Source organism: Equus przewalskii, chromosome 18, assembly GCF_037783145.1.
Source record: "Equus przewalskii isolate Varuska chromosome 18, EquPr2, whole genome shotgun sequence".
In the NCBI taxonomy this organism is placed as follows: domain Eukaryota; kingdom Metazoa; phylum Chordata; class Mammalia; order Perissodactyla; family Equidae; genus Equus; species Equus przewalskii.
In genome coordinates, this window is record NC_091848.1 from 49,269,231 (window position 1) to 49,341,319 (window position 72,089).

The 72,089-nt window shown below is 37.9% G+C and overlaps 1 long non-coding RNA gene across 2 annotated transcripts; it reads left to right on the plus strand.

Moving 5' to 3' along the window:
- Window positions 1-5,868: 5,868 nt before the first annotated feature.
- On the plus strand, window positions 5,869-57,356 carry LOC139077042 (uncharacterized). Of its 2 annotated transcripts, XR_011529204.1 has the most exons (4): window positions 5,883-6,057; window positions 46,021-46,626; window positions 55,910-56,626; window positions 57,160-57,356. It is a non-coding gene; the product is annotated as an uncharacterized lncRNA (long non-coding RNA). The 2 variants fall into 2 exon arrangements; XR_011529203.1 differs by lacking the exons at window positions 55,910-56,626; window positions 57,160-57,356 and having other exon boundaries at window positions 5,869-6,057; window positions 46,021-47,264.
- Window positions 57,357-72,089: the final 14,733 nt, after the last annotated feature.

Consider the following 72,089-nt stretch of genomic DNA (forward strand, 5'->3'; position numbering starts at 1 on the left):
GTAATTTCAGGTGTACATTATTATTTATCAGTTTCTGTATAGACTGCCTTCTGCTCACTACCAATAGTCTAGATTTTGTCCATCACCATACATATGTGCCCCTTTACCCCTTTTGCCCACCCCCCCCCACCGACCCTCTTCCCCTCTGGCAACCACTAATCTTCTCTCTTCATCCAGGTATTTGTTTACCTAAAAATGGTGAAGATCTCTTGCTCTGGAGGGGCTTACTGTTTAGCATATTCAGTCAGAGTTTAAATTTGATGGCTCCTACTGGATTAGAAACCACCAAAGTATATCAATTCTTGTTGGAAGAGGCATGAGATTTTTCTCCAGAATCACTAATCTCCTCTAAAGCAGGAGCACACAATGAGAAACTAGGATAAATGATGCAGAAAGTAACTGAGATAAGTTTTTGAAAGAATTGGTGAGATGTAGTTTAAACTTGAGTATCTTGGGATCCTTATTTGGAAGAAAGGAAGTGAATCCAGAAAGGGACTGATTAAGTCAGCTATAAATACTAGATCAAGGAACTGGAGAGTCCAATGAAGTCAGCGAACAGAAGTGCAGTGAGAGTTGTAGCAGAAAGAGTTAATTGTATCCCCAAGACCATTGCTTCTTTCTTCCTTTCAGAAATAGAACTTCTGAATTTTAGGCTGCACATGGATTGCTCAGCTAGAGATTACCTTTCTCCATGCTTCCTTTTAGCTAAGTTCTGTTGACTGAATGTTTATGTATGTTGAAACCTAATCCCCAGTGTGATGGTATTTGGAGGTGAAGCCTTTGGGGGGTGCTCAGATCATGAGGATGGAGCCTTCATGAATGGCAGTAGCACCCTACAGAAGAGACCCCAGAAAGTTCCCTGGTCCCTTCCACCATGTGAGAGCACAGCAAGAAAACAGCCATCTGTGAACCAGGAAGTGGGTTCTCACCAGACACCAAATCTACTGGCACTTTGATCTTGGACTTCCCAACCTCCAGAACTCTGAGGAATAAATTTCTGTTGTTTATAAGCCACTCAATCTATGGTATTTTGTGATAGATGCCCAAATGGACTAAGACACTGGGTATGGCCATGTGACTAAGCTTTAACCAATAGGATGTGGGTGTAAAGAATATGTGCAACTTTTAGGTCACGTGCTTTAATAAGAAAGCTGCTAGTCCTTCATTCTCTCTCTTCTTTCCACTTGCTGGAAGGTATATATCATAGTCGTAAACCAGCTTCAAACAAGACAGCCCACAAGATGGGGGCAGAACTACAAGGTAGAAGGAACTTAGGTCCCTTGATGACCTTGTAGAAAGAGTCATCTGCCTGGTTGGACCACTCACTTCTGAACTGTTACATGAGGAAGAGCCACTGGATGTGGGGTCTCACTGTTTCAATAGCTTATCCTGTAACTAATGTTGATGGAATAACGATGTGTGATCTGGAAGAAAAGGAGTTATAATCAGAGATTAAGATATTAGCTTTTGTGACTTCAAACATGATGTAGTTCTGGGAAACAAATGGTTCAGGATGGGATCATGAGAGTTGATTGTTGAAAGAAAGTGAAGACAAAGAAAGTAAAAGATGGAAAGAAAGTCTGACTTTAACAAATTGCATTAACAATCTATATGGTTATTGAAATCATCTGGATGAGAACAGGAATGAGGATGGCAAAAGAAAAATGATAAACCATGACAGAGTTCTCGATGGATATAGGAAAACCTTGAACTTAATAAATAATGGGCACATGGAGGGAGGAAAGGAGATTGCTACCGTCTATTGGCATAAGCCTCAAGGCTCCAGGGATATTTTTCCTGAGTGGAGGAATAACACAATAGAAGTAGTAATACAGGCTACTGGTGATTCTAGTCCAGAAGCTGTCATCAACCAACTTGGCAAATCGTTTAACATCTCTAGGTCAAAGGACTTTCACCTATAGAAAGAGAAAATTGGATTAGATTATACCTAGCTTCCTGCAGCACTAACGTTTCATGATTTTAACTTAGAATTGAATCCAAATTCCCTAATTCTAATAACAGGCCAATCTTCTACTTGCTTTAAAACCATGTCACTACACCTTTAATGGAACATAAACCCAGGGCTAGTGTCTCTTGGGGAGAGTGATGAAATGGTACATAAACAAGTCACTTCCCTGCTCTCTCCAGCAGAGATGCTCAACTTTAAATTTGTTCCCTCTGTGTCTGTGAGCTGTGGTTCACAGCTGTGTGAGCTGATTCCCAATTACCATGATTTGCGGGAAAATCTAGGCTGAGAATGAGATGAGGCCTGTGGGAGGATCGAGGCTCAGGCCGGTCAGACAGTGTCTGGGTGACCTCTTTCTGACCTGCGCTGTTTTATTACCCAGCTGCTGGTGAAGAGCTGTTGCTTACACGATAGCATTTTCCTTTCCTTCAGCTATTTGGGTGTTTCCTCTTTGATTTGTTTCCTTTTTATTCCTATAATTTTCACTCTTGAATAGATTATTTCAAATCATATGTGTATATGTTTATGTGTGCGTTACAAACACATATGTACACACACATATATAACATAGCATTACTAATTTTCCAAACTTTCAAATAGTCCAATCACAATTTGGGTAATTGAGTGTTGTGAGCAAGAGGATGTTCTAATACTCTGCTAATGAGTCCCAAGCATTTTATTTTGGCCCCTTTTTCCTTTGGCTATGATACTTTGCATCCTTCTAACCCCCAGAGGCTCTCACACTTCCCTTCTTGGGCTCGCCCCAGCTAACTTGGGTGTAGGGCTCTTGCCACACCCTCAGTCCACCATCTGTCTATTTTTCCTTCCTTTTCCAACAAGACAAACAGCAGCACAGGACAGAGGTGGAATCAATCATTAAAGACATAGATTCTATTGGACTGAGATTGTCGTTCATAACTGTGGAATAAAACGACTTCAGATCTGTTTTCTTTCCCACTTCTGACTCCTTTTTTTTTGGAGGAAGATTAGCCCTGAGCTACCTACTGCCAATCCTCCTCTTTTTGCTGAGGAAGACTGGCCCTGAGCTAACGTCCATACCCATCTTCCTCTACTTTATATGTGGGATGCCTACCACAGCATGGCTTTTGCCAAGCAGTGCCATGTCCATACCCGGGATCGGAACCTGGGAACCCCGGGTCGCGGAGAAGTGGAATGTGGGAACTTAACCGCTGCACCACCAGGCCGGGCCCTCCGCTTCTGACTCTTGATAAAGAGACCTGGTTGGGGGTTACTGTCTCTCAAGGGCCATTGCGAAAACACTGTAGCTAGATTCCCCTCACACCAAAGACCTTTCCTGTTTTCTCATTGGCTCCCACAGCCACACAAACATCTACGAGGTGAACTTCAATTTCAAAAAATAGGTTAATTGGGAAAGAGATGTTGATGAGTGGTTGTTTACTTGTTCTGTAGCTAGTGCCATCTTCCTTGTTTCAAGTGTTGATTTTCTATTAAAGAGAGAGGTGTTAGCTGGGAAACTAATGCTAATAGAGCTTAACGTTCGCTACCCACTAGACTAGGCCAAGTCTGTCATTGCTGGTTTTTCTTACCGTCTGTACACATTATTATAGCACTTATCACAGTGGTAAATTAATCATTATGTTTATTAAAAGTGAGACCTGCTAGCTTACAAGCTCCATCAGTGCTGAGAACATATTTGTATTTTTCAACACTCTGCTATGACTTGCAGTTGCTACATACTCAAAAATTTGAGTGGATAAAGGTAAATAGCATTATATTGAGTAATATTTTTCAGAGTCTTTTTTTAAGTGTTCATGCCTCTAAGGCATATAGTTTCTGGAAAGTCCTGCATAACTATTAAGCCCTGAAAATATCAATAGTCAATTTTGTTTATTACATAAGTTTTGAACAAGAATCACAGTTTACTCCTTATCCTGACTGATTGTTACAGCACTCTTAAGTGCACTGGTAATTTTCAAAGTAGTACGAAAAAACCTGAAACACACAAGACACACATTCAAAATGTAATAGCCTCCTTTTTTTTCTTTTTTAAACTCAGCGGGCGCTCCAGGGTCATCTCTGTTAACATCAATTATCTCTACACTCTAAATGTGTGTAAGTGCAGTTAGAAAATTTATGGTTAACATCTCGCCATGTCAACCAGACTTTACTATAAGATGTAATATTAAAGTGTCACTGAGCATAATCAGTCATATATCTCTCACATGTCCCACTCTGTATCAGCAATCACTAAATGTTTATTGCTACTTTCCCCCTCTGAATTACTGTATTGATAGCAGTTCAGCTGTGCTAAATGAACGAGTGTGATTGAATCAGGATTCATTTTAAGCTCTGTCATATTTTTATTTTTTTCTAAACTATGGCATAAAAGCCAATGTTTCTTATTATTACATATGCTTATCTTCACTGAAATCTCTCATGTAGATATGAAATTTCTGTGTGTTGCAAATCAAATCAGGATGAAGGACTCCATGAATTTCATAGGAACTTCCTACTAAGTATTCAAACCATAAATGGACGTTTGAATAAATAGTGTGCCCAAGCCAAACATAGCTATCCCAAAAGAATAGATCTCCAGAAGAAAGCTGATGACTATTTTGGCATGATTATTTCTGTTATAACATTGTTTTCATTCCTAGACTCATACTTCAATGTAATATAATTGCTCTAGATTAAAATGTTTATAATTGTAGGCTTGCTTGCTTGCTTGCACTTCTGGCAAATTGTAGAAAGCATGAGTCTGTAAATGTAGATACCTCATTTCAACAAATTCACATTTTTATTTATTTGACCATTAATACTTAGGATTTATTTTACCTGGAAAGTTATTTAAAACTAAATTTTTATTGACATTATTATATTTATTCCTGATATCTACACAGACCTAAGTCTCTTGGATTTTCCTCCTCCACTCCCATTCTATTATCTCGTCACTCTTGTGTTGAAGAACTGTCAAGGGCTGCTTCTTCTAGAAAGTCTAAACCTCTACCTCTCTCACTACCTTCCATTATGTGGCTCCATCCGTAGCCATGTCCAGCCTACTTCAGCCTCTCCATACCACATAACTTCTGTTTTGGTAACTGTTAGTCATTTTTCTAATCCCACATAAATGTTTGCTTATCCTTGTCTTTTGCACTCAACATACGATCCAGCTCTCAATAGCTCTGTTTATTATTCATCCTTCAAGTTAAATTCTCAACTTATGAAAGAGATCCTCTGTCTGCCCTTCCAGATCCACTTCCACCCTGACTTCTGTCCAGAGGGCTGGTGGACTAAATTAACAGGCTCCCTTGACCTCTAGCTGTCAGTTAAGTTTGGCCAAAGTGGAGGCCTGGCAGAAATGGGAAGGCAAGAGCAAAGACAGTGAGGTTGTGGTATTTATTCCACCGATTTCTTCCCATAAGGTAATCTTGATCTGGCTGCATTCTTCAATCAAAGCCAGCTCTCTCTGCAGGACTCGCTTCTTTCAGGTTCCAGGAAGTACTCCGTCCTTTAGCCCCTTAGGATGGTAATGACCTGGTTGTTATTAGCCTCATAGTAATGTGCTGTTCTCTGTGGCTTCCACATACCCTGAATGCATCTTTGTAAATGATCCCTTTATTAAACCTTCCTAAAATGATCTATTTCTTGCTAGGATCTCAATTGATACAGATCTCATCCAAGAAGCCTTAGACAATAACTCCCATTCACTTGCAGGTGATGGCATATATCTTTATCACACTGGTGGCTTTAAAATATGTCCAAAGATTCTTTGACACTCCTCTCTTCAAAAAATGAAGCCTAATTCCCTTCTCCTTTGGCTGTAGAAGGTGGCAGAAGTGTTGTCATGTGACTTCCCTTATTAGGACACAAAAGACATTGTGACTTCCTCTTGTTCTCTCTTAGATCACTCACTTTAAGAAAGCCAGTTGCCAGCTGACACTCAAGCAACCCTAGGTAGTGGCCCATATGACAAGGACCTGAGATCTCCTGCCAATAGCCATGTGAGTGAGTGAAGCGGCTCTTCCAGCCACAGACAAGCCTTCAGAAGACTGCAGCTGTGGTCGACATCTTGGCTCAACCTCATGAGAGACCTTATGCCCAACTACCCAGCTAAGCATCTCTTAAATTCCTGATCCATAGAAACTGTGAGATGATAAATAATTGCTCTTTTAAGCTGCTAAGTTTTGGGAGATAATTTGTTCTATAGCAATAGATGATTAATACTGATAGATGACTAATATAGCAAGACACACCCAGACACATATTTTAAAGAGTTTTATGCCACAGAGGTGTAATGCCAATTCAAAACTGAATCACCCCAGAACTCTTTGTCTTCAATTATCTCATTTTTTGCCCCTAGTGACTAATCTTTGGATCTTCCCAACAACCATGCCTCTGAACTCTTCCATAATTTGGTTTTGGTGTAACTTAGTGGATTTCCTGCCCACGACACCAACTGTGCCCCACAGTTTTGCCTCTTGGACCATGAACTAAACCTAAGCCTCACTCACTGCTTCTCCAGTCCTGACCAGGGAAGATTTCTACCACGAATCCTGTGTCACATAGGAATAACACTTTCACCTTATTCTCTTCATTTCCCTGTGATATTTACATTATTACGTTATTTAAGACTTAAAGCCATGGTATATGCTTTGTCTTCTTCAACTGTATTGCAAAAGGAGGAACCATAACCTCATTCTTCTATATTCTATATTCTATATTCTATTCCTTTCAATTCTGTCAAATATATAGTAGAAAATAAATGTCCATAAACATGTATACCTTATGTCATTTATGTTGAATAAATGTTCTTTTTTTTCCTTACTTCATTCTTTCTTTTGCTGCTACCACTACCCCACCACCCAAAAATCCACATATCTCACTTGAGTTAGAAGATTTTAATTTTTTCCCGGGCTCCTCTGTCATGCTCTTTTACAAATTATTATATATTCTGTGTAGATGTTAAGCCTTTGGTTTTTGTTTTTTTGCTTGTTTGTTTTAGTGTGTAGCAATTTGCCAGTCAAATGTATCACCATCATCCGTAACTCCTAAAGTAATTATATAGAAAATATTGCCGCTGTTTGCTAGATTCAACTTGGACATAAATGAAGATGACTCTATCCTGCTGTTCCTGGGTTGGCTCTTGGATAAATAGAAACATATGTGGCTTGTCCAAAGTAAATGGATGACTTACTCTCCTAGATAACTTGATTTGGCAAAAAGAAAACTAGGTTTCCTGGCTCTTTTTCCTTTTGTCCAATAAAAACAAGCCTTTGAGACAGCTTCCCTCTCATTGACACTCCATTAACTGCCAATATTGCTGGAGCTACACAGTTATAAATATGTAAAGTGTAATATATGCAGGACTATTTTGCATAGTGTGCCCATGTCCCTGGCTGCCTGCTTTTTTTGTTCAAGTCAAACATGTTTTGATGTGCTTATTTTGTTGTTTTTGTTTGAATTCTGTGATACTGAATGATTAAAAACAGTTTATAGAAGTCATCAGATATCCAAATGTTGCTGAAATGCATGCAAAATCTAACCTTCTGTGTTTGGATATAAATAGAGATGCTAAAATGGCAGTAACACAGAAATTTTTGTTTAGTGAAATTGTTCACATACAGTATTTAAATCATACCTAAATCATATAGATAATGTGCATATGAACTCAAGAAGGCTAGAGTATCCATGGTTGAGTTAAATAATGCCAGAGTAGGATGGAAATTCAGAGAGATTTTGGTTCAACTCTTTCACTTCATTTATGACGTTAAAGCCAAGGTATTTATTCATGGCCACACAACCAACTTAACGATGAACTATGCAGAGCCAAATTCCTAGTGAGTCTTGGTTTGATGTTCTTTTCCTATACAAAAATGAGAAGAAGTGGGAGTTGTGTCATCTAGGAGAAGACAGAATGGCCTTCATCCAGGAGTGCCTTATTCTCCATTTTCTAGGATGAGATGCTCTGCCGACACAGGTCAGCCTTCCTCTTTCTATGCCCAGAGATAAATAAGTCCTTAGAGGCAGAATCTCACTAAACCAAAGATATCTAACACTGAGCTAGTCACAAGAATGATAACTTATCATTTACATTGAGAAAGAGAAAACTCTCTAGACCATAAGATTCAGGCCCGCATTATCATCACGGCTAAGCTACACATCACTTTATTCATTAGCCATGAGGTATTATTACAGATATGAAGAATTTATTCTTATGTAATCACAGAGTTTCCCTCTAGGCTCGGAAGATAAAAACTCGAAAGCCTGCGGGGACTGGCAGTTAAGTTGGTGAAACAGCTGGGTGTAATACGACAGGGAATAGTAAAGATTCTGGTAAAATAGAATCTAAATATCCTGTTTAAAGGGAGCAGCTGCTATTCGGCTCTCAGCAGTAGCCACCATCTAGAAATTTAAACCTAATCTCATAAAAACGTGCTATTTTTGGAGGGGAAGCAACATCGATTAAAAACTACTTTCCCAACTTTTATATATCCACAACTATTTATGAACATTTATTTTAATTACACAAGAAAAAGTGTTTTGGTCTGAATTTGGCCTCTGGGTCCTCATTTACAACCTTCCCCATACAGACTCACATAGAAAGTCAACCATAGCCAGATGTTTGCTCACCTCTAATGCAGTCAGAACAAGGGGAGTCATGATTATTTAACGTCCCCTGGCTAATATAGTCCCATGTAGAGTTTCCATTAGGGATAATATTACCAACGAGGAACAGAAACACACTAAATTCACTCTCTCCGTTCCTTGCATCTATGTCCAAACCAAGGATGGCCTTGTCATTGTCCCAGAGATACTCCTGCTCCAAAAGATGAGAATCCTTTCCGCTCGTATTGTGTATATGGCTACATCCAATCTTATCTCAGCAAATCTCCATTTTTTCTGCACCTCCAGGATGACTAACCCTCTTTTGATTGAAAAGAATAAGAATCTCTTCTATAGATTTTTTTTTTTAAGATTTTATTTTTTTCCTTTTTCTCCCCAAGGCCCCCCGGTACATAGCTGTATATTTTCAGTTGTGGGTCCGTCCAATTGTGGCATGTGGGACGCCGCCCCAGCATGGCTCGACGATCGGTGCCATGTCCGCACCCAGGACTCGAACGATCGGTGCCATGTCTGCGCCCAGGACTCGAACCGACGAAACCCTGGGCTGCCTTCAGCAGAGCGCATGAACTCAACCACTCGGCCACGGGGCCAGCTCCTCTTCTATAGATATTTTAATACATTCTTTCTTTTTAATGTGAGTTTTGTTGGCCTGGGAACAGTCCTGTTTCTTTCAGGTGAATTTGGGTTTGCCTGTCCAGATCTTTCCTGTGTTAGTCTTATATTTAACTTTGAGTGTGTAATGTTATCTTCCTCATGTCCAAGTTCTTGGGGGACCACCTCAAGGTGGCCTTTAATTCTGACTATATTAAGATTGGCTAATGGCATAGTGTTCTGAAGGTCATGGAGTGACACATATGTCTAAATGCTTAAAAAATTAATAGGTTAAAAATTAATTTCTGTCTAAAATATCAAACCAGTTGCTGAACCAGGTGCAGTATGCTGTGTCCTCCTTTTTGGGTCCTGATGCATGCTAGAAATCTGCTATCATTTGCACAGAAGTAGTTGAGAAGATCTTGCATTGTCCTTAACAATCAGGGTACACTGAAACTTATCAGACACCAAAAATACTGCCTCACTTCTTCCTCATTTTTGACACACAACAAGTACATATGACAGAGGGAACAAAGCACTGGATTTTCACAAAGAACAAATCATGTTCCCCATGGGATCTCGAGCTGATAGGGTTGTGAGTGTGGCCCTTCTTTTGACCAGCTCCTGAGGGGCAGTGGCAATGCTATGTCAACATTCTCCTTCCTTAGCACCCCTAGGTAACCAGGGAGCTGGTCGTAGAGGCCACTTTCAAAATAGCAGCTCCAAGTTTTACATCAGTGTCTGCAGAGAAGAAGAGAGTAGGATAGGCAGGTGGTACCTTACTTGCTATTTAATAAAGCTCTGAAAATCTTTTGCACACAATCAGCTTGTATCAGCTGTGATCACTCTTTTCCATTACTTAAGAACTATAGTCTTCATCGTCTTATACTTAACCTTGTACACCATACTTAGAAGCAGTATAATATGCTGGTAAAGAGTATGGATTCCAAAATAAGACTGACCTCATAGCTTGCTCTGCCACCTAAAAGGCTTGTGCCTCAATTTCCTCATTTGTCAAATAGGGATTAACATAGGACTTATCATAGACTTTTTGTAACTATTAAATAAGGTAACGCCTGATTCTTAGGATAGTGCCTGGAATATGATAAGCATCATACACATTTTATTTAACTATTGTTTATCATCACCTGCATTACCATCTCTGTGGCTGCGCTTTCATGTTTTTTTCCTAATGATTCTGTCCCATTGTCTTCATAATCTCATATATGTTTGCCAAGAAGATTTTCCAATTTCTGGTTTGGAAAATATGTTCATCATAATTAAAGAGAACATCCTTCTGAAATAGTACTACTATTCAATTTCCCTAAACTTCAATGCCAGTTGCAGAGTCCCTAGCAGGAAACACTCCTTGATGTCTCCCAGTCCCTAGCACTTTGCTCCTCTTTTGTGTCTTGGCCCATAAAGAGCTAATTTCTTTAGACACTTCAGCTCAAAATCAAATCTCAAGTGTAAAACAACAAGTATGTTTTTTAAAAAGTCACAAAAGGATACTCAGCAAGCTGATCGAAGTTCCTTTGCTTCTAGATCATGCACTCTTTCCAGATTAATGAGGCTTTTTAAATTCCACTGTCATTTTCATTTTGGCTCTTCTCAGGATAACTAGGCTTCTGGTCATTAAAAATAATTTTTAGGAAAACAGTATTGTAGCAGAGATCATTGCTACTTTAATATAATAAGCTAGTCTATCCAGTAAGTCAGATGGCATTCATTACTTTTCACATGTTGCTTTCGTTATTCAGAATATTGAAGGAAGATATAAACTTGTTAAAGAGGTAACATTTTCAGCTATCCATTGCTGTGTAATAAACCACCTCAAAATTTAGTGGTTTGTAATAACAGCCATATTAGTATCTCTCATGTTTCTCGAGGATGACCAGAATCAGCTGGATGGTTCTTCTGTTCCTTAGGATATTGGCTAAGACTGCAGTTGTCTAGGGTCTCAGTTATACTGGAACATCCCAGATGGTTCCCTCTCTGGCTGGCAGTTGGTGCTGGCTGTTCTCTGGGAGCTTATCTCGGGCTGTAGATCACAGTACCTCAGGTCTCATGCTGCTTACAGCTTGACAGTTGGGTTTCAAAAAGGAACATCACAAAAGTAAGTATTCTGAGATGAAAGGAATGGAAGCTGTTAGTCCTTTTGAGGCCTGGATTCAGAAGTTCCAGAACATTCTATTCGTCAAAACAGTCATAGAAGCAGCTCAGATTCAAAGAGAGGGGATATAACTCTCTCTTCCTGTGGGAGCGGCTTGCCATGCAGGGAGGGGAGGAGTTGCAGGGGCCATCTTTGGAGACTGGCTACTATGACAACCAAAACCCCCTCTTCCCCTCAGATTTCCTCTGTTGATGGGCAAGAAATGAAATAAGAATTAAGAGAGTAGTTCAAAAGACAAAATAAGTTATGAATAATATACTTAAATTGTATTAAAACAGAGTAGATCTTGGAATCAGAACATTAGGTTCTAATCCAGGCTCTATAATTTATAAGCTAATATGACCCAGAACAACTCCCCTAAACTGAATATCTCAGATTATTCTCTCGCAAAGTCAGACTGAGGAAAAACTAGCAAAAAACTGACCCTGAGAAGGAAAGTAAAATAACTGGTAAATGGCCAACATGTAACTTTCAAAGGGAAAATCATTCATCAGACTTAGGAAGACAAACTCAGTGTCTCAATATAGTTCCTGGATACTGTCAGCCTCTTCTGATAGTTGTCATAACCACAAAACAGAAAAGCCACATGGTTAGGTCAGTTCCCATGTAAGGCCAAAGATAAAAGGCAAAAGTCACCCAGATGGACTGAGGATCTGGGATGAAGGCATGGGTCAGACAACAGGCAGAGTGAAAGAGGTTAGCATAGTTCTTCTGGTCTCTCTGTTTCCTTATCCAGGTTTTCTGAATTAAGAAGCAATTCTAATTAGAATTTTTCAACCCTAGTTCTACACCCAAACTGCCTATGGAACTTAAAAAAACATAAGTCCACACTGTGCATGCTATTCCTCCTATCTGGGAGATCTTTTTCTTCTGGTTAATTCCAATTCATCCTTTGAGTCTCAGCTCAGAAGTCACCTCATCTAAAAGCGCTTCCCAGAGACCCTCTCAACCCATGTTAGATTCTGTATTCCTCCTTTGTGTTTCCACAGATGATCACTTTTTAATATGTCCTCTTTTCTTGTTTCTCTCTTTCATACTGTGAAGCTGATGAATTCCTAAGGCATACCACAGTGCCACCATCTTCCACTACCAAGATAGGTGACAGACAGACAGACTGACTGATAGACAGATAAATAGACAATGGATGGAAAGAAGGAAGGAAGGAAGAAAAGAAGGCAGAAGGAAGGAAGATCACATGCCCAATTTCTTTCTAATGTTTCCAAAACACACATGCACACACACACCCTGGCCCCCTACCAAAAGAGTTTAAATCAGTGGATAAATATTTTTATAGATTCTAATCCTGAAGTAGAGTCAGGGTTGATAAGTATTGCTTTATGCTTGAAAAGCAAAAAAGTCAGCTTGTACTGGCACAAAAATCCTATATTGATCCAAATGTTGGCCAATGAAATCCAAAGTAGGAAGACTACGTGTTTCTCCCAGTCTAGATATAGAACCAAGGGAAATAACTCAAATTTTTTGAGCATTTATTGTGTGTCAAGCACTGTTCCAAATGTCCTAAATATATTAGATTTTCACTGTAACAACAACAACCCTATCTTACTATCTCCATTTTTACTGACAAGGAAATTGAGGAACAGTACAGAGAGAGTAAGTAACTCTGGTCAGGTAGTAGATAGAACCTGTCACACCAAAAAGTCCATAGCAACGTAGGACCTGTGCCCCCACAGCTTTCTCTGTATACTGCTCAGCACAAGACTATGCACAGATTGATGATCAATGAATATTCATCAGCAGCAGCACAAGGCTTAGCTCGTCTCCTTCTGTAGTCAGAAAACATATTAGTGTGTGTTAATGATTAAGCCACAAAATCCCTTAAGGCAACAGATGGATACTCAATTACAGTGTTACCACTGGGGTTGGGAAGATGGCAGGAGATGGAACATGATATAATACAGCAGACAAAGTCGAGATTGAGTTGAGTAAAATGTTTTCTAGGCAATAGGTGAGACACTTTCAAGGAGCATCCATGTGGGTGTTCTTTCCTTCCCACCAAAATCTAGCGGCAGTGTTGACTTCATGGAGTACAACTTGTCGAGTTGCATGGGGCCCATGTTTAGAAGGGTCCTCTTGGTTTAATGCTCTGCAGTCACTATCCTGACAGTTTTAATAATTTTTGAACAAAGATCCACCCATTTTCATTTTACACTTAGCTCCACAAATTATGTAGCTGGTCCTGTCCAGGAGGTTCTGTAAAGCCTCTCACTACACAGCAATAGGTAAAGGAGACATTTTGTGATAGGTGGATACAGCCAACATGTTTGCAGAAATGGAGGAAGTTGCTTAAATATATGTAATAACAAATGAAAAGAGAATTGCGAGACTCATAGAAATACAGACAGGGTCTTAGAAATCCTTGTAATCAGTATGTCAGTCTTAAATCAAGGGAGCGGTAAGGCTGACATGAAGCAGATTAGATAGGGAAGTATTGGCCCAGCATGAGAATACAGAAGTGGATCAATGAACAACAGTGAAAAAGGAGAGTGAGAAAACAGACGTGGATGAAAATTACAAGGGCAATATCCTTTTCAGGAGTGGCAGAGTGTGTTTTTCACAACCTCTGGAAAAATAAATCAGTAATAAATAATAAATATTCATCTGGATATCATTTTTAACAGTGTTTATGCTTAAGGGAACTGCTTAGTAATCTGAATGTAATTAATTTTATGATGTGAGTTCAGTCATTCACAATTAATCATTTCTGATGTCTTTGTAAACTAGTGAGTTAGAAGAACCTCTTCCAGAATTGTTAATCACGGGAAAGTAACTGGATTTTTTGCTGACATTCTTATTGCTCAAGGTGGACAGATTAGTCAAGAACCTAAAATTGAAGACTTTTTCCTATTTAAGTAAGCTAGCTGTTTAGGACATTCACTGGGAAGAAATAGGTGCTCATAATAATGTCTAATATTTGAATACTTTATGTGCATTACCAGTTTAATCCCTTTCAGAACTCTTGATAGGGAAACTGAGGTACTGATGGGTTAAGTTGTATCCTCAAGATCATACAGTTAAGCCATATTCTAGTCAAGTAGCAAACAGATGGACACGATAAAGAAAATATAATTTATACTATCAGAGAGATATACATCCAGAATTACATCCTGAGTATGAGCCAGGGCAGCGCTCTGACACGCTGCTTTGTGCTGCATCACTTCTTCCACAGGGGATGTGCCTTACCATTAGAACTCGCTGGCCTGGTCCTCCCAAACACCTGCGAACTAGTCCATTTGTTTAAAAGATGATCCTTCCCCCACTGACTTGGGATATTCATACACCAAAAAAAAATATGAAATTCAAACCTTACCTCACAGCATGGGCAAAAATTAACTCAAAATGGTCATGACCTAAATGGAAAATCTAAACCTATAACATTTCTAGGAAAAAACATGGTAGTGACCTTGGGTTAAACAAAGATTTCTTAAATGAGACACAAATAGCACAAACTCTAAAAAAAATGATAAATTGGATTTTATCAAGATTAAAATATTTTACCCTTCAAAAGACACTGATAAAAAAAATATGAAAAGACAACCCATAAACTAGGAGAAAATATAACAGGTATCTTATAAAGGGCTTGTATCAAGACTATATAAAGAACTCTTAAACTCAATAATAAGATAAATCAATCAAAAATAATGGGCAAAATATTTCAATAGACACTTCACTAAAGAAAATATTTAGAGGGCTAGTAAGCACATGACAGATGCTCAACGTTATTAGTAACTGGAAGATGAAAATTAAAACTTAAAGGAAATACCACCAGACCCTCATGAAACGGTTACATTAAAAGACTAAGGAATAGCAAGTTTTGGTGAGGATGTGGAGGAGCTGGAACTCTCATATGCTGGGAAAGCAAAATAGACGTTGCTTTTAGCCATTTTGGAAAACAGTTTGGCAGGGCTTTTTCGTTACATTAACTATACACTTATTATATGACCCAGCAAATCCACTTTTAGAAATTTACCCAAGAGAAATGAAAACATACGTCCACACAGACTACTTCATAGTAGTTTTACTCACAATTGCCCAAAACTGGAAAGAACTCAAACGTCCATCAACTTGAGAATGGATGAGTAAGCTGTGGTGTAGCCATACAAAGGAATACCACTCAGCAATAAAAACAAACTGCTGATACATAGCCAGCCCCGGTAGTCTAGTGGTTAACATTCAGTCCTATCACAGCTGTTCCTTTCTCCCTCAGGGAATCACACCACCTGCCTGTTGGTTGTCATACTGTGGTGGCTGCATGTTGCTGTGATGCTGAAAGCTATGCCCCTAGTATTTCAAATACCAGCAGGGACCCACCGTGGACAGGTTTCAGCAGAGCTTCCTGACTAAGACAGACTAGGAAGAAGGACCTGGCCACCCACTTCTGAAAAAATTGGCCATGAAAACCCTGTGAATAGCAGTGGAGCATTCTCTGATATGGCACCAGAAGATGAGAGGATGGCGCGAGAAGATCCAGCAGCGTTCTGCTCTGCTGTCCACAGGGTCTCCAGGAGTCGGAATCAACTGAACGGCACGAACAACAAACTGATTTATACAACGTCATAGGTGAATTTCAAAAGCAGTATGCTCATGAAAGAAGCCAGACACAAAAGACTTCGTACTCTATAGTCCCATTCATATGAAATTTTTAAAAAGGCAGACTATAGATATAGAAAGCAGATGAGTGATGGCCAGAGGTTGAAGGAGAAGATTGATTGAAAAGTGTCATGAAGAAACTCTTTGGGACAATGGAAATATTCTATATAATGATTATGGAGGCTACACAACTGTATGCATTTGTTAAAAGTCATTGAATTGCACATTTAAATGAATTTTAATTTATGCAAATTACACCTCAATAAAGCTGACCCCCCAAAACGTCTCTAGTCAATCATAATGCAGCAAATACGTTGAACAACTACATCGTATACAGTTGTGAACCTAAGATTATTTTTGTATCTTCTTCATTCATCTGTAAATTTTGCCAGGGTAATTGCTTGCCCATTTATTGTTTCCAGTACCATTCTATAATCACTTAAATTACATAACAAGGTGTTTTTTTGGGTTTTTTTGCTGAGGAAGATTTGCCCTGAGCTAACATCCATGCCAATCTTTCTCTATTTTTTAGTATGTGGGCTACCAACACAGCATGGCCACTAACAGGTCCACATCCGGAAACTGAACCCGGGTCGCTGAAATGGAACATGCTGAACTTAACCACTAGGCCACCAGGGCTGGCCCCATGACAAGTATTTTTGATAAAGCACATTCACTTTGAAACATATGATTTCACTGAATCACAGATAGATTCCATAGAGGTGAAATATTTTGCACTGCCAGCATTTAATCAGCTTATGGGTGGGAGGTGAACTTGATTTCCATGTATAAGATGTTGAAGCCATTTCTTCCCTTCAGGACACACGCAACTGTGGCAATTGTTTATCCAAGTGGCTGGCCAAACAGCACTTTACTCCTCCCAGATAAATTTAGCAAAGTCTAAATGCTTAAAGTTCATCTTGATTCATTATCTGGTGCTTGTGAATAAAAAATTGCCTGCTAAATTTCTTTCATCCAAAAGCTCACACTGCAGATGCGAGGAAGTCTGAAAGCCCAGATGCTTGTTTCCTGCTTCTTCTAACTCATCCATGTGCAGATTTACGCAAATGCTGACAGGACCACCACAATATCTTAAAAACTGACTTTTAAAGAATTGATTGAATCCTAAATCTAAATAAAAGCCTTTTTTCATTCCCTTTCCCAAATGTCTTTTTAAAGTCATGTGGATAAAAGAGAACATGTTTCCAAGTTCAGCAGAGAAACTAATAAAAGTAAGAAAATAATAAGAATTGTGTAGTGCCTTCTGCTTAAAAATGCCTTTTTTACGCATTATCTCAGAACAAATCAAACTGCCACAGAGTCGGCCATGGTTTAAGGTGAACTCCTCAGAAATATCTTTTCCTTTGAATATGGAACATCTCTAGGGGCTTTCCTCACACCTGAGCAGCCCTGAGACCGCTCAGTACAATACACACCTCACCGCACAGATGGCATGTGTCATTCACTTAAAACCCTCGTGCATCACTTCCACACATGGAGTGCAAAAAGAAGGACCAGGCCTCTCACGTTGTTAGCAAGAACACACTTAAAAGGGGCTTTTTAAAAATCAGTTAAACGCATGTCATTTCCTAATACAACCAAGTTCCCACTGTTTCAGAACAGCTAATATCTCAAAGTGAAACATTTTTGGCACAGCCACATCTAGAGTCCACTTTCAGTCTCCACTCCCTGGATTTCCTCCAGGAGGAAGGTTGATTTGCCTGACTGAAATGGATGAGCTGCCACTGGGCACAGAGACACGTGCTTGAGGAAAGTCAGCTCTAGGATGAATGGCGAAGTCGGAAAAGTTGCCATTGGGGGTGAATAAAAGGAGATATTGGGGTGCACGACAAGAACTTGGAAATACGGAGAGTTTCAAACAATGAATAGCAATTAACATTTTCATGATGTAGCAATAAAGCCAAAGATTATCTGTTATGTGATGAAGAGTTTAAACACATGTACAACTCTAATCAGGTTAGTCTATTTATTTTATCCTTTTTTCCTCCTTCTTTAAAAAAAAAAGAATTTAAGGTAGCATACAGAAATATACACAATATAATAACAACAAGAGACAAGAAATAAATGTTGATACTTCTAGGTGTTAGAATGGAGAATTGAGCACACAAATCTACTTTTGTTTTCTGCACAAACCCCACTAAAATGATAGAATAGAGACTTTAAGGCATAAGAACGAAGATGGAAGAGCAGGAGGCAACAGGAGCAAAGTTTTGTAAGCGATGGGCTATTGGTAATGACATAAACTATGTGAGAAACGGAGTCCTAAAGCAGTAGGGAGAACACCATAAATAAATCTTATTTATTCAACAAAATCCTCAGAAGCCTCAGGAATTTACAGTACTAGTTCACTTTAGAAATGATGATAAAGAGAGGATGCTAAAATAAAGAGGAATTCTTGGAGCAGTAGTTCTTCAGATCGTCTCTCCTACTCCAGCAAAAGACTGAAGTTTGATTTATTGGAGAAGTTAAGAGGAAGAGCCTCTGGATTTGGGGGGTACCAGAAACATTGAGGGTAGAAATAAGATAGCAAACACAGAGAGATTAAGTACTAAATGCTTACTAGATTCTTAGACTCTAGTCTACTTTCCCTATGCAGATCTCAGAACACCAGCAATTGCTAGACCATCCACCTCCTTTAAAGAGGAGGTTTGAAGAGTTTTCTTTGGAGAATCTGACTAGTTAAATAGAAAGACCTGGAAGATACTAACATCAGAGGTTCACCCAAAAAAGTTCCACCCATATCACCCTACAGTAAAACTCGTGGTACAACAGCCTTAACTTCACCATCAGACCTTTTAAATGGTTTTTGGGGCCCCTACTCTTAAATGGGAGCAACAAAGTCTGAGTAAAGCCTTTAAAGCAGAAGATAACAACGTGGGGGAAACCAGGACTAAACAAAGAGAAGAAAACATAAAAATCATCCACGCAGTCAAAGAGAAAAAATAATCTACTGTATCCATAAAGACAGAAACAGGGGCTGGCCTGGTGGTGTGGTGGTTAAGTTCGCACGTTCTGCTCTGGCAGCCCGGGGTTCGCTGGCTCAGATCCCCAGTGCAAACCTACTCACTGCTTGTCAAGCCATGCTGAGGTGGTGTCCCACATATAAAGCAAGGAAGATGGGCATGGATGTTAGCTAGGGGCCAATCTTCCTCAGCAAAAAGAGGAGGATTGGTGGCAGATGTTAGCTCAGGGTTAATCTTCCTCAAAAAAATAAAAGACAGGGACAGTGCTGTTAGGAGCTTTCTAAAAACAAAAAAAAATCCTCAAAACAAACAAAAAAGAGTTCTTTGAAATTAAATGTATGTTTACAGAAGTGAAAAACTCAGCAGAAGTGTTGAAAGACAAAATTGAGTAGATCTCTCAGAAATAAGAGCAAAGAGATTGAGAGAAGAAAAATTAGAAAAAATGATTATAATGACTTATTCAGGAGGTATAATATCTGAAAATAGAAATTGAAAAAAAGAAAAACGTAGAAAATGAAGAGATAAAATCATTAAGAGATTTTTCAAGAAAATGTCCCAGATTTAAAGGATATGCTTTTTCAGATTGAAAAAATAACTCAGAACAATGGATAAAAATATACTACACTAAGGTATCTGATCATAAAATGTCAGGGCCCTGGTGACAAAGGGAACAGTAAAAAACAGGTCACACTCAAAAAATATCACCATACTTCAAGAGTCACAATTGGAACCTTAAAGATATATAGCAATAACTTTAAAATACTGGAGGAAAGAGGTGTGTATTCAACCAGACTCAAAATTAAGTGGGAACTTAAAGACCATTTTGAATATGCAGAATTTTTGAAGTTTCTCCCCCTTTCTCAGGAACCTACAGGAGGATGAGCTTCACTAAAGTAAAAGTGTAAGCCGTGAAAGAGGAAGGTAAACTCAGGGAAAATGCATATTCACTTGAGGCAAAACGAATTCCCAGGTGATGGTGAAAAAACTTTCTATAATAACAGCTGTGCCCTCAGCAAAGGAAAACAACCCAGATTGGGGTAGGGTAGAACGTTCTTCAGGAAGAGATTTCTTCAGGAAAATGAAACTGATAGAACATGTGATGTATTTTAACATCTTGAGAGGACGTTTAGACAATCATGACCGTCAGGGAAAACATAATGTTGTGCAAGGACAGTAAAATTATCAAGACTCACTATATGGCTCCCTGTCAGTGGTGTTTACCTCTATCAAGGGGTGAGGGCTGGGAAGTGGCACTTGTCCAGCAGGCAGTGGGCGTGGTGAAAGAGAGCTTACTGCAAATTCTGTAGTTGGAAGTCCACAGATCTTGCTTGAAATTGGCAAACCGAGAAGTGTCGATAAAGCAGGTTATTCAGAGGCGTAGAAATATATCCCAAAATAATCTGCCAAAAGTGAGAGTAAGGGAAAGTAGACCGATGGTTTTCATAACAAATCTTGTAGGAACTATTTGCCTTTTTAAGTGTATGTATAACTTTGGTAAAAATTGTAACTAAAAAATCAAAGCAATATAGCAAGTAGTTACTTGTAGAGATTACGAATGTATAGCAATAGAACATATAAGAGCACCAACTTCCTAATATGATGTATTAGTAGCATAAGATGAATTTTTCAATGACATCATACATGGAATTAGTAAGTGCATATCTCAAAAAATGTAGATAGACGTGGAGATGACATTGTCAAGTCTCCAGCAGCCTAAGACCTAAAGTGAACGCCACTGCACTCCACTGCTTTGACACGCCAATGTGGAAACTGATGAGAGGTAGCTTTTTCCAAAATACTTGTATTTACTATAGAATTATACAAGACAATAAAAAAAAGATTCAATTTAAAATTACCCAATCAATCTAAACTAAACTTTCCTGTTCATATACTCACCCCACCCACACATATTTCTTGGAGTAGGGAAATAAGAATACACACGTGGTGATCTGCAATGGTCCATTATTTGACATGTGGGGAAAAATGACTTTACTTTTCCAAGGGGTTGCTAGGCCCTGACTGTGGATTGGATCCAGTACAAGCATTCTCCAAAAAGCGTTCCATAGCCTCTGCACATAGACTCAACCCTCAAGCATCGGGCGAGTGGAGGGACAGCATATACACCTGCCACGAAAGCAACTGGTGACATTGAGCTATGTAAGCTCAGGGTGCTTATACTTAGTGAGCTTTCGTACACTGGTCTTAGATATTATTACTCCATATTTTATGTCTGCTACCCCTGACTAATCTGTCTGTAGGTTTCCTTGGGTATAAATTAAGAGACTCTGTTATCTCAATCTTGATAAGATGTGGCATCCCTTACTGAATGTTGCCAGATCAATGGGTTGAGAATGATATGATGCTGTGGCAAGAACTGGATTTAGAGGCATAATTAATACTGACACTCACTAGATGTTCTCTGGAAAACTCTGTTGATTATGTAGATACTGATGGCAAAGAGGCATACTAATAATTTGAACTAAACCTCTTCTTAAAATGTGAGTCAAATAAATCAGTATTTCTAAATTCATAAACAACATAATATATTACTTTAAATAGTTATAAATAAACAAATAAATCCCATGTAAGTTTGAGAAGAGAATGTTTGGAAAAAGAAAGGAAGCCAGAGAAAAGGCCAGGGACACCAAAGTGCAATCCATCAGATCCTTCAAGGACACTTGATGGTTCTCCTCAAGGAGACATTATGGCATGCTGAGAATCATGACCTTATGTGACACTTCTACAACACATACAACAGTGAGTTTCACTGAGTTGTTTGATATAGTCTGATGGCAAATACCAAAGGACAGGTCAGTAAAAGTAATATCATGAAAAGCCAAAACAATCAAGTTCATATTTACAGTTCCCTGATGGTTTGTCATAAGAGGAAGAGTGTGTGGAGAAAAATGCTTAGGACTAAAATTCAAAAAATTCATATTCTCATCCCAAGTCGCCCACTTATAAGGTATATGTGACTGAGCAATTTGGTCATCATAAAATTCTATGATTTAGTTATTTTACTGTGAATTATCTTAATGAGATAACTCTTTATATCCAGCAGAAATAAGTCCCATGAGTAGGATAATGAGGGAGGATAATGGTGGCTGAAATGAGGCAATCAAAGGGGGACTTGAGCTTCATGACAACATTGGTATATTAGTTTAATTAGGCTGCCATAACAAAATACCATACACTTGGGGCCTTAAACAATAGAAATTAATCTTCTCACAGTTCTGGAGGCTGGAAGTCCAAGATCAAGGTGCCAATAGGGTTGGTTTCCTTTGAGGGTTCTCTCCTTGGCTTGCAGATGGCCACCTCTTACTGCCTCTTCACATGGTTGTCCCCTTGTGTTTCTTTTTGTGTGTCCAAACTTCCTCTTATAAAGGCACCAGTCAAATGGCATCAGGACCCACCCTAATGGCCTCATTTTAACAGAACCACCTCTTTAGAGGACCTGTCTCCATATAGTCGCATTTTGAGGTACTGGGGGTTAGAACTTCAACATAAGAATTCGGTGGGGATGGAATTCAGTCCATAAAAGTTGGGAAGAAGACAAACCAGGGGATGAGGGAAAGGAAATAGATGAGAGCTGAGAAGACGCTGAAGCCAGGCTGGACGTCCTTCCCAACCCAGCCTTCAGTTGGCTTCATTCTTTCTCTCCTCTCAACTGTCTTCCTCCAGGCGCAGAGAGAGCCTGAGAGTGAAAGAAACATCTCTGTCCTTATCCTCCAACTGTGAGAGCGTGGGGATGCTGAAGTAAGGAGGGGACAATGAGAAGAGAATATGAGCCAGCTGTATTATTCTAACTCTCCAGAATTCAGGAATTGAGAGGGAAATTCACAATGGGGCACAAAACCTAGCCCTTTACCTCTTGACCTTTCGGCCCTTCTGTAGGCTACATCACGGAGAAGTTCTCCCTCTCTTGCTTTTTATTCCTCACAGCCCCATGAGCGAGCTATGGGGATCCTCTAGCGCTGTTTGTGAAGGGAAGTAAGTTGCACATAGAGATGGAATTTATATAATGCTGAGCACATCCACAAGTTCGTAGATATACTGCACCTCACTACCCTCTTTCCTATTAGTTTATCCCATAGGACAAATGTCATCCCTCAATTTTTAGCATAAACTATTCAGAAATTATATGGCTTTGGATTCCAGTCTTGTCAAAGAGTTGAAAAATGTGCTACTATTGATGGCAATAAAGGCATTAGTTAAACATTACAGTAAAAAATATGTAGCCCACGCTTTGACACCTGTGCAGTTATAGCATTTGCAGAATTTCAGGATAGCAAGATATTTCCCTTGGAAAAGTTTGCCACTTCTGCTGTCCAATGATATTCATATCAGGTAAAACAGAATGGTTGTAACACCTCAAAATTACCAACAATCGTTTTTTTCTAGCGAAAATTTATGGGAGCATAGTTTTCTAATTACGGCAATTTGCCGCTAAGATTTAAAATGAGTTCAAGTATAAAATACATAAAATTGAAGAGAAATATATCTCTGGCACAAGCAAATGTTAGGGTCGGTTTTTCAAAGTGAATGTTAATCTGCGCAGCATAATTAGAGGTGGGCATCATAGATGATCCATTCAGTTGAATTGTTGGTCTAGCAATTAATATTTTTGTGCCAAATTCGCTTACTACTAAAGTGTTTATATTTAGTTTTTGAGAGTGCTAGATCTACTCTGTCTCAGTTTTACACAATTTGTGTCTGACCCCAGAGAGTTTCTTGTGGACAGGTATTTATACAATGATTTGCGGCTGCCACAGGCTGAACACTCTGGGTCCAGCAGCCGCTGCATTTCACCACCACTTTACAAGGTTGTTTTTGCACCTCAGAAAATATCCAGTGGAAATTCACTATGAATTTTCTAACCTGTGGCCAAACGCAAGTGACTGAATTCAGCCAACAAATGTTTCCTGATTCTCATTCTCTCTTATAATTTTTATTCCCATTGCCGTGATTCCAATTTGGGTATTCATTAACCCATTCCTGAATTATTTCAATATCTTCTTCACACATTTCCTTAGTTGAAAGTCTACTCAATCCCTCTACTAATTTGTCTTGCATCCAACTGCATATGAATCCTGCTGGAGCACCACCGTCACTGTACTACCTCTCACCTACTATTTTCTCTTCTCAAAAACATCCAAAATCAATTTCAAAATAGAACACAGATGCTGTACCCTGTATTGAAGGCTTCTGTTATGGACTGCATGTTTATGGTCCTCCCCAAATTCAAATGTTGAAACCTTAGTCCCCAGTGTAATAGTACTTGAAGATGGAGTCTAGGAGAGGTAATTAGGTCATGAGGGTGGAGCTCTTAAAATGAGATTATTGCCTTTATAAGAAAAGACACACACAAAATAACTTGCTTCTCTTTCTTTCCTCTGCTATATGAGGATACAATGAGAAGACAGCTGTCTGCAAGCCAGGAAGCAAGCTCTTGCCAGATACCAGATGTGCCAGCATGTTATAGGACTTCCCAGTCTCCAAAACTATGAGAAACACACGTTTGTTGTTTAAACCACCCAGTCTAGGGTATTTTGTTACAGCAGCCTGAGCAGACTAAGACATCCTCCAAAAACTTCATCGCCTTCCAACCCGTTTCAGTTGCCCAACCCAAACCCTAATTTCAGAGTTACCTCTACATTGGCACCTGTAGATATGGTATATTTAATCCATGTCTTTCCTCATTTTCCTACCAACCTAGAAAATTCTCTTATTGATATTACCTCTCCTATGCTTTTTGACTTTATGTCCCATTTTCTAATAAAGTCTTTAGTAATCATTCCAGGCTACAGTGATCTTATCAAGTGATCTCTGGTTTCTTACGGCCTTCATTCTCTATATTAAACACAGCACTTAAATAAATGTAGAATTGTGTTGTATTATATGTAAATGCATCTTTCTAACAAAACTATATGTGCTGCAAAGGAAGAACTATGCTTTATTCCTCATTTTATTTCTCCTACGTGCTTGACATGTTACTGGGCACATGGTAGAGATACAGATATAGATATACAGATAAAAAGGAGATATGTACTTATTTAATTCAATTTATTACATTAATTAATTATCTATTCAGGAGATAGGTACTTATTTAATTCAATTTATTACATTAATTAATTATCTATTCACTATATTATTAATCAATAAGGTTTACTCATGAGTATGATTATTCATTAGTTCCGTGATCTTGGGTGAGTTGCCTAACCTCTCTGTGATTGTTTCCTCATCTGTAAAATGGAGATGATAATAGTACCTTCATTACTGGTTGGTTCATTGTGAGCAATAAATAAATAAAAGCACTAAGAACAATACCTAGGGCATAGAAAGCTTTCAGAGTTTTATCACCGCAACTATCATCATCAGCTTTATCTTCTTCATCATCTCACTAGATAGATAAGTCTATTTATGTACTAATCAGTCATTCAATGTCAGTTAACAAACCTTTGTGTTCCTGTATAGCCCACTTAGCTTATTTCCAGTGCAATCGTCTCCAAACATTGCTTCAGAGCCCCTCCATGGCTTTCACAGAGGAAATTGGGTGCCAAGAAGGCCCAGCCCCAAGCCACCTCGACCCTAAATCATCCAGAGCAGCAAACCTTTCATCTAGATTACAAATGAACAAGAGCTTAGTAGGTCTGGAAATCAGTGTTCTAAAGCATAAATTCCACCACGAAAGTTATTGCTCTCATAAGCTCTGTTGCTCCCAAGCTTATAGTCATTCTGTTGTCCCCTCTTTTATAAATGGTGCTCCCCAAACCTCAATGCATGGGCTTAAACAGAATTACGTACTACAGCTTTACTCCCCAAAAAAGTCCCATTGCTTTTTTGTGCCATATCTCCTTATTGCAGCCTTCATAGTCTGCTCTACAATAACAGTACAACTAGTACACTGGAGGAGTACTAAAGATAATCACTGGAAAGAAGGATTAAGTCATTTTGCAGCCAATTATTGAATAAATATTTATTGAGTGCTCCCCATATGCCAGGTATTGTTTTCAATACCAGTTTGATTCACAAATAACAGAAAAGATAATATCCCAGCATTGTTTCTCTTCCTCTTTTATCCCATGTGTTCTTTGAACAAATATGGAAGACTCTCTCTTTAATAGTATTTGGGAATTAAGCATAAAGTAAATATTTTGACATAGAAAAACTACAAAGTGATATTTCAATATGTATCGTTATATACTATCAGTGTGTGCTGTTGGTTTACCTATCACCACCTCTAGCTCTTGCATCTGCAGGTCAAGTCGCCTGCTTTGTTTTTCTATCATAGACAAAAGCACAGAAAAGCCTATTTTAAATATATATGCAAGTGCAACAGAAAATATGCATTTCAGACTGCACATTCCTTTCATCCTGAATCTGGGCATCTACCAGCTCTGTGCACAAATAAAAAAAATGACTAAGAAATAAATAAAATAGGTATTTTTCCATATAAGATGTAAGGCTCTATTAATGATATAAATATAGCTTTAATTTCCCCATTGTCTCATTTTTTGAAGAGTCTCCTTTTTTTTTAATTGAGGTATAAATGACATACAACATTATATTAGTTTCAGGTGTACAACATAATTCACTATTTGTGCATATTGCAAAATGATTACCACAATAAGTCTAGTTAACATCCATCACCACACATAGTTACAGAACATTTGTCTTGTGATGAGAACTTTTAAGAGTTACTCTTTTAGAAACTTTCAATAAGCAATACAGTATTATTAACTATAACCACCATGCTGTGCATTATGTCCCTGTGACTGACTGACTTCATAACTGGAAATTTGTACCTTTTGACTCCCTTCACCCGCCCCCACCTCTGGCAACCACCAATCTGTTCCCTGTATCTATGAGCTTGGTTTTTGTTTTTAGGTTCAACATATAAGTGAGATCACACGGTATTTGTCTTTTCTCTGTCTAATTTATTTCACTTAGCATAACACTCTCAAGGTCCATCCATGTTGTCGAAATGTCAAGATTTCATTCCTTTTTTATGGCTGAATAATATTCCATTGTATATACATAGACCACATTTTCTTTATCCATTCCTCCATCAGTGGACACTAAAGTTGTTTCCGTATCTTGGATATTCTGAATAATGCTGCAACGAACATGGGGTGCATACATCTTTTTGAGTTAGTGTTTTGGTTTTCTTTGGATGCATACTCAGAAGTGAAATTGCCAGATCTTACGGTAGTTCTATTTTTAACTTTTTGAGGAAACTCCATACTGTTTTCCATAATGGTAGCACCAATTTACATTCCCACCAACAGTGCACAAGGGTATCTGAAGGGTCTCCTCTCTGTAATAAATCACATCATAAATGTTCTGGAGACATTTAATTAATTCCTTACTTTAAGACAATAAGTCTGATGCTAAAACTATCCAGGAATGCAGTTCTCTCTTCTTTTAATTAAACTTTCCACCATTTTTAGCTCATACCTATTTGAATAATGACCAAAAATACACCATTTTGATTTATATGGATCTAGGAACAAAAATAAAGATGGCTTTTTCGTCATCTTAAATAATAATAAGATTTTATAAGCAATTAACCAATAGCCTTCTATCTTTGAATGAGGCATCAACATGAAATCACCTTCCTTACTATTGAAACAAGAAATTATTCTCACTACAACAGTGAAATTTTCAGTGAAGCCTCACTGATGACATTACCCTCAGATTATTTCAGGTTTTGTGATTCTGCTCTGTACTCTTCCATCTGCGTGCCTTATTGGAGTTTGTGATTTCAGAGCACTAAATGACATAGCTGGGGATATAACAGGCAGTAACCTAGTAACCATTATCTCATGTTATCCAAATAGCAACGTTGGTTTTCTTTTTTTTTCAGTCTGCCTCGTCGGTTTTTCCTTGGCTCTGTTTCCCAGGAACTGAGAGCAAGAGATAAGGCAAATGCAAAAAAAGAATTAGAAAGAGGTTCTTAGGAGAGAGCATCAGTAGATAATGTTAATGAAGACCTAGGTGAGACTGTTAGTGTTTGGTTGTTTTATAGTAAATAGTCATGAGCTACCATTGTTTTCTAAGGAGCCAAGTTTACAGGCAAAAGAAACAGTTTTATTTTAAACTCCAGCACCCAGGTTAGTAATTGGCTAGATGACAGTACTAGAAGCTGGGGGACCTAAATTATAAAGAGGGCTCTTCAGTGGAAGTTCCCCCTTTAGTATTAAAGCTGTGTCATCACCTGGTTTCTATAACACTGCATATCCCGATTCATTGTCTTCAGCTCAAGCTCTTTATCTTCATCACTTCTGCTATTTTCCTTCCTTCTCCCAACACCTGACTTTTTGTGCCTCAAAACTCAGTTCAAAGACTTTGAGGTATTTTGGACCCATCCCCTTTTAGCCCCATAGAATCAAGCTTCAAGTCCTTTCAATTTAAAACTGTTCCTTTCTTTCCATTCCCATTAATACTACCCTTGTCCGTAAGCTAATGACATCCTACTTCTATACTGGCAGTTGTTTCCAAAGTCAAATGAAGAACCACATACCAAGCACACACCACAGTAATGACGCATAGTAGATGCTCAATAAATGTAGTTTCTTTCATTTCTCACCCAAAACTGATTTTCTCGATTTCAACCTGCTCTCAGTAACACATCGCATACATTTAACATATTTTCTGCATACATCGCTCTCTACTTTCAAACTTGCAATCTGCCCTCCATCTACCTCTCCCGATTTGTAATACATTAAACATCTAAAGGAACACTACACTTAATCCTATCAGATGTACTTAGTATTCCCCAAGTGGCCATTCACTTTTCTAACTCTATCTCCTTGCTCACTTCATTCCCTTTTCCTGCCGTCCACTGATATGTCTAGCTCTTCCTTTAAAGTGTACCCAACCTCCCAACTACTTCAATCTTTGCTGAATTATTTTGGCATTTACAGATACTCACAATCATTAGGATCTGAAAGGCTGTTTGAAATCCTATCTTTTTGTAGGGCCAAACTGACTTCTACAAGAGGCCATGGACACCATCTGTTGTTGGCATGCTTTTCCTCTAGCCAATAGCATGGTTCATATCAATGATATTCGCTACTTCGAAAGTTTGTAAATGGAGGTGCTCCTGTACCATGAGCTTCACTCAACATACTTAGCATATATCTTTCATTATTATTTATCTTTTAGTGAGTGAGTCTTCTCTACTCTGTCTAGCATATAAGTGGTTTTGAGGCTTATACAACCTTAAACATCTTTGCTTCCTTCTTCCCTAGTGCAATAACATTTCAACATTTATTGATGATAATAAAAAGAACACTAAAATATTTCTCCACTTACATCACAGAAATATTATTGTGAAAATACAATATCTTTAAAGCACCGTGAGTTCCTCTGAGATGCAATTTATACTGGACAAAAAGAAATGTTTCTTTTTTTTAACTTTTTTTTTGTAGTATTAGATTCTGAGGAGAAAGGATAATAACTCAAACCTGCCATGTCTCAAAGGCAAATTTTTGTGTATTTACAATCTATTAAATCTGTACAATTTGTACAATTATTTGGTAAAGACAAAATCATATTCATTTGCTGAGAAAAAAGAGAGATACCATGACCAGGTCAGTTTTACAAATGGAGTTTGAAATATATACAGAGACCCTGCACAGAACATAAAGGACAATAACTGCTTCTGGCTCAAAGCAAAGAGTAAATTGTCAGTTAAGCTGGCATGGGACACTCTCTAGGAGCAAGATGAAAGGAGAGAGTTATAACATTCTTACAGAAATGCCGAAAATGAGATACTCTTAGAATGTAAGATAGAACTGTTACACTAAATTCCATACTGGATGAATCCGTGTTCTTGTAAACCTCCAAATGCCTTCGTGCTGAACAAAATACTAAAGTCAAGATCCATATGAATAATAAATTTAGATAACAAAAAGCAGTTTTCAAAGGACTTATCATGGGAAATCACAATGCAAAGTGCATGTTTAAGGTGTCATCAAAATATTAACATATAATGGATAGGAATATATATAACCAGAGGTCTATATTTTGAATATCAATATCATATAGACTGTAGGAAGAGTTTTAGGCCAGAGACTTATGGTCTAGAAGTAGTTTCGTCACCTTTTACTCTGTCACCCTCTCTCAGCAACTCAATCTCCTCTTCTATAAAATGGTGGCACAAATCTTTCTTTCCCATAATGGGTTTTTGTGAAGAAAAATTAAAGATTGTTTTTAAATGTAATTTCATCTCTGGAAGAATCTGCACTTATAAAGACAAGGCGTTCGACTATGATGGCTGTGAATTTGTGACTCTATTTTCCCCCAAGCTGCTAATTGCTCAAAAACAGCTAAGCAAAGCAGCTCATTTAGGAAATGGCAGACTTTTCTGCTTTATTGATCTGTTTCTGATCTGAACTGAGCCAGGCTGGTACATTCCTCTTGTTAATGGCACATTTTAACAGATTTTATTTAACTAACTAAATCAAGAGCTCATTACTTCTCAATTTGGATTTCAAAATACGTGCTGGAACAGACGTCTTGGGGAGTTTGGACACCTGAGCTTCCTCATTAGCTGGAGTAAAAGACAAGGAGGTAATTTTATGAAGCAAACACACCCAATTTGTACAGCTAATCATGACAAAGTCCATTTGCTATTATTTAGCAGGGTGGGAGTATCAGCCAGTCTTAGCCGAATCTAAACTGGGTTCCTCTTTGTGCCATGTCACTTGCAGATGTGTATTTGCGTCAAGGGATGCAAGTGAGGGTTTTAATTTTTTGACTGACGGAGTAAGGGGGAGTTTTGTCATTGTTTATTTTGATGGTACTATAAAGAGTCATGGAGAAAGAGTATTGATAAACACTGTGAAAGCAAGAGACTGTGTTTTTCCCTTACTCGAACTGACTAACCAGCTTTAAACCTCTGTAAAAGAAGGGTTAAGGGTAGAAACTTACAGTTCCGTTCATAAAAGGTGTTATGAGACTCTGAGCTCCTTCAGTGCTGCTTTGAGGTCCAATTGAGAATTAACAGAGGGAAACAGAAGAAAGTACTTGTACCTAGAAGACTCTGATCTCAGAGGCAGTGGTGGGATAACCAGACACGTCAGGAATTGGCACGAGGACCTGAGAAGTCTTGTTCTAGAGCACGTGTGATGCCACCATGCTGGAGACGTCGGACCTTACTGAGGGGGACTTCATATTTGGGAGTAGACTGAGGCCCCACAAAATGGTCTGGAGAAACTGAGATTTAGATATTAATATTAATGGTGTTATGTATGTTCTCACAGGGTAGTGAAACCGATTGTGTATACCCAACCTGTTTACATATACAAACTGCATCTATTCCAATGTATCCTCTCATATTTATCCAGCAACAACCCAGTAATCCATTTCAAGGGTAAAATAGATCTATCCATTGTGTTTTGTTTGTTTGTTTTCTAAAACGGCCCTGAGCTAACATCTGTTGTCAATCTTATTTTGTGTGTTCTTCTCCCTAAAGCCCCCCAGTACATAGTTGTCTATCCTAGTTGTAGATCCTTCTAGTTCTACTACGTGGGACGCCGCCTCAGCACGGCTTGATGAACGGTGCTAGGTCCGCGTCCAGGATCCAAACTGGTGAAATCCTGGGCTGCTGAACAGGAGCATGTGAACTTAACCACTTGGCCATGGGGCCGACCTCTACATATCCATTTTTATATACAATCTAAATCCTTTTAGTGGAAGTGAAATTCTGTTTCTGTCTGATTAAAACTTCACTGAGTTCATCTAAGTATTGAACTTGATGCAAACATAGCGGCCACTGTGGATATTTAATATATTAAGTAAGTAGGTCATTTTATAAATACCAAAGTGGTACTAACCATTTTGAGGCTAGGGACTATACAAGAAAAGGCAATTACTGTTAAAGAATGTTTGAGTGATAGGAGACCCTTGAGGTAGTAAAATCTATAATTCCTTATGACCACCCAGCAGATAAAACCTGTCTTGTGTTTGTGGAGTCCCCAACCATAAAAGCTGAAAATGCCAACCATTCACCAGCCTGGGTTCTTTGCAATGAGGGCCAGAGCATGTGACCTAGGCTCTGCTAATCAGACTTGGTGGTACTGGATTCCCACTAGCAAAAAGAATTATACAAGGGCCCACCCAGTGGTGTAGTGATTAAGTTTGTCCCTCTGCTTTGGTGGCCCAGGGTTTGCAGGTTTGGATCCGGGACGCAGACCTAGCACTGCTCATCAAGCTATGCTGTGGCGGCACCCCATATACAAAATAGAGGAATATGGGCACAGATGTTAGCTCAGGGCTAATCCTCCTCACAAAAAACAAAAAGATACAAAGAAGTGGAGAGCAGACAATGTTCTCTGGTGGCTAAAACAGTTGCTTGCAAAGCTCTAGTCCCCTGCTCAGCACCAATAGGGATCCAGTTGCTGGGCTTCCGGTTCTTGGTATTAGTGGCTGTGTGTTTTTCATCTGAGCACTGTCTCCTAGCTGAATAAGTCTACACTGAGTTTCCCAATCCTCATTGAGCATCCAAAATGCTGTTACTAAATTCCTTTTCTGTCACTTGCAACAGAGAACTCTGATTAACAAACTTGGGAGTTAGAAAGGTTCTTAATAGTTTAAAAAATGTTAAATATTATTTATTATCTGTTAAGCTGTACATGCTCTTCTACCAGACAGCAACATCGCTCTCTTGGTCCCTTTATTAACATCTTTGCCGAATGTCACCTTATTAGACAGTCCTTTTCTAACCAATCTATCCAAAAAGCACCCCCTATCAATTCCACCCCTTCAAGCCCTCCTGGATTTTTCTTGATCTCATTTGTCTGTGACCTCATATGACTTTGGTCATTGTCATATTCCTCCATTGGTACTTAAGACCCAAGAGAGCATGGACTTGCCGTGGGATACAGTTTGCCGTCAGTTCCTTCTCTGCAGCCTTTTCTTTTTTCATACTTTATAATTAGGGCTTGTAGGAAAAGCAATTACATTCTAATATAGTGTGTGGCCATCTACTTGTATCAGCTACTCAAGTAGCTGTTGCAACCCTGTAATTTCTTTAAAAACCAACATCAGATGCAATATGGGGAATTAAGCATTATGGAAGCAATTTGACATAATCATAAAATCAAAGAAGTTAATGATGGTACACTCCTGGAATATTGAATGTTTGTATATGAACTTAATACACATTTTTTAAAAAAAGAACAATATAAATGCTCGCCTTTCCCCTCCATTATTCTGCTGTCATTTTTCATATATGTACATAACTCAAAATACTATTAAGCTGAATTACTAAAGCAAAAACACCACTGTTGCTATGTTGTGTTAAAGTTTTTAGATTATTTTACATATTGAAGGATATTGGTAGTGGCCCAATTGTTTTAATGAGGAGACGTTTCTGTCCAATGTAACCTCCGAAGTAAGGACACTGTGTGGTGATTCCACACGCTGATGATTAGATCTGCTTCTTGTGGAACTGTACCACCTCCCATATTTTTCTGAAGAGCTCAGATATTTTACAGAGAATTTTTGAATTGCAAAATTTTAAAGTAAACAAGGGAGGGATCGCCTGGTGGCTGAGCAGCTAAAGTTCTGTGCTGTTAGCTTTGGCAGCCCAGGTTTGCGGGTTTGGATCCCAGGTGCAGACCTCCTCCACTCATCAGCCATGCTGTGGTGGCATCCCACATAGGAAAAAATAAAGGAAGATTGGCATAGATGTTAGCTCAGGGCGAATCTTCTTCAGCCAAAAAATAAGTAAATAAAATAAACAAGGGAAACACCAAAAGCACAAGAAGGGTGACATGGCCTCATCTCAAACCCTGAGCAAGGCTCCCCATAGGTGGTAGTCACTAAGCCTGTTGTCACTATCATGTAAGTGCTTTGAGACAGTTTAGGCAGCACAAGGTGTAGTGGTCCTGAGAGGGGCATCGGCCGCTGTGGGAAGAGCACTGGGTGTGGTTGGAGATCTCCGTTTGAATGCTGGCTCTTCCACTAACTAGTGGTGGGATTTGGGGCTTCAGTTTTCCCAGCCAAAAAACAGGGATGTCAAATTTCTTCTTATTCTGAAATTCTATGTGTTTTTCGGAGTTGAGAGTGATGATGAGATGTCTGCTTTAAGAATAATAATGCCAAAACTGATTTCTGGCGAGTGAATTAAAGCTAATTGTACAGAATTGCCTTCTCTAGGTTTGCCAATTCAGTGGCCCTTGAACTTGAGTGCCCGGGTACAATCACGGTGATCAACCACAGAGCCCTCCCAGGAGGCGGGAGATAGAGCATGCCATCATGTTGGGCTAATCCTTGCCAGGGGCCTGTCTGACTGTCTCCTGAATAAAAGTTGGCAACATTGCGGACACAATGGAGAGAGAAGACATGGCTGACCTGGCAAAGGTTTCTGGGAACTCTAGAGCACTGAGACGCTAAGTCTTCCCATGGTTTATCAGCTTCCTTTCCAGGCTCACTCATGTCTCTGACTGCTTGTAGCTTCAATTTCTTGTCACTCTCCAATCAGAGAGAGGTGGGATGGGGGAGCTATTATACCCCGTGCTCATTAACCTTATTTGAAGACGGCAGGTGAAAAATCAAGCATTTGTATTTCTCATATAAAGTTAGTAAGTGCAAAAGTCTTCCTATCTGCAGGCAAAGCTCTAAATTGTGCATCAACAGGGTGATAAATAGCTATGAGTATAGAAATCTCAGAAACTTTTTATAGGCCTCAAATGTCCATGTCTGCAGGCAGGTTATAGTGTCAAATATCCAAGTGGTGGCTGGCGTTGGGATTACAAATCATTTTTTAAAGTAACATAATAGTCCTCAGAGCTCTCAACCAGGTATCCAAATAAACTGAAGCCTATTTTTAATCTCCAGGTCTTACCTTACATGGGCATCATTGAAAGAAACACTTCTGCCATAGTGTTTTGCAAAGGTTGTAGTCCATTGCAAAGCTATGGTGAAGAAACGTGTTAAGGCAGGAAAAAGCCGCGTTTGGCTTTTCCTTTCTATGGAGCAGTGATATGCAAATATGACTGCATGTTGGAATCACTCAGATAGTTATTTAAAGAAAAAAAAAAAGCCTGGTGCCTGAGTTCTACTCGTAGGTACCCAGATTTAATTGGTCTGGGTGCTGTCCGGGCATCTGCATTTCCAGAACTCTTCCAGAGAGGCTAAAGCATAGCCAGGACTGAGAAGCTCTGCTGATCGAGGCTGCCAGCGAAGGACCCAGTGAGTCCTTTTTGTGATTGTTAGCTTAGATGTGGGACACCTGTTTACTAAGAAATTGGGCTGAAGCAGCCATTCATTCTGTTCAGAGCACAAAATCACATTCAGCTGTTAATGGCTTTTTCGCAGCCCTGACCTACGCTGGATTCAAACCAGCAGTGACCTTCATTTTCCATCGCTTGTAATTAAGGATGTCTGCCACCACCATAATCCAGTTTGGGGCTTGATTAATTCTCATAATTACCAAACACATTTTTGCAGCCGTAGAAAAAGAAGGTCTAGGCCACAGAAATGAGATAGAACCATGATGGCCAAAAATAAGTAATCATAATGTTTTGCATTTATTTCATGTGTAATCATTATTTTTTATGCTCTTGACATTCTCGAACTAGTTATTCCATATGATGTCCTGGGGAAGTAATGCAGAATTATTATTTGCTTTTTACGTCAGTCAGTGGGGCAGAAAAGTATTTTGCCAGGTCCCAGGAGTTGTAATTTTAAATCCTTTGGCGCATGATTAAGCTTGTGGCTTGCCTTTAAAGAAGAGAGCAATATCAGGGCTGTGGTGACTCAGAGAGAGTGCAATTTGCACTGATTTCAATAAATAAACTCTATCAAAGTGGACAAATTAATGATGCATGTTATCACCAGCTCATCATTATGGCTCCCTTCCTTTGCAGGGTCCGCTAATAATCTCTATGGGATTTTAAAAGTCTCTACGTCCAGGGTAAAAAGCAAGAATCTTTTCACCTAAACAATAACTCAAATGTTGTACTCAAAATGAAGATAGTATTATTTTTAAATTTCAGACCTTATAGAAGAAGAGAGGAAATTTCCTGACTTTTCCCACTTCCAACTCCCAATTTCAGCATCCCCAGTACTCACATCCAACTGCAAGGGACTCAACATGTAATATTTTTATCAGGTCCCGTTTATTGGGTGCTTACCATGCCTAACACTGTGGCACATTCCTTCACATACTGTAACATGTGTGCTCAAAAATGGCCTCCTCGGTAGTGGTTATCATCCCCTTCCCACTTTATGGAGAAAAATCCTGAATCTCAGAGAAAGGTAGAAACCAGCACAAAATCTAAGAGAGCGGAACGGGATTAAAGTCCAGGTCTGCCTGACTCCAGATGCCTAAAAACAAAACGCAACCAAAAACCCCTGTAGAAATGTTAAAGTTTATCATTGAGATTCCTTATCTCTCTTTCTAAATATTCCCTCAGCCAGTTCCCTCCACTGCAGGGACCCACTCTGCCTGAAATTTAGCCTCGTCTCCTCCCAAGGAAGTTCACTTGGCATGCTCTTCTGTCAGACCCAACAAACTGGCTAAATCCAGCCTGTCACAGCCTAGGAAGGAACCATCTTGTGGTCCCTCCTTCATCTCTGGATCCTAATTGATGACAATGTCAGTTTATCACTTTCTTTTAATGTTTGTTCTATTTCTGCCATTGCTACTTTTAGTCCAGGCTGTAAAACAGCAGTCTCCCCTCACTCTCAGCATCTCCTGCCCAGCCGATATTGCTGCTGGACCAATAATCCCAACGCTGCCTTCGTGGTGCAATTTTCTGCCTCAAAAACCTTCCATGGATCCTCACTTCCTATCATAGCAACTCTAAACCATTGTATCTGACTTTCAGTGCATCTCAAATTATTTTTCCACATTATCAACTTGGTTTCCATCTCCTATGCAATTTAATTTCAGCTTTATTAAGATTTCATAAGTTGTCATTAGATTTATTAGTCACTGTTAGACCTGATAATTAATGAATTACTAATTAGTTACAAATTTTAGACCTCATAATTGACCAATTGTGGGCGGCACACAGGATCGTCCAGTGAACGATCATGGACGATTTTCTCTGAGTTGCCTGGCAATGAGCAAGAAGGGACTGATGGCTCCTACTCCCAGTGAAAAAAGCTGCTCCTGATCTCTACTTCCCCAAGGTTTCCAGGTGTTGGGCAGCAGGATCCCCAGGATCTCTCTAATCAATCTTACTCAGGTTCAAGTGATTTGGCACCTGCACTCAGACCGTTCCCCTCACAGGGCTCCTCTCAGAGTTGCCCTATATCAGGAGAGCAACGTGAGGTGCAGTTGCTCTCCTAGATAGCAGACTCGGTACATACAGCTGTCCCTGACTCAAACTTGCCTCTGAGCAGGATGCTGTGTGAATGGAGAGTGTTGCCATCAGGAGATGTTTTAATGGAGAAATGAGCATGGTCTCTCTCAACAATTCAAAACGTCAGATGATTGGTCGTCGAAGACCTCAGGAACTTTATATGATCCAAGAAATATCCAAAATAACTTTAAATTTAGAAGAGAAGGGTGAACTCTGTTGCTTTATAAGCTTGTGTAGTTTCTGTAGCTACTCCTGGAGCTTCACACAGATGGGAGCTTCTGACTTATAGCAGGTTTACTTTCCATCAAGTCCATGTGTACACTTTCCAATTCAGGAAGTCGAAAAGAAAGGACACTATGAGTAGTAAACAAAAAGAAAGGTAAAGCACTAAAAACATGGACTTCCTGATTACCTTACACCTAAAACTCATGGCATCCACAAGAGCCAGAGTAACAAGAAAGGAGAGACAGAGAGACATCAAGAAAGAGGAAGAGAAGGAGATTCATTTCAGATCATATTGTGAATGAGGCAGAAAAGTTGCTAGTGAGGCGTAAAATGGTCTAAATACTGATGAGATATAAAGATCCATACAGTAGATTATAACACAAAGGTGATAGAGAAAGAATAGAAACTACAGCAATAGTAGGAAACATTTATTGAGGGCAAACAGTGCATCAGACAGGGTGTAAATTCTTTCTATGGATTATTTCATTTAATCTTTAAAACAAATCTATATGATAGACGCTGCTTCTTAAATTTGTTGTTGATAAGGAAACCGAGGTTCAAAGAGCTTAAGTATTTTGCTAAGTTTTTTAATCAAGAAAAAATACGAAAGGGAAGAAGGGCAGATAAGGAATTTACCCACATCACACAAACAGCAAACCACAGAGGCAGGATTCGAATCCAGCTCTTTGACTCCGGGTCACATGCTTCTAGCCAATATACAAACACACGCTGATTTACTGGACCTACACTGCAACTACTACCTGCTGGATATTTCTTTTCCCTTGTACTACAGACACCCACTGGGAGTTGTCCCCGATCCTCTAGTTTGCAAGTTATGTGAGAAAGAATAGATAAATGGATTTGACACAAGAGGCAGCATTGCCACAGTCCTTCACCTTTGGTTAATTAGGAGCAAGCATGCAGGACAGAGAGAAGGTTAGGATATTGGAAAGAAATCAGATGCAACTGTTCGGAGTTACAGAACCCCCCTGCTGTGCAGATGGGCTGTGACACGGGCGACACGGAGAGGACAGAGCTCAATACTCTGGTACTTTCACTGATGTAGCATCCCAAGAAGCTTCTAAATCAAGTTGCTTTCTTCCTAAACCATGAATAAAGGGAAACTAGAAAATACAAAATAAAAGCCATACGATGTCTGAAAATGAGGTTTTATTTAATGTCTGCAGTCAGACAGGCAGAGTGTTGGTTAGCAAATATTTATGGAGAGCTTGCTCTCAATGAGGATCCCTGAAAGCTAGAGAGAGTACAAAAATACATAAAATACAGTCTGTCCTCAAGGCGCTTCTACCTAGGGAGACATTCTGTGGCACAATGCACCGAACTGTGCCCAGCGTGAAGACGTAACAGCCCAACAAGCTTCAGGAAGCCATTTGACCGCCCGAGGCCTAATGGCACACTTCGTGCACACACCCGCCTAGCTTCACGTAGTAATCTTTGTTCAACACTCTCAGCTGTGTAGGCATCTTTGCTTCCCAGGAATAACCAACTGTAATATCATAAACTAGGTTATAATTATCCTTCCTTTCATTGTTTTCTCTAAAGTGCAATAGATAAAGAAATATCCTTTGAAGCAAAGCTTAAATCAATCTAGCATTAGTTTAAAATCATTCAGGCCACTGATGTACCCTCTCAATTCATCTTTGTCAACTCTATACCTCACAATTTCTCCAATCGACTCACTTCCTTTTTCTACTCCTTCAATCATAAATGCAATGTTTGATAAGAAAAAGGATATTCATATATTCTTGCATTGTAAGGAAATACTCTTATAGCATCTCTCACAAATAAAAAAAAAACTGAGATATCAAAATTTTAAAAGTCCAGAAGGGCAGGGGCTGGTTTTGGCTGTTGGTTTCATTGGAGTCACTGGGATTTCTTTTAGGTTATGGGCATTTGAATGAGGACATAATTTCATGATTCTGGAAGAGAGTAGACGTAGCCAAGAATTGAAACTCCATGCAAAGTTGCAAAGTGATCAAACCTCCAAAGAAACAAGGTTACTATGCCGATTTCAACTAGTAAGGTGACTTCATCACAGGACCAGTGCACTGCTGAAAACAGACACACAAACCAAAAGCCATAAAACATGTAATCATAAGGCATACATTTATTAAATTATTACTAAAGGTTCCCATTCACTGTGTGCCTGCTCTATGCTGGATACGGTGTTAATCACTTTGTTGAGCACATTACAGGCTTTTAATAACTATTAGTTGATTTAACATCTTATTTTTAACCTTCACAAAAAAACTGCAAGCAGTTTTTATTAGTTCCATTTTCTGTCTGAGAAAATCAGGTCAAACAGCTAATAAATGATGTCTAAGCACTTTGCTCCATACTGAGCTTCTTCTCACTAGGCAAAAAAATCTGATGATTCTGCATTGAATATAATTTACAAAAAACTGACTTTGTTTTCTGTAATTTGAATGTCCTTAAACTGGGCATTTGAAAGACTCTTCTAAATTGCAAGCATATAGAAAACACGAATACATCATTCTGCCTGCATAACTGAGTGGTTAAAAACGCAATTACCTGACCTTCCATTGTTGTGGATTTGCATACACGCAATTTTGAAGTCCTTTGAATGAGACAGAGTAAGATATCAAAAATATTACCTAACTTGATAATTACTACCATAGCAAACACAATAGTAAAAAATGTATAGTTGCATTTCCATTTGAATTAATTTTAAATTATGAAAGCTAGAGAGAGAGAGAGAGCAAGTGAGAGAGAAGGAACAGTTGATAAAAGGAAACTACATTAAGAGAAGGAGAAAAGGTGGATTTGAACACAATTGATATTTGGCCTCTATAGTCTTTTCTACTTCTAGCATTTTAGAATATAAATTGCCAATAATGAACAATTATACCCACTTTTCTTTCTTTTCTCTTATTGGAAACAAACTTAACATAGTTTCTTCTTTTTGCTGCTATTGTTATGCCTACAGTACCCTATAATTCCCCAAAATTATACCGCCATCAATCCTAAGGATCAGTTTAATTGGTGGCAAATCATTGTTGGTATTTTCATATTGGACATAGAGAAATTACAATAGGGAAAATTTGTGATTGACCAAGATCCTGAATCCAAAGAGGAAAACGTAAACACAAGAAGACAGAAACCTCTTGCTTCAACATCCAGGGTGTGTATCCTAAAAATTAAAAAAAATGTATTATTTATTACTCTTATTTTTAACACACCGTCATAACTGAGAACTGACAATCACATATTATGACACATAAGAGTAGATATTTCCAATATAAAACAAATTATATGTGCATTCTATTCTACAGCAGTTTGATTTTAAAATATTTATATTAAATCTAAACAGAGACAAATAAAATATTGAGCATAATATACTATTAGATTATCTGTATTTGAATTTTATTTACCAGTAATTGAGGTAGAAAGAATATGCATCAATGAAATCTATTTATATTCCCTCTACATTATTTGCGGTTTGGACTGACCTTAATAAATTAAATATTATGAATACATTAGCCCTTAGAAACAAGAATGAAGAGGATGCAGACGCTCTTTTGGAAATCTATGACCTTGCTTGCTTGAAAGATGCAGTAACTGTCACGGCCATGCCAGTCTGAATGATGGATATTCTAAAATGTTCCAGGGAGCACACAGCAGAGTCCTTCGTTGAAGGCAACAACGGCTTTACATAAAATCTGCCCCCTGCAGAGTTCCTGAGCTTTAGCAGACAGCCGGGTACACAGAGGGAAAGACAGGGCATTCGGAGCAATCAGCCGTGGGTTTGAAGTTCACTCTACACCTTAGTGAACATGGGGCCCCGGACAGGTTATTTCATTGCTCTGAGCCTCAGTTTCCTCACTGGCAAAAATGAGGTTAATAACACCAAATTTGAAGAGTTATGTTGGGAAAAAAGTACCTCAACAGGTGTACTGATTTCATTCTTGCACAACTAAGCCTTCAGGATGGGAATCTGTCTGCTGTAGCTTAAATTTTCACATGACACAAGCTTAACGTGTGTCCTTTGTCAAGTTATTGCTCAGTTTCTCCATCTGACGCGTCACCTCCCTCATAAGTATAAGGAGAGAACTTCTTGGAATAATAAGTCCTAAGAGAAGATCTATATTGCATGTCACAATATTTACTTTTATTACTGTTTATAGTTTTAAAAGAAAATTACAGTTTTTCTTATAGGAGTTTAGTTAAGTGAAATAGAGTTCCATGAGATTTGCAGTTTTTAAGTGGACCTGGGGGGCAGAAAGGAGTCATCTGTCCAAATCACACTGAGACCTTTAGTAGATACCCAGAACTATGCAATTACTGCTTTCAGTGACAGCTGTCTGCTAATATACCCAACACTTTTAAGCAGCCCCTTGAAAGTTTCTACAATAAATAAAACGACTTTTATCTCAAAATCTGAGAAACGTAATGCACATCTAATTCTGATCCACGAACAAGTTGATCTACTAGCATCTCCAATCTACTTGTTGAGCGCTAGACTTTTTCACTTGTAGTAACTTATTATCTCTTTGTTTACATATTTATTGCATGTTTTCCTTCCTACCAAAGACTGGAAACTGGCAGCTCATTAAAACCGGGAAGGCAGAGCCTCTAAATGCAACAAGAACAAGAAAGAAACAATTACCCACAGTAAACAAAAGAAAGTTTTCTCTGAGAGCTACATTAAGCAGCATACTTTGGATAGCTTTCATGCTCTGTCAACTTCCAGGCAGGCCATTAGAGGAAGAGAGAGAAGAAAGAAGGCAAAAAGACCTCAGAGCACTTGGCCGGGTTTCCGTAATGAGCTTCCTGTCTAACTTTCCAATAAAGGCCAGCTCCAGTAATGGGCCCCTGGCGCATTTGAGATTCCTAAGCCACATGTGTTGCTCCACACAGCTGCGGGAGGAAGAGACAACCAAAAGGCTTCCCTGCCTTTTATACAGCTCCTTAAAGGCGAGGTCCAAGACCTCATTCATCTCTCTAGCCCCAGCTCCCAGCCAGGATTAGGTGTTTGTAGAATCAATTTGAATATGATTATGTGTTTTTGAGGGTATTCGGTTAAAAAGATCCTTTAAATGACTTATCTGTGAAGCATATTTTTTCCCTGACCAAACTGTATTGGTTTCAGCGACTGTGTTAATGCACGTTGATCCCTGAATCTCCTCCTCCAGATACGCATGCACATGCTATGATCTGTTCTTGTTTCTCAGCCACTTATCCCCATATTTAACTCATCAATCATCCACTCTCAGGCTTCCTTGCCAGGCCAGATGCTTTGACTAGTTTTAACCTTGACTAGGACATTCCAGTGGCCAGTCTCTAAGATTATCCTTGATCCTCTGTTGTTAAAACGATGCAGGAAAATGAACCTAAGAACATTCTCCCCGTAAGGTGGAGGCTGGGTCTACCCCCTCTAGCCAGCCCCTGCTACCTCCAGCTGGCTTTTTTGAGGACTTCAACATCAGCGGGAACTCTACCATTCTCACCAGCAGCCTTCATTTCAGAGTCACCTGCCCCACTTCCACCCACCCACTGCCAAAGCTCTGGGAGAACTTACATCCTGGGAACTTACATCTCTGGGAATCCACTGGGGGTTGAGTTTCTTCATTTGTAGCGGTTTGGCTTCTGAGCAGTGGCCGCAGTTGATAATGGAGGTGATAACGTCCCAGGTGGGTGAGGTCTGAGCAGCAGCACCGCAGGCCCAGCTATTGAAGACTTAGTGGCATGTTCTTTGTTAAAAGTGCTGAAGGTGGTCACAAGCAGTTCCCATGAGCTCCGCCATCACTCTGCCCTGAGACAGGAGGTGTTTCAGAAGGCTGAGGTCTCAAACCTCATGCTAAGAGGATCCGAGTCAGTGACTACTGACTGCATTGTGTATGTCAACAAATTCTCTACAAGGCTTCCCCAGGCTAGCAGCCAGAGAAGCAACTGTTACCATCATAAACGCCACTGTAATGAAGCAATTCTGTTCAATGATATCATGGCCAAGACCCAGATGAAGCTCCCCTGCAAAAGTGACTTTTTTTAAGACTTTATTTTTTCAGAGCAGTTTTAGGTTCACAGCAAAATCGAGAGGAAGGTACAGAGATTTCCCATATCCCCTCTGCCCCTACATACACATAGCCTCCCCCATTACCAGTATCCCCCACCAGAGTGGTACCTTTGTTGTAACTGATGCACCTACATTGACATGTCATAATCACACAAAGTCTGTAGTTGCCCTTAGGGTTCACTCGTGGCGCTGTGCATTCTATAGGTTTGGACAAATGTATAATGACATATCCATTATTAGACTATCGTACAGAGTATTTTTACTGCCCTAAAGAATCCTCTGTCCTCTGCCTATTCATCCCTCTTCCCAAAACCTGAACCCCTGGCAACCACTAATCTTTTTATTGTCTCCAAAGTTTTTGCCTTTTCCAGAATGTCATATAGTTGGAATCATACAGTATGTAACCTTTACAGATTGGCTCTTTTTCACTTAGCAATATGCATTTAAGTTTCTTCCACGATTTTTACGGCTTAATAGCTCTTTTCATTTTAGTACTGAATAATATTCCACTGTATGGATGTACCACAGTTTATTTATTCATTCACTTACTGAAGACATCTTGGTTGCTTGCAAGTTTTGCCAATTATGAATAAAGCTGCTATTAACATTCGTGTGCAGGTTTTTGTGTGGATGTAAGTTTTTAACTCCTTTGGCTAATTATCAAAAAGCATGATTGCTGGATCTTATGGTAGTAACATGTTTAGTTTTGTAAGACACCACCAAACTCTCTTCCAAAGGGGTTGTACCATTCTGCATTACCATCAGCAATGAATGAGCATTCCTGTTGCTCTATATGCTCACCAGCATTTGGTGTTGTCAGTGTTCTGGATTTTGGCCATTCTGATTGGTGCATAGTGGTATATCATTGTTGTTTTAATTCACATTTCCCTGATGACACATGATGTAGAGCATCTTTTATTATGCTTATTTGGTACCCGAATATCTTCTTTGGTAAGATGTCTGTTATAAAAGTGACATTTTAATTAAACAGAATAATTCTCCTTAATAACAATGCAGTAAGCTACATTCTTCCCTTGCCACCTATCCTTAAAGTCATCGTTATAATAAGCCATCAAGACTTATTATAAAACTACAGTAATCAAGACAATGTGGTATTGGCATAAAAATAGACACAAGGACAAAGGCAACTTAGTAAAGAAAACGAGTCTATTCAAACAGTAGTGGTGGAATAATTAATATCCATAGGAAAAAAACCTGAACTTTGGTCTATATATTGTATCATATACGGGCAAAAGATATACTATATGATTCCATTTATATAAGTCTAGGAAATTCAAACTAAACTATAATGACCAAGAGCAGATCAGTCATGGCCTGGGTAATGGAGAAGATTACCGAGGGTCATGAGGAAACTTGGGAGTGAAGACAATATATTCACTCTCTTGATTGTGGTGGTGGTTTCACAAGCATATACGTATATCAAAACTCATCAAGTTATGGGGCTGGCCCCGTGGCCGAGTGGTTAAGTCTGTGCTCTCCGCTGCAGGCGGCCCAGTGTTTCGTTGGTTCGAATCCTGGGCACGGACATGGCACTGCTCATCAAACCACACTGAGGCAGCGTCCCACATGCCACAACTAGAAGGACCCACAACGAAGAATACACAACTATGTACCGGGGGGCTTTGGGGGGAAAAAGGAAAAAATAAAACCTTTAAAAAAAAAAAACTTGTTTAAAAAAAAAAAACTCATCAAGTTATATACTTTAAGAAACTGTAGTTTATTATATGTCAATTATAGCTCAATAAAGTTGTTTTTTAAAAAGCCGACCAAAAAAATCATTACTCTATTTAAGAAAACCACCTGCTTCCTTACAAAAGAAAGAAGCAGATGGGGAAGATGGGAAGATGTCCACAGTATATTGCGAAGTGTGAAAACCAAGGTTCAGAGCCATGCTACTACTAATAATAGCAAACTTACAGAATACTTATTTGTGGCAGATATTCTTCTACATGCTCTATGCATAATAATTCATTTATTCTTGCTAATATTCATATGAGGTGACACTATTACTGTTTTTTTCCTGAAGAAGATTCACCATGAGTTAACATCTGTGCCAGTCTTCCTCTGTTTTGTATGTGGGTCACTGCCACAAACATGGCTACTGACGAGTCATGTAGGTCCATGTCTGGGAACTGAACCCATGCTGCTGAAGTGGAGTGCAATGAACTTAACTGCTAGGCCAGAGGGCCAGCCCCTACTTTACACTTTTGTAAATGAGAGACCTGAGGCTTGTCCCAATCACACAGCTAATACCTCGGGAATGAGGGCTGCTAATCCAGCAGTGAGATCCTGGTCTGTGCTCTCAACCTCTACATTGGACAGCAAGATTCTACTTGTGTAAAATAACTGTGCCTGTGAGGGCAGATGTATTCAGATTAGGGAAGGAGAGTGAAATAGGGAAAAAGCACTGTTGAAAGGGAATTTTGCTCTTTAACGTGAATTCTATTGTTCTGTTTGAATTTTTACAGCAATCGGTCCTGTGTCAGTTGGTCTTTCTGGAAGCAGATGCTGAGAAGTTAGAAGTGCAAGTGGTTTATTGGGAAGTAACACCTGTGAAGAAAGATAAAGAGGAAGCAAGATTCCGCGGGGAGAGCCTCAGACGATCCAACGGACTGGCCCGAGTCTAGCCAACCCAGTGGAGAGCTCCGAAGCAAAGCTGCCCTTTAGAGGAGGCTCATCTCATGTTGAGTAGGATTGGCCAGACCCTGGTAGTCCTGCCGTGCTCAGAGTTGGCTGTGGACTGCTCAGGAAAGCGGACCCTCGGCTTGAGCGAAAGCTCAGGAGGATTCTGAAGGCATTGCAGAGGAAGGCTGCCAACCACCGACACTGTGTAGCAGGACAAGTTCCCTCTTAAAGGGAGATCCGAACAGCTCTCCTCCTTAGCTGCCACACTACAAAATAGGGAGAATACATCCTCTTACAAAGCTCTTAAGCGTACGGTAAAGCTTCCAGAACTGGTTCCCAGAACTGGTTCTGAGACAGAAGATCTGCAATCATTATAAAGCATTGCAAATTTCAGTGAAATAGAAATGAGAAGAGATATTTATCCAACTACCCCAACTGTTGATCAGAAGGTTTGAGAAATGTCTATTTGTTTAGTATGTTATTCCTCCCAGTGGAGAAGGGAAAAAAATGCCCAAGTTGTATACTGAGGCTTCTCCAAGAGAAATTGCCTCTTTATATCTGTCCAGTGTGGAGGGCAATTCAACCACCCCTTCTAAAGAAATTCTTTTCCAGAAGGTTTGGCACTTGGTTTGATAACACTATGTCAAGTATCACCCCTGCACTAGTATTTCTTTCTTTGTTATTATATTATTATTATATCCTTGTAACAGTTTCCATGCAAGGCAAAATAAGTCAAGGTGGAATCTGAAGTCATCAAGGCAAAAGACTCCACTTTTATTTTCAAATTCAATAGAATCAGATATGCAAGTAAACATGCTCAAAAAAGAAATAAGTTTGCTATTCCCAGTACTCTCCCAATCAAGGGAAAGGAAATAAATCTCTAGGTTATTGAGTGAAAGTGACATGGTGGACTGTCCTGGCAGGTCTCTCCTGTTTGAAAAGTGGTTGCACTGCTGAGCCATATGAATAATTAAGCAAGCACTCGCCACCTGCAGGAAACAGAAAATGAAGGATAAGTACTATAAAAAAAGAAAATCATTTTCACTGGAAATCAATAGTTCCAACTTGATAAACTGGCACAAAATTATTAATTCTCTATGTTTTACAGATTGAGACATAGAACTTTTTAAGCTTTACCTGCTCATCTTTAACGATTATAAATTCTTCTCTGTGTTCTCTCTTTTCTTTTTCAATCAATGCCCTCACCTCAACACACACACATACACGTGTTCACATATACACACTAGATTTTAAACATGTAACGTGACTACAGAAATAGATTGTGAATCAGGAGAAAAAAAATTGATACTCGTTATCTGCTACTGAATATTCTGCCTTAGGTTAGTCAGTTAATTTTTCATCTAAATTAATTTTTAATTCAATTTTTGCAAATGTCCAAGTAATGATTGAGTAAAAGGTAAATATGCAAGCAGAGACACTTTCTGCAAAATGGAAATGTATTCCTAGTCCAAAGTCCCAGACAGAGTATCTCCCCCCTCATGTAGTGTTTCATCCCCAGCCTGTGTAAATACAACGGCAATAGCCAGAGAGCAGTTTGAAATGCCTGCTTAAGATGAATTTGATTGTGCATCCATCAGAAAACAGCAGAAATTCAAGACTGTGAATCAGGTGACATTTAAAACTAACTACCCTTCATTGAGCTTTTGCTGTGTTTCAGACTCTTTGCAAAGCACTTTACTGACATTATTCTATTTAAATATTAAACAACAATGTTAGTAGGTAGATATTAAAATCCCGATTTTAGAGATAAAAAAAATCAAACCTTAAAGGATTAAAAACCTCACACAATGAAAGACCCAGAATTCAAAAGCAGCTTTGCTTTACTCCTAAATCCACACGATAGTGACTCCATATAAAACAAAGGAACAGTGATGTTGGCTCTCAAACATCAGTGTCCATCAGAGTCACCTAACAGACTTGTTAAACCAGGTTGCTGAGCCCCGCCCACAAAGTCTCTGATTCAGTAGGTGGGGATAGGGTATTTGCATTTCTATCCAGTTCCCAAGTGATGCTCATGCTCCATTTTGAGATGCATCATTCAAAACCAATGGCTCCCAGACCTTTAGATTCCAGACAGCAAAACATTTTCTTAAAAATGTAGTTTTACAGAAGGTGACCAGATTTTATTGTACTAGGTTGCTTCATAAATATGCACACTTACATACACACAAAATCAACCCTATATTCTAGTGTCTCTATAATTTCTTTTTGTTTTCATTTTTTTTAATTAAGGCATAATTTATATATCAGAAAACTGACCCTGCAAGTTTTGACAAACATATATAGTCATGTAACCAGCACTATAATCAAGGAATAGAACAGCGTCATCATTCCAAAAAATACCCCCAGGCTTCATTGTAATACGCCCCTCCCCCACCCCCAGCCCATGGCAATCCCTGACATATTTTCTGTTTCTACAGTTTTACTTTTTCTAGAATGTCATATAAGTGCAATCATACAGTATGTAACCATTTTGATTCTAGCTTCTTTCTCTTAGTATAATGAATTTGAGATTCATCTATTTTGTTTTGTGTAGTTTGTTCCTTTTCATTCCTGAAAGACATTCCATTGTATGGATATACCACCGTTTGTTTAACTAATCCCCAGTTGAAGAGCATTTGAGTTGTTTCCAGTTTGGAGCAATTATGAAAAAAGCTTTCTAAACATTCGCATGCATGTTTTTGTGTATGCACCCAGGAATGAGATTGCTGAATGGTATGGTAAGGGTATGTTGAACTATATAAGAAACTCCCAAACAGTGTTCCCAAATGACTGTATCATTTTACATTCCCACCTACAAAGTTTGAGAGTTGTTCCACATCCTCACTAAGACTTAATATTGTCAGCTGTTTTATTTGTTTGCTTTTAATCTTAGCAATTCTCATAAAAATTTAGTGAGATTTCATTGTAGTTATAATTTGTTTCCCTAATGACTAATGATGGTGAGCATCTTTTTTTTTGTCCTCAAACTTTCTTCTTATTTTTCAAAATTGTCTATTCTAGTTCCTTTGTCCATGTAAATTCTAGAATCAGCTTGTTAATTTCTATAAAAAGTACTGCTGGGTTTTTGAATGTCGTTGCCTTGACTCTACAGACCAATTTAGGAAGAATTAAGGTTTGAACAAAATTGGGTCTTCCAGTCCATGAGTATATGGCATCTCTCCTTTTATTTAAGTCTTCTTTGATTTCTTTCATCAACATTTTCTTGTTCTCAGAATACAGATCTTTAACATATTTTGTAAGATTTATACCTAAGTATTGCATTTTTTTGGTGCTATTGTAATGATGCTTTTTCAATTTCAATTTCCAGTTCTTCACTGCTAGTATATCAACAATTTAATTTACAAAGATGCTTTAGTGCTGAAAGTGAAAAGAATGCACAGTAAGGTGTCAATAAATATCTTTGGTTTAGTGAATGAATTAATGAATAAGTCAAATGACAGGAAAACAGAGTGAGAAAGCAGCTTCAGGCTGTATGGAAGGAATGAAGCTAAGGAAGTAGTGGGTCGAGATGTCTAAATTCCATCCTGATATTGTTCAACTCTCCTCTAGAGCTTATCTTGCATTCTTAGACCTTCAGACCCATGCCTCCTTCTTGACATTCTGATCTCAACTTATATGTAACTGACTCAGCCCCACCTCAGCCCCGCCCTGTTTTAGTTTTTTTCATAAAACTTTTTATTGTTCAACCTTTCCTTTTTATTGGCTTATTTGATTATTTTTGGTCTTCTCTCACTAGTTTTGTTTACTGCTATACCAAATTACTTAGAACAATGTATGACTCATAGATGGTATCTATATGTGTTTGTTGCATGAAAGAAGGAAAGGATACATAGATACAGGGATGAGTTGCAAAAATAACCATTTTTAAATAATACAAAAGTAAAACCTACTTAAAAGAGCAAAAAATATCATAACGTACTAGAAATATTTTTTTTAAAGTGTGCAAGATCTTCCTGAAAAAGATGTATAATATTTACTGCTGGACAGAAAAGAATGCCTGAATAAAGAAGATATTTATGATTGAGAAACTTAAAATAACAAAAGACATTAATTTTGCCTAAATAAAATTATGAATGTATAATAGCTAGCACTAGTGTGAGGGGAGTGAGACAAGTGAGGACCTTGACCAGGGTGCAAAAATTTAAAAGGGTACCAAGAAACTCTGTAATCAAGATAAATAACATTTTAATGCAATATGTTCTAAAACTCAAAATTGATGCAAAAGTCAGTGATTAACAAAGTATAAAAAATTTCCATAAGGAATTAAAGACAGGATCAATCCTGATTTTCCGTCTTACCTCTGCCTTCAATATGATTGGGTATGACAGTGTTATTGATCCAGTCTTTATTGAAAATTCTGATATTTTGTTATTCAGGTACTTTTGGCATTAATTTTTGTGTTCTAAAACATTATTTATCTTTATTATTGAGTTTTTTGGCAACCTCTTATATTTTGCACTTGAGGTAAATACCTCACTCACATCACTTGACTCACCCTAGTTTAGGCCCAGAAAATTTCTATGAAAATTACATAGGATTTTTATTTAATTTATCAAATTGGTTCTAAAGTCCATGTATAAGAATACAGGTCTGAGGATAGCCAAAAGGAATTGAAATCTAAAAGCCAGTCAATACTTGGCTAACATACTTAGTTAACATCACAGGTCAGGGTATACACCCACTGCCAACTCAGGAAGGACAGAAATGAGTTACAGTAGCTGGAGAGTGTAACCAAGGGAACTGGTCAGGAGCAGCCAGATTGAGAGAATGAATCTGAAAGAGCTTCAGCTAAAAGAAGCCTCCAAGTATCCATACAGATTACAGCTGTAACCCAGAAAAGCACACAAGGGACCTGAGCCCCCAGGATCAGAGTGGATGGAGGACTTGGCGGGTGGGCCTGGAGTCCTAGTTATCTCACTAGGTGATGTCAAGAAGACATGGGATATCTTTAAGGCCCTCCAGGTACAAAACACATCTGTTCATGGAGTGGTTTGGAAGAACTATCAACCAGATTTACAGTAGATGTCCCTCGCAAATCTTCTTGCCGTATGACGGCTTTGGATGGTCACTTGGATTTGACTTACCCTGATTTCTTGACTCCTACTCTGGATTCACCCCTGTTCCCATGATGGCCTGAAACATGGGTTCATCCCTTTTGATTTTCAGATTCCCCCTGCCTCCCTGCCACCTTACCTGGGCAATGAACTCTACCCACACCCTTAACCTCCCACCACCACCTCCCAGTCAGTTTCTCTCTCCTAGTTACAATCTTCATCGGCTCCGACTTCTAGCTCCTCATGAGGAGTCATACTGTTCACTCGTGACTAGCAGGACTGTATGACCTAGAGAGGAAGAAATACGTGTATTTTTCTATCCAGAAAGTGAAATATAAAAATCAAGTAACAGAAAAATAGAGATTCTTACCTTTTTTTATATATATATTGTGGGACGAGCTATAACTAAAAAAAATGAATAAAGGTGAACTAAAAATTTTAAGAAAAAGGCAGACCAATTTTATCTGCTATTAAGATGAATATGAATTTTAAAAGGGATGCTAGGAAACAGAATTTCTCCTGATTACTTTATCAGCAACTAATGCTAATACATTTCTGAGAAGCGATCATGTGCAGCAAGTACATCATTCACCACAAAATTGAACAAAGAAACGGTGTCTGCAGTCAAAGGAGGATTTTTTTTCCCTCTCATTTGGCCCTGCCAAACCCTTTTCTAAAGCCTCTTGTAAACATGAGAAAGACAGGCAGACTATGCCTTTCTTGCTGTCAGATGAAACCCCTGTTTTCCAAAGTGTAGCAGCATCTCTATCTTAACAAGACAAAGCTCTTACATCGTACAATTTAAGCCAGGTCAGTGAAAACTGACATGGTTAGCATGCTCATTACTACCCATATCTGGGATCAACACAGTGAAAAAGAACATTCTTTGAGGCCCACTAACCTCAACAGTAATTTTATCCATTTCCTATCTTCTCCAAAACATTAATCTCACTTCTCGGTTATTATACATTTATTTCTGGTGAATTCCTCTCTGATTAAATTAACTTTATCAAACCAGTAGTAGTTTAAGAAATGCAAGTTACACAATGAACGCAGTTACAAAGACTGTGTCCAGAGAAATTTATTTTCCAGTGTTAATTTTTTGCTTGACATAAATTGCTACCACAAGCCCTATAATAGTGCCAGACCTGAGCATGCTGGATGCTTTACGATGCCTTATTCATGTTATCCTGAATACATTCTAGAGCTTATTATATTTTTCCCTATTTCTGACTTCAGAAAGATGAATTTTTTTATATTTTCCACTTTGCGCTGTTTCATTTGCTTGATTTATCAACAGGAAAATGGTAATGCATTCTATAGGTCATTGTCTCCTTTGTTTCTAATAATCCATTCAAGACAGATAGCCAACACATTTTCAATTAAATAATTCCAGAATCACAAGACAAGAGGTAACACCGTTTATGTAGCGATTGGGCTGGGAATACTAACAAGCTTGGCACATCAATTCAGGGTAACATCCTGTAATTCCAAAGTTCACCTTGAAGTTTGCATTGCATTTTCTCATTCTGTTTAAATATGTGTCTTTGTCAAAAGAGAGCAATGCAACTTTTTACTTCATTCTATTAGTAATTCTTAAAGACCAAAAATTAAAGGCAATGCCAAATCACAGCTTTGTCAATGTGCTACACGTCCTGGTGACATATACATTTTTGGCCCCAAACATTTTTCTTTCTTAATTTAGTTTCTTTACTAATGCGTTCTAAAATTGTGTACAGGTATACTTTCTTAAGAATGTGCGAAAACTAGTTTCCCAGAAAGCATTTCAATTTGGATACATTTTTGCTTTTTCATTGAAACAGTTTTAACGGATTCACATTGACTAAATAAGCACAGTAGCTCTAAATTGTGAGGGATGGTGGATATAGCAATCTTTCATAGAAGTTTTAACTATTATTCAAATTTGGCAATATAATACAGATTTACTATCACACATATATAATTTTCAGTTCAATTTAACCCCCATCTTGTAAATTCCATGACTTACCACAATAAATTAGCAACTCATTCTTTTTCAGAATTTAAAGTTACAAATCCCTTTTCTTTCTTTTTTTTTTCAAATTTTTATTTTTTCGGATGTACATCATATTTCAAATTTTGTATACATTACATCATGTTCACCACCCGAACACTAATTATAGTGCATCCCCTCACACCATTTATTGAAGAGACTCTCCTTTCTCCATCGTATGCTCTTGGCTCCCTTGTCGAATATTAGCTGTCCATAAACGTGTGGGTTTACTTCTGGGCTCTCAATTTTGTTCCATTGATCTGTGTGTCTGTTTTTGTGCCAGTACCATGCTGTTTTGGTTACTTTGGCTTTGTAGTATAATTTGAAATCGGGGAGTGTGATACCTCCAGCTTTGTTCTTTTTTCTCAGGAATCCTTTGGCTATTCGGGGTCTTTTGTTGTTCCATATAAATCTTAGAATTCTTTGTTCTATTTCTGTAAAAAATGTTGTTGGAACTTTGATAGGGATTGTGTTGAATCTACAGATTGCTTTAGGAAGTATGGACATTTTAACAATGTTAATTTTTCCAATCCAAGAGCACGGAATATCTTTCCATTTCTTTGTGTCTTCGATTTCTTTCAACAATGTCTTATAGTTTTCAGTGTACAGGTCTTTCACCTCTTTTGTTAAGTATATTCCTAGGTATTTTATTCTTTTTGTTGCAATTGTAAATGGGATTATATTCTTAATTTCTCTTTCTGCTACTTCGTTGTTAGTGTATAGAAACGCAACCGATTTTTGTACATTGATTTTGTATCCCGCAACTTGACTATAATCCTTTATTATTTCTAAAAGTTTTTTAGTGGACTCTTTAGGGTTTTCTAGATATAAAATCATGTCGTCTGCAAAGAGTGACAGTTTCACTTCTTCTTTTCCAATGTGGATCCCTTTTATTTCTTTTTCTTGCCTGATTGCTCTGGCTAGGACTTCCAACACTATGTTAAATAAGAGTGGTGACAGTGGGCATCCTTGTCTGGTTCCTGTTCTTAGAGGGATATCTTTCAGTTTTTCTCCACTGAGAATGATATTTGCTGTGGGTTTGTCATATATGTTTATTATGTTGAGGTATTTTCCTTCTATACCCATTTTATTTAGAGTTTTTATCATAAATGGATGCTGTATCTTGTCAAATGCTTTCTCTGCATCTATTGAGATGATCATGTGATTTTTATTCTTTATTTTGTTAATGTGGTGTATCACGTTGATAGATTTGCGGATGTTGAACCATCCCTGCATCCCCGGAATGAAACCCACTTGATCATGATGTATGATCTTTTTAATGTATTGTTGTATTCGATTTGCTAGTATTTTGTTGAGGATTTTTGCATCGATGTTCATCAGTGATATTGGCCTGTAATTTTCTTTTTTTGTGTTGTCCTTGTCTGGTTTTGGTATCAGGATAATGTTTGCTATGTGTATTGCAAAAAATAAGATAGTTACTGACAGTAAAGCAAACTAGAAAACACAAGTAATTATCCGAATAGTTCAAAAATGAAAATGTTTTAAGATAAAGTTAAAGATAATTATGTCTGTTTTAAAGTTATTGTCTCTCACGTTCAAATCCAACTTCTATACTCTGCTTTCTCCTTCTAGAGTCAGAAGTCTGTAAATCACACTTCTGGAAAGTTCTGCAAAGAGAAGGTATTAGAGGAAAACCTCACAAATGGAGGAGAAAGAAGGGGCTGCCTCTCCTATTTGCTTATTTTGGGCTTCCTGTATGCATCTTATTTCTGTAGCATCACCCCAGCCTTGCTTCTCCAGTCAAGCAATGGTGATTTGTTCTTGTAGCCTCAGTTAAATCTATTTTGTAGTGTTTCCAACACTTGCAGAATCTGCCTTATTATGTACCCTCAGAGACCCCAGGAAAAGTTCACCATCACTTCCCTCCTCAGTAGGCTGAGCCCCAGACTCGCAGATCCCTCCTCTGAGCTTAGGAACATCAGCACCATCAGACAAGCTCTTTCAGCTCTAAGGCCAGGATTTCAGCTGTGTGGAGTCCCTTCTGTAATCGTCCAAGTTTTAATCATTGTATATTATTTTCTTTGTTTTCCCAACTCTAGGAATGGTAGCTGCTTCTTGCAATTGCTCTTTCCATAATACCATCATGTTCTCTTTTTGTCTTTCTTCAGTTTTAAATATCTAGTCAACAATTCTTTATATTGAATTCCCTCTATTAAAGTAAATTCTATCTCCTAATTATCCCTGACTGATGTAATGTCACGAGGCCATTAGCATGGAGAAAGTAGATATAAAATATTTGAAATAAAACCCTCACACAAAGGAAATACTTTTGAAGAATTACACCTTAAAATAGATTCTTAAAATAAGATGCATATCCTTCACAAAAGACTAATTAAATTATTTTTAGAAATAAATCCATAAGGACAAAAGTAATCAGGAGAAGAGATGCTAAACAAAAAATTTTGAAAAATTGGAAAGCAGATAGAAAAGTGGCAACTGACCTAGAAAACCTGAGAATGCTAAAACCTAAGCCCTAGGGAATAAAAAGCATAGAAGCAAGCCAATTTGCACATTAGAATAAAAGAAATATTTCAGCAACTGGCAGCATGGGTGCTTCTGAGCAACGTGTTCCCTGAGTTTTCTTTTTGCCTCTTATCCCAGGTTGGGTGCTGAAGCGGCAGGAAACCTGGAAACACCAACAAACACAGACAAAAAATGTCCCCCCAAAAAGCCTTCCCCATCCAGGCAAAGATCCAGAAAAGGGGTAACTTATCAAGATATTAAAAAAAAAATTAGGCAATAACCACTCTACTCCAGCAAACACTACAGAAAAACTGGGATCCCACCTACACTTCTGCCATCAAGTATCATCAAAGCCCATTGAGGAAACCAGAATTATACTCTCACCAAGCTGTAATAAGTCACTGGAACTCCTCTGCCAGGGACACATCCATGACAGCTAAGAAAGGCGATGGGACTTTCATTCCTACTGAAAGGTAACAAAGCATTCATCTCTGTGGGATCAGTGGAGGCCACATGGGAAAACTAGTTTCCCATCCACACCCGAAGATATTGAGGTGCCCCTCTCCTTCTCTGCTGAGTTGATATTAGAGGGGTCTAGTGGAGAGTCAAGTCGTTTGCCAACATCCAGTAGTAACAAGGCACCACCTTCTGACAGTGTCAAGCAGGCCATGTGGGAAGCAGTAATGAACCGCCTCTCCCACTCCCAGCCAGAGTGGTATTAGTGGATGCATAATAGAGAGCCTGATCCCCCACCCTCACCCAGCAGTAACAAAGAGCACCTCCCCCACACCAGTATCAATGGAAGCCAAGTGAGGAACCTGGACTTTTACCCCCCCCCCACCTGACACTAATGAGGTAAGACTTCTCTTTCCCCATTAGAGTAGTGTCAAAGGATGCCTGCTATACTGCAAATTTAAATAAGGTCCAAAGTTTCACAACATAATAACTAACATGTCCAGGATTCAATTTAAAAATCACTCATTATACAAAAACTAGGAAATTCTCAACTATAATGAGAAAAAACAATCAATAGATGCCAAAATTGGAGCCAGATGTTGGAATTATCTGACAAGAATTTTAAAGGAGCCATAATAAAACTGCATTGACAATTACGAACATGCTTGAAACAAATGAAAAAATGTGAAGTCTCTGTCAAGAAATAAAGAAAGTCCGAATGCATTTTTAGAACTAAAAAGTAAAATAACTAAAATTTTAAAACTCAATGAATGGGCTCAACAGCAGAATAGAGAGGACAGAGGAAAGAATCAGTGAACTAGAAGACAGAACAACAGAAATTAACCAATACAAACAACAGAAAGAAAATAGACCAGAAAAAATTAACAAGGACTTGGGGACTTTAACAAAAAAATGTAACATTCTTTTCATAGGAATCCTGGAAGGAGAGGAGAAAGATGGTGTGGCTGAAAAAGTATTCAAAGAAGTAATGGCTAAATTTTTCAAATTTGTCAAGAAAATGTAAGCTTACCAACTCAAGAAGTCAAGCAGACTCCAAATAAAATAAGCCCAAAGAAACTACACCTAAGCACATCATAGTCAAACGCTGAAAACTAAAGAAAAGAAGAAATCTTGGAAGCAAGGAAGAGAAATTACACCTTTCCTAGTGGGAGAAATAATTCGTGTAAGACCAGATTTCTCATCAGAAACCACAGAGGCCAGAAGGAAGTAGTACAACATTTTTCAAGTGTTGAAATAAAAAGACTTCAAATCCAGAGTTCTTTATCCAGCAAAAGTATTTTTCAGGAATGAAGGGGAAAAACACTCTTAGATGAAGGAAAACTAAGAGAATTTGTCACCAATGGAGCTACCCTAAAAGACAGGCTAAATTAACTTCTCTAAATAGAAAAGAATTGATAAAACCAGTAATCTTGGGACATCAGAAAGAAAGAAAGAACAATATAAAAAGAAAACATATGGGTAAATATGGTAGACTTTCCTCATCCTCTGAATTTTCTAAATTATGTTTGCTAGTTGAAGCAAAAATGATACCACTCTCTGATGTATTATAAGCCTGTCTAAGTATACAGAAATATGTAAGGCAATTATGCCATACATGGTAAGAGTAAAGGGATATATAGAGAGGAAATACTTCCGTAGTTCACCTGAACACCAGTAGACTCTAGTAGAGTGTGTTATGTATATATAATGTAATATCTTGAGCAACCGCTAAAAGACCTATACAAAGAGACACACTAAGAAAAAAAACACCAACAGATAAATCAAATGGATTTCTAAAGTATGTCCAAGTAATCCACATGAAGGGAGGAAAAAGAAAATGGAGAAATGAGAAACAGAGAGAACAAATAGAAAACAAAAACAAAATGGCATACATAAGCCTTAACATATCAATAATTACATTAAATGTAAGTGCTCTAATTATAGAAATCAAAAGACAGAGCGTAGCATATCCAACTACAGTCATGCACTGCATAACAACATTTCAGTCAATGACAGACTGTACATACAGTGTCAATCCGATAAGATTAGTACCATAGAGCCTAGGTGTTAAGTAGGCTATACCATGTTGGTTTATGTAAGAATAGTCTATGATATTTGCACAACAATGAAATTATCTAACAACACATTTCCCAGAATATATCGGTGTCATTAAGCCATGCATGACTGTATATGCTGTCCACAAGAAATTTCAAACATAACAATATAAGTAGGTAGGAATTAAAAATATAGAAAGATATACCATGCCAACATTAATCAAAAGAAAGAAGAAATAGCTATACAAATATAAGATAACCCCGACTTCAGAGCAAAGAAAGTTACAAAGGATAGAGAAAGATATTACATAGTGATAAAAGGGTTGATCCTAATTGTGTATCACCAGATCTTCAAAATACATGAAGTAAAACTGATAGAACTGAAAGGAGAAATAGACAAATCCACAATTATAATTAGGGATGTGAATACCTCCCCCCCACCAGCAAATGATTGGCAAGGATATAGAAGAACTCAACAACACCACCAGCCAACAGCATCCCATCAACATGCATAGAACAATCCACCCAACAATAGCAGAATAAACATTCTTTTCAAGCGTCCACAGAAACACATACCAAGATAAACCACATGCTGAGTCGTAAAGCAAACCTCTACCAGTTTTTAAAGAATTAACATTGCACAGAATGTGTTCACTGACAAAAATGGAATCAAACCAGAAATCAATAACTGAAAGATAATAGGAAAATCACAAAACACTTGAAAACTAAACAGCATGCTTCTTTTTTTTCTGTTTTTTTAAATGCATTTTATTGCAGAAACGTTGGATTACAACATTATATAGCTTTCAGATGTACATCGTAATATATTTCGAATTCTTTGTAGACTAATTATAGTCTATCACCTCACATGTGAGCCTAATCACCCCTTTTTCCCTTCCCCCTCCCTCCTTCCCCTATGGTAACCACCAATCCAATCTCCGTTGCTATGTGTTTGTCTTTATTTTTATCTTCTACTTATGAGTGAGATCTTGACTTTCTCCCTCTGACTTATTTCACTCAGCGTAATACCCTCCAGGTCCATCCATGTTGTCACAAATGGCTGGATTTCATCCTTTCTGAAGGCTGAGTAGTAGTCCATTGTGTGTAAATAACACATCTTCTTTATCCATTCATCCCTTGATGGGCACCCAGGTTGCTTCCAAGTCTTGGCTATTGTGAATAATGCTGCAGTGAACATAGGGGTGCATGTATCTTTATGCATTTGTGTTTTCAAGTTGTTTGGATAAATACCCAGCAGTGGAATAGCTGGATCATATGGTAGATCTATTCTTAATTTTCTGAGGATACTCCATACTGCTTTCCATAGTGGCTGCACCAGTTTGCATTCCCACCAGCAATGTATGGGGGTTCCCTTCTCTCCACATCCTCTCCAACACTTGTTCTTTCCTGTCTTATTAATTATAGCCATTCCGACCGGAGTGAGGTGATACCTCATTGTAGTTTTGATTTGCATTTCCCTAATAGTTAATGATGCTGAGCATATTTTCATATGCCTATTGGCCATCCATATATCTTCTTTGGGGAAATCTCTGTTCAGATCTTTGGACCATTTTTTAATTGGGTTGTTTGTTTTGTTGTTGTTGTAGATGTATGAGTTCTTTGTATATTTTTGATATTAACCCCTTATCTGATATATGATTTGCAAATATCTTCTCCCAAATGTTCGGTTGTCTTTTCATTTTGTTGATGGTTTCCTTTCTGTACAGAAGCTTTTTAGTTTGACATAGTCCCATTTGTTCACTTTTTCTTTTGTTTCCCTTGCCCAGTCAGACATGGTACTTGAAAATACGCTGCTAAGACCAATGTCAAAGAGTCTATGGAAAACAAAACAACATGGTTCTAAGTGACTCAAGGGTCAAAGAAGTCTCAAAGGAAATTCAAAAATACATTGAATTGAATGAAATGAAAATACAATATACTAAAATTTGTGGGACACAACTAAAGCAAGGGTGAGAGAGAAATTTATCACACTAAATGCTTACATTAGAAAAGAGGAAAGTTCTCGAATCAATAATATAACTTCCTATCTCAAGAAATTTTTTTAAAAGAGCAAAAAAATCAAACCAAGCAGAAGGAAAGAAATAATAAAGATAAGAGCAAAAACAAAATGAAACTGAAAATGGAAAAACAATTGAGGAAATCAATGAAACTAAAAGCTGGTTGTTTGAAAAGATCTTAAAAAATGACAATCTCTAGCAAGAGTGTCAAAGAAAAAGAACAGAAAAGACACAAATTAGCAATATCAGGAAGGAAACAGAAGATATCACTATAGACACTGAAGACATCGAAAGAAAAATAAGTTTGTTTTTTGAACAAGCTATGCACACATAAATTTGACAATTTAGATGAAATAGACCAATTCCTTGAAAATCACAATCTACCGCAACTCATGCAAAGTGAAACCAATAATTTGGGGTTTTTTTTGTTCTTTTGGTGAGGAAGACTGGCCCTGAGCTAACATTTGTTGCCAGTCTTCCTCTTTTTGCTTGAGGAAGATTGGCCCTGAGCTAACATCTATGACAATCTTCCTCTATTTTTTATGTGGGATGCCACCACAGTATGGCTTGATGAGCAGTGTGTAGGTCCACTCCTGGGATCCAAACCCATCAACCCTGGGCTGCCAAAGAGGAGCTTTCAAGCTTAATCACTACACCACCAGGCTGTCCTGAAATCAATAATTTGAATAGCCCGATAACTGTTAAAGAAATTGAATTAATAATTTTAAAACTCCGAAAAAAAGACACATTCAGACCCAGATGGTTTCACTGAAGAGTTCTACTAAATGTTAAAGTAAAATTTAATGCCAATTCTGTACAATTTCTTCTAGAAATTAAATGAGAAGAAACATATCCCATTTTTATGAAACCAGTATTATCCTGATTCCAAAGACAGTACAGAAAATGAAAACTACAGACAAATATTCCTCACTAACATAGCCACCAAAAAACTTTAACAGGGGCCAGTCTGTTGGCCGTAGTGGTTAACTTCACGCGATGCACTTCAGTGGCCCAGGGTTCATGGGTTCAGATCTCAGGTGCGGACCTACACACCACTCATCGAACAATGCCATGGTGGCATCCCACATACAAAAAGTAGAGGAAGATTGGCACAGATGTGAACTCAGCAACAATCTTTCTCAAATAAAAAAGAGGAAGATTGGCAACAGATGTTAGTTCAGGGCCAATCTTCTTCACCAAAACAAAACAAAACAAACTTTAAAAAATATTAGCAAATAGACGTTAACAATACATAAAAAGAATTATGTACCATGACCATATAGTATGTGTATTCTATGGAGGTAAGGCTGGTTCAATATTAGAAAATCCATCTGTGTAACCCTCCATATTAACAGGCTAAAAAAAATTGCGTGATCATATTATTTGGTGCAGAAAAAATGTTTGACAATATCTATTACCCATTCAAACTAAAACCTCAGACAACTAGGCATACAGGGGAACTTTCTCTACTTGATAAAGACATCTACCAACAGCCTTCAGCAAACTTCATATCCAATGGTGAAAAATTGAAAGCTTTCCCATAAGATCACAACAAAGCAAGGATATGGGCTCCCATCACTTCTATTTAGCATAATTCCAAAAGTTTTAGCTAGTGCAATAATGCAAGCAAAGAAAGGAAAAGGCATACAGATCAGAAAGAAAGAAGTAAAATTGTCCTTATTTTCAGATGACATTATCATCTATAAAGAAAATTCAAAGAAATTTACTGAACTACTAAGTTAGCTCAGCAAAGTCTCAGGATATAAGATCAACATACAAAAATCCATTGTATTTTTATGTACTAGCAATGAACAACACATGGACATCAAAATTAAAAATAGAATACATTTACAATCACTAAAAAAAGAAAAGAAATTCTTAGATGTACATTCAACAAAACCCATACAGGATCTGCATGCTGAAAATCACAAAATGCTGACGAAAGATCTAAATAAATGGGGAGACACACTGTGTCACAGATTGGAAGATAACATAGTAAAGATGATGATCTAAACCTCATACCTTACACAAAAATCTAAAAGAGTATAGATTTAAATGTAAAACATAAAGCTATAAAAATGTAGATGGTAACACAGGAGAAAATCTTCAGGACCTACAGCTGGGTAAACGGCCCTCAGACATGACACCAAAAGTATGAGCCACAAAAGGAAAAATTCGATAAATTGGACTTCAGCAAAGTTACAAAATCTTTTGCTCTGTGAAAAACCCTGATAAGAGGATGAAACAATAAGTTACAGAAAAGGAGAAAATATTTGCAAACTACATATCTGGCAAAGGACTTTAAATCTAGAATTATATAAAGAACTCTCAGAATTCATCAATTAAAAAAATTGAATTAAAAAATGGGCAAAAGACATGAAGAGACATTTCACCAAAGAGAATTTACAAATGATAATACAATAATACTTTAATTAAACTCCTTTTTATGGGACACATGGAGAAAAGTGAAATATGGGGTGCTTATCACCACTGTTTAACTCAAAAACATTGGCAGTACAATTAAAATAGCAAAATATAATTTGTATTTACCTATATCCCTCAGTACCCTTCCATCCTCAGGAGCTAGTCTAAAAAATTGCAATCAGGTTTTAATGAATCAACACATCAAAGCTGAGAAAGTGAATTAAACATCTTTATGCCTACTATGAATAAGACATACATAGTACTAGGTGCTTTCTCATTTATTATTCATTTAAACTTCCCAAAAACCTTGTGAGAAAGATATCATTATATATTTTATTATATTATTATTATAGCCTTGTTATATATAATATATAAACATATCCTATTATATTATATAATATTATTATATCCTCGTTATACAAACGAAGAAATTGAGATTCTGGGAGTCTAGTCTAAAACACATCATAATCAAATTCTTCAAAACTATTGATAAAGAAAAATATTTAAAACAGCCAGAGAAAAAAGACGTGTTAAGTACAGAGGGACGTGACCTATGTTGACATCATATTAGAATGACAGCACATTTCATTGGAAACAATGTGGAATATGACAACAAACAAGAAGACAGTGGAGAAACATCTTAAGAGTATTGAAAGAAAAAAAAACACATTAACCTGTAATTCTTTATCCAGTGAAAATATTTTTCAAACGCAAAAGCAAAATAAAGATTGTCTCAGACACACAAAACCAAAAAGAATTCAGACATGCATTACAAGGAACATTCAAGGAAGTTCTTTAAGCAGAAGGAACAAGATCCCAGACAGAAATTGGATCTAAACAAAGGAATGAAGCACACAATGATAATTACATGGATAAATATAAGGACTCTTTTATTACTCAAATATCTTTAAAAGATAATCAATTATTTCAACCAAAATAATAGCCATGTGTTGTGAGGTTTATACTCTACGTAAAAGTAGAATGTATGACAACACCTCACATGTCAAGAGAGGAGCTATGGAAATAGACTGCTACGAGTTCCTTAGAGTATATGTGAAGTGATAGAATATCATGTCATGGTAGACTGTGAAAAGATGCAAATGACTCAGGAAACCCAAAGACAATCTGTAAAGTAAAACAACAAAGGCTTATAGCTAGTAATTCATAAAGAAGATAAAATGGAATCATAAAAAATCTAATTCAAACGAAGGTAGGAAAAAAAGGAAAATGAGAACAAAGAACAGATGGAAGAAATAGAAAAATAGAAAGGTGGTTGATTCAAACTCAGCTACTTCAATACTCTCATTAAATGTAAATTACCTAAAAACCTCAATTGAAAGACATTACTAGAATTAAATACAGACCAAAGTATATGGTACCTACAAGAAATCAAGTTTAAATAAAAAGATATAAGTTAAAAGTAAAGGAATAAGAAAAGATATACCATGCAAATATTAATGAACAGAAAGCCGAAGTGGTTATATTTTTATCAGACAAAGTACATTTCAGAATAAAGCATATTTCTTATTGTTAGTGCCATTGAGTCAATTCTGACTCCTAGTGACCACGTATACAGCAGAGTGGAACGCTGCCTGGTCTTTTGGGGCCATCCTCTCACCTTCCAGCGCTCTATCAGACAATGCTCCTCTGCTATTGACAGAGTTTTCATTGCCAATTTTTTCAGAAGTGGGTAGCCAGGTCTTTGTTCCTTTTCTGTCTTAGGCTGGAAGCTCTGATGAAACCTGTCCACCATGGGTGGCCCTGCTGGTGTTTGAAATACCAACGGCATAACTTTCAGCATCACAGCAACACACAGCCACCAAGATAATGACAACCAATAGGTAGGCAGTTTCCTTGAACCCAGGCCTCAGCAGTGAGACCGCTGAATCTTAACTGCTAGACCACCAGGACTGACTATAAAGTATATCAGCAGAGACGAAAAGTGGACATTTCATAGTGAGATAGGGGTTAATTCATCAAGCAGACATAACGATACTAAACCTTTAGACAGCTGATAGGAGAGTTCAAAATATATATTTTGCACTAACAGGTCTTCAAAAAATGAAAAAGACAAATCCATAATTATAGTTAAATGATTTCAAAACCTCTCTATAAGGAAAGACAAACAATAAGAATACAGGAGACTTGAACAACATTATCAATCTACTCAGCTGAATTGACATTTACAGAACATTCCACTCAACAACTGCAGAATACACATTCTTTTCACGTTCACTCAGAACACTTAAAACACCTGACAAAATCTAACATCCATCTCTCATAAAAACTTTCAACAAATTAGGAATTGAAGAGAGCATTCTCAATCTGACAAAGGGCATCTAAGAAAAGCTTACTGGTAGGTGAAAAAATGAATGCTGTTTTTATAAGTTCAGAAAAAATACAGATATCTGCTTTCACCACTTCTATTCAACTTTGTACTGGAGAGTGATGTCAGCAAACTGGCAGGATAGGAGGTCCCCAGACCTTACCTACTCCCTCAGAAACATTAATTTGGCAACCATTCATAGACCAAAGTGTCTTCGCAGGAGCCTTTGGGTCCAGATAAGAGGTTGCGACACCCCTGTGGAGTCCAAGACCAAAAAAAGCTGCTTTGAAAAAGCAAGTCCGTGCCCTAAGAGCAGGCATGCCAACCACAGACCTGGCTGCAGAAGCGAAAGCAGCCTTATCCCTTTATGGACTCGCCTCCACCCCAACTCATCCTGATGACATTTTTTACAGAAATGGAAAAAATAAGACATAAAATTTACTTGGAATCCCAAAGGATCCCAAATAGTCAAAGCAATTCTGAGCAAGAAGAACAAAGCTGGAGATATCACACCCTCTGATTTTAAAACATACTACAAAGCTACTGCAATCAAAACGCTATGGTACTGGGATAAAAACAAGCATAAAGACCAATGGAACAGAACAGAGATCCCAAAATAAGCTCACCCATATGCAGTCAACTAATCTTCAACTAGGGTGCCAAGGATACACAATGGGGAAGAGATAGTCTCTTCAATAAGTGGTATATGGAAAATTAGATATCCATACTCAAAAGAATGAAATTGGACCATTACTTCACAACATTTATCAAAATCAACTAAAAATGGATTAACGACCTAAACATAAAACCTAAAATAATAAAACTCTTAGAAGAAAACACAAGGGAAAAATCTTCAAGACATTGGATTGGTCAATGGTTTCTTGGATATGAAATGAAAAGCACAGGCAATGAAAGCAAAAATAGACAAATGGGACTACATCAAACTACAAAGCTTCTACACACCACAAGAAACAATCAACAAAGTAGAAAGACCACCTACAAAAGGGGAGAAAATATTTGTAAACCATATATCTGATAATGGGTTAATATCCAAAATATATAAGAAACTCACACAACTCAATAGAACAAAAACAAATAACCCAATTCAAAAATTGGCAAAGAATGTGAACAGATATTTTTCAAAAAAATACACACAATTTTCACCAAGTCTATGAAAATGTGCTCAATATCACTAATTACCAGGGAAATGCAAATCAAAACCACAATGAGAAATCACGTCACACTTGTTAGAATGGCTATTATCAAAAAAACAAAAGACAACAAATATTGGTGAGGATGTGGAGAAAAGGGAACACTTCTTCACTGTTGGAGAGAAAGTAAATTGGTAAATCACTAGAGAAAACAGTATGGAGTTTCCTCAAAAAATTAAAAATAGAACTACCATATGATCTGGCAATCCCACTTCTGGGTATGTATCCAAAGGAATTGAAATCTAGATCTTGAAGAGATGTCTCATGCCCATGTTCGCTGCAGCATTGTTCACAATAGCCAAGACGTGGAAGCAATCCATCAATGGGTAAAGACAATGTAGTATATACACACAATAAAATATTATTTAGCCTTAAAAACAAGGAAATCCTGCCTTTTCTAACAACATGGATGGACCTGAAGGACATTACACTAAGTGGAATAAGCCAGACACCGAAAGACAAATACTACATTAACTCACTTACGTGTAAAACTTAAAATAGTCAGATTCATAGAAGCAGAGAATAGGATGGTGGTTGCCTGGGGCTGGAGGGTGGGAGAAATGGGGAGGTGTTGGTCAAAGGGCATAAAGTTTCAGTTATGCAGAATAAATAAGATTTGGAGTACAACTGTAAAATACAGGTTCTATGATTAATACTTAAACATGTGCTAAGATTGTAGATTTTGTGTTAAGTGCTCCTATCACAAAAGGAAAAAAAAAAATAACAACAATGGGAGTGGGGAGGAAACTTTTGGAGGTGTTGGATAAGTCTGTGGCATTGATAGTGATGATGGTTTCATGGGTATATACTCATCTCCAATCATATCAAGCTGTATACGTTAAACATCTACAACTTTTGCTGTGTCAATCATACCTGAACACAGCAGTCAAAAAAACATTGCACTGGTTCTGCATGGTGCTATAAGTCAAGAAAAATAAATAAATAAAGGACAGCCATATTAGATAGAAAGAAGGAAAAGTGTCTTTATTCACAGACAATATATTGCCTTTGTAGAAAATCCAATAGAATCCACAAAACAGCTACTAGAACTAATAAATCAGTTATACGAGACGGATATACAAAGAGCATTTGTTTTTGTAAACACTAGCAACAAACAATCTGACACTGACATTTTTAATACAATTTAAAATAGCATCAGGGCCAGCCCTGGTGGCCTAATGGTTAAGTTCAGTGGCTCTGCTTCAGCGGCCCAGGTTCGGTTCTCAGGCACAGACCTACACTGTCCTGTTAGCAGCTATGCTGTGCTGATGCCCCACATACTGGAAAAAAAAAAAATAGAGGAAGATTTGCCAACACTCAGGGCAAATCTTCCTCAGCAATATATAAATAATAAATAAAATAGCATCAAAATACAAAATACTTAGGGACATATCTGACAAAAAAAGGTGCAATATATGTATACTAAAACTTCAAAATATTGCTGAGAGAAATTAAAGACTTAAAAGACTCAATATTGCTAAGATGTTAATTCTCTCCTAATTAATATTTAAATACAATATAAGCCCAATCAAAATCTCAGCAGCCTATATTTGTAAACAATTGACAAGCCGAATCATAAAATCATTTGGAAATGCAAAGGACCTAGAAGAGCCAAAACAACCTTGAAAAAGCCAAACAAAGTTGCAAGACTTACATTAAATGACTTCAGGACATATTACAATGCTACGTTAGTCAAGAGAGTGTGTTAATGGTATTAAGATAAACAAATTGATCCAATTTAACAGAATACAGTCCAGAAGAACCTCCACTCATATACAATCAATTAGTTGTAAATAAAAGTTGCAAAGGAAATTCAGCGGAGAAAGCATAGTCTTTTCAAAAAGCAATGCTGGACCAATTTTGTACATTATGTATACACACATACACACATATATATGCAAAAAATGAACTTTAATCATACCATATACAACATTTAACTCAAAATTAATAATAGATGTAAATGTAAAATCTAGAATTATAAAAATTCTATTGGAAAACATAAGTGAAAATCTTTGTAAACTTGGATCAGGGAAAGATTTGTTAGGTACAACACCAAAAGCATGATCCATAAAAGAAAAAATTGATAAAGTCGACTTCATAAAAATTCAGAACTTCTGCTCCTTGACAGACACTGTTAAGAAAATAAAAAGGTAAGCCATGGACTAGGAAAAGATATTTGAAAGTCATATAACTGCTAAAGGACTCGTATCCAGAATATGTAAAGAACTCTCAAAACTCTATAAAAAACAATCTAATATTTAAAATGGACAAAAGATTTGAACAGAACAAAGAAATATATATATGGAGTTCATAAAAGCATATGAAAAGAGGCTCAATATCATTAGTCACTTTAAATCCCAATGAAAGTCTACCATTTCCCTATTAGACTGTCTAAAATTAAAAAGACAGACATTACCAAGTGTTTGTGAGAATGTAGAGCAACTGGAAGCCTCATACACTGCTGGTGGGAGTGTGAAATGGTGCCGCCACTATGGAAAACAATATGCAGTGTTCTTAAAAAGTGAAACATATTGCTGCCATATAAGCCAGCCATTCCACTCCTAGGTATTTATCCAAGAGAAATGGAAGCATATTTCCATATAAAGACTTGTACACAAATGTTCATATTAGCCTTATTTGTAATAACCAGAGCTGGAATCAACCCAAATATTCACTAACAGGTGAATGGATAAAGCAATTATGTATCTATACGATGGAATGCTATTCAGCAATAGAGAGGAATGAACTATGGATACATGTTACAACAGGGATAAATTTCAAAGCAATTTTTCTGAATGAACAAAATCAAACCTCCTTATCAAAAAAGAAGGAGTGTATATATATATGTATGATTCCATCTATATAAAGTACTAGAAAATGCAAACTAATCTCTAACGACAGAAATCAGATCAGTGGTTGCCTGAGGATATGGGTGAAAGAGAGGGACAGAATGGAAGGGCTAAAGGGGGCAGAAGTAAATTATTGGAGTGATGATATGTTCATTATCTTTACTGTGACTGTGGCTTTACTAGTTGTATACATATGTCAACACATATCAAAATGTTAAATGTGTGCAGTTTATTATATGTCAACTATATCTTAATAAAACCGTTCAAAAGTACAAGATGGCATTAATATAAAAATACATATATTGAGGGGCCAGCCCCATGGCTGAGTGGTTAAGTTCGCGCGATCTGCTTCTGCAGTCCAGGGTTTCACCAGTTCAAATTCTGGGCCCAGACATGGCACTTCTCATCAGGCCACATTGAGATGGTATCCCACACACCACAACTAGAAGAACCCACAACTAAAAATATACAACTATGTACTGGGGGGATTTGGGGAGAAAAAGGAAAAATACAATCTTTAAAAAAAAATTATGTTGCTAAAAATACATGTATTGAGCCAACCCTGATGGCCTAGCAGTTAAAGTTTGGGATGCCCCGCTTCGGCAGCCCGAGCTTGGTTCCCGGGCACAGAACCACAACACCCGTCTGTCAGTAGCCGTGCTGTGACAGTGACTCACATAGAAGAACTAGAAGGACTTACAACTAGAATATACAAGTATGTACTGGGGTTTTGGGGAGGGGAAAAAAAAAGAGTTGAAGATTGGCAACAGACGTTAGAGTGAAACTTTCCCAGCAAAAAATAACATATATGTGTATTTATATGGCATAAAAGCTGTGAATATAATAATAAAACAAACATCTCTGAACTCTATCCAGGTTCCCCATCTCAAATCCTTACCCCTTTCCTCTCCCAAGAGGTAATCACTATTATTCCTTGAATAAAAATGAACAAAAATTTTATTATACTCCTAAAAAAATATGTGGGAATGTTGAAAGTCCAAATTAGTGAAAAATAGTTACATCTTTAAAAATATTTTCAATGTGACACTTTTAACAAATGGTTTAAAAAAAGAACTTAAGTATTAGCATCACTATTGTCACCTACTATTTTTATGAGAATTTTAACCACATTATTAGATACTATTTTATCATATTTACCAATAATTTCATTTGCAGCCATCTTGTCTATTACCTGGATTTGACGTCCTCAGTACAGGTACTGTCAGAGAGTTCTTCAGTGTACATCCCTTGCTGGGAATTTATCATCTAATTTAGCACAAACTAATTATGGTTTTTGCCATGACAACTCTCAAAATCTCGGAAATAAGTAACGCATGCTATGAATTAAATATTAGCAATTCCCAAAAGCCACATGTGGGAGTAAACAGAGAGCTCACTTGTAAAATTTGTATTAAAGAGCAGACAGATTAAAAATTTTGAGCCAGTTGCCTTGTTTTTCATATTATAAAGACATGTGGGACACCATTATCACTTATTAAGTGGAAGCCTGCTCAATTTTATTGTTTCTATGCAGAAAAGGGGAATGATTACTGTGATGGTTAATTTTATGTGTCAATTTGACTGAGCCATGAGATGCCCAGACATTTGGTCAAAAATAATTCTTGGTGTTGCTCTGAGGATGTTTTCAAGTGAGACTAACATTTAAATTGGTAGACTGACTAAAGCAGATTGCCCTCCCTAATGTGCATGGGCCTCGTCCAATCAGTTGAAGGCTTGACTAGAACAAAAAGGCTGATCCTCCTCCCAAGAAAGGGAGAATTTTTCCCGCCTGACTCCTTTCAAACTGGGACATTTGCTTTTTCCTGCCTTTAGACTTGAAGTGAAACATTGGCTCATCCTGGGTCTTGAGCTTGCCGGTCTTCGGACTGGAACTACATCATAGGTTCTGACGGTCTTCAGGCCTTCAGACTCAGACTGGAACAAAATCATTGGCTCTTTTGGGTTCCTAGCTTGCCAACTCACCCTACAGATCTTGGGACTTGTCAGCCTTCATAATTGCATGAGCCAATTCCTTGTAATAAATCTCCTTCTATATATATATAGAGAGAGAGAGAGAGATAACTATATATCTCCTAGAGGTTCTGTTTCTCTGGAGAACCCTGACTAATATAGTTATCCTGGAGCATAGCAATTGGTAGAACAAAGAGTCAAAAGTTGGCAAATAGTCCCAGCAATAATGGGAGTGAGCAGGGAGTTCTTCCCTGGTCCACAGACTCTATCTTCCTGAAATCTATTCCAGGCATGATCTCATTACAGAGATTTTTCACCTATCCCAGCTCAACACAATTTAACCTCAAACCATCTATGGATCTACGTTCCAATTCCATGCTCACCAAACAATCTCTGGTTTTAATTTAGCTTTCCATATAGAACTCCTCACCTGGGGAAACACTCCCTCCTCACGCAAAGTATTTCAAACTGTGTGACAGACTGTGTGGACATCTATGCTTTTTGTCTAGTTGGCCTTCATTCAGCCTCCTTTTGGTGAGCAAGGTTTTATTCCCCTTAATCCATGGTTGTGGAAAGATGATTCAACCTTCCAGATATAGGATTTGGAACACTATAGAGGGTTAGACAAATCAGTTACTGTGACTGGTTTAGTGATGGTAGGTGACCACGTCTAGATCAGTGAGAATCAGCCTCAGAACTTTTGCTAGAACCATTTTCAAATATTTGGAATGAGACACACTTATCCTGCTAGAGTTGCTATACTGCTAAAATGTGAGCCTGGAGTTCTGTAGCCAGCTTGTATCTATATCTACATGTGTATGTATCTATATCTCACAGACAAGAATTTATGGATTAGACCTCCTAATATGCCTGAGAGATTAAGCATCTTGGCAATGAGCTGGGGAGCCTGTCGTGTAAAGAGCCCACTGCCTTTTAATCTTAGATAGTGGTAATTCAATAAATACTTGGGTTTATCGGTTGTTTTTCTGGCTTTTGGTCAGAATCAAAA